Source organism: Zingiber officinale, chromosome 6A, assembly GCF_018446385.1.
Source record: "Zingiber officinale cultivar Zhangliang chromosome 6A, Zo_v1.1, whole genome shotgun sequence".
Taxonomy (NCBI): Eukaryota; Viridiplantae; Streptophyta; class Magnoliopsida; order Zingiberales; family Zingiberaceae; genus Zingiber; species Zingiber officinale.
In genome coordinates, this window is record NC_055997.1 from 47,961,918 (window position 1) to 48,034,006 (window position 72,089).

The 72,089-nt window shown below is 38.7% G+C and overlaps 1 non-coding gene across 1 annotated transcript; it reads left to right on the forward strand.

The window, feature by feature from the left end:
- Positions 1-40,844: 40,844 nt before the first annotated feature.
- On the forward strand, positions 40,845-40,950 carry LOC121998959. The gene has a single exon (XR_006116737.1). It is a non-coding gene; the product is annotated as a small nucleolar RNA R71 (small nucleolar RNA).
- The last annotated feature ends 31,139 nt before the right edge of the window (positions 40,951-72,089 follow it).

Sequence of the window (72,089 nt, forward strand, 5' to 3'; positions counted from 1 at the left end):
AAATCAAAAGGAGTGCTAAAAGAAGAAGCTCTATTCTTCCTCTCCACCAAGGGTACCATTTCCTTAAGGATTAACAAGTGAACACTAGGTAAGCTTCCCCTCACCTGTGGTACAATGGCTCATATGGTTTTCCATGAAGATAGATTGCTAAAAAAAAAACTAGGGTTGATTATGGAAATTTCGGCCAAGACAAAAGGAAGAGTCTAAGAAATTTTAAACTAGATATGCTTATTATTTTTCTTGTGACATGTATCTTATGTAGGAGGTTAATCTAATGTTTCTATGCTAGAATGATTAATTAGAACTTAGATCCATGAACCTTAGACTCTCGGCCAAGCATGAACAAGAGGACTAGGTAAGCTAAAGACTCAAACTAAACATGCTCCCTTGTTTTTGTGTTATGTACCCTATGAAAATGGTGTTGTTAACTTTTTCTCTTACTTGTATGTTGATTGAAACTCCATTTTCTTATGCTCATGAATATTCGGCCATGGAAGAACTAAAGGCCTAGGAGAGCTTTAAACCTAAAACTAAGCATGCTATGATTTTTCCTAAGACAAGATATGAAGCTAAAATGTTATGCCTTGATTGTGTGTTGGTCTGAAAGTCTATTTCATGCTTATGAAGATTCGGCCATGTTGTGATTTGAGGCCTAGGAAAGTTTAAACCAAGGCTAAGATGCTCATGACCTTCTTGATGAAATGATATGAAACTAGTTTGATGTTCTTAGGGTTGCTTGTTATATAGAAATTTAATTACATGTAACTTTCGGGCACACTAAGCTTTAGGGCTAGGTTGCTTAGATTTTAAACTAAGTTTACTCATAATGTTTCTTGTAATAAATGCTATGAAATGTGTTTGTGGTTTCTATACTCTTATGCCACTAGAAACCTAGTTTTCATGCTCACATGTTTCGGCCACCATTGGTTTAATGGCCTAGGGAAACTTATAACCCAACTTGGGTATGCTCATGATGTTTCTTTTGAAAAATGCTATGAAATGTAGTTGTGGTTTCCATGCTCTTATACCATTAGAAACCTAGTTTCCATGCTCACATGTTTCGGCCACTATTGGTCTAAAGGCCTAGGAAAATGTAGAACCCAACTTAGATATGCTCATGATGTTTCTTGTGATAAATGCTATGAAATGTAGTTGTGGTTTCCATGCTCTTATGCCCTAGAAACCTAGTTTTCATGCTCACATGTTTTGTTTACTATTGGTCTAAAGGCCTAGGGAAATTTAGAACCCAACTTAGATATGCTCATGATGTTCTTGTGATAAATGCTATGAAATGTAGTTGTGTTTTCCATGCTCTTATGCCACTAGAAATCTAGTTTCCATGCTTAATATGTTTCGGCCACCTTGGGTTAATGGGTTTAGGAAGTTTGGAACTTGAACCAAATGTGCTTATGATGTTCCTCATGAAATGTGTAGGATATTGGCTTAAGGTTCAACACCTTCATGCTACATGAAACCTAGAATAAGGCTTGCTAGGGTTCGGCCATGATAAGGATAGAAGCTTATGGAACTTAGAACCCAAATTAAACATGCTCAAGTTGTTCCTTATGAAATATGATGTGATATGAGTTAGGGTTTTCATGTTTACATGTTGTTTAGAACTTGATTGCTCTTCATGAAGGTTTCGGCCATGAAAGAATTAGAAACCTAGGAGGGCTTAAAAATTTAGGTTAACATGCTTATGATCTTTCTTATGATAGGATGTGAAGTTAACATGAGATTCTTATGTTTGTATGTTGTCTAGAGTTCATGTCCCTACTCTTGACTTTCGGCCATAAGGGGTTTAGTGACCTAGATGTGCCTCACATGCTATGCTATGAATTAAGAGATGTTATTTAAATGATTCCATGTATGATTATGTCTTTCTATGATGAGTGATATATTCATTATGTATGCTTATGACCCATGCATGTGCTATGTGCCCAATTATGCATGCTTTATGATATGATAAATGACATGTCCATTATGTACGTTTATGATCCATGCATGTGCTGTGTGCCCAAATATGCATGCCTTATGATGTGATAAATGACATGTTCATTATGTATGCTTATGATCCATGCATGTGTTGTGTGCCCAAATATGCATGTTTTATGATATGTTAAGAAATATGTTATGCATAAAATGATAAGAACTATGATATGTATGACATGCTACTTTACTTTATGTATGGCTTGTTCCAAGGGTGGGCTCCATAAGCGCCCCAGGGTCGATGGACTAAGAAACGGGCCTCGTTAGGGATGAGCTCCTAAGTGCCCCTAGGTCGATGGACTAAGAAACAGGCCTAGTATGTATGCCTTGTAGGGTTCAAGACTTGCTATCTTGGACCTACATAGGACGCGCGCATTTATGTATGTGGTACAAGCCGGGGCCCTAATCATGTTGAGATTATGTTTAAGTATGTATATTATAAGTTTTCAAAAGACATGTTGCATATGTTTCATGATGCATGTTTAGGAATTCACCTTGCATATACTTTATGATTATGCCATGATATTTATGATGATGTTATGCTATGTCAGGATTCATTTGATGTTCATGTTAGAATATGTTATGATACTTTATGATGATTATGTTATGATATGCCATGATATGCTGCTTGATATGATAAATTGTTTCCATGCGTTTTGGACTTGTGATTTTGATATGCTATACGGTTTTTGTGAGTAGGAAAGGAACTTACTGAGCCATGAGTGCTCACAGCTTACTTTCTTGTACCACAGATAAAGGCAAGGAATGGATGTACTAGGGGAGCAGCAGGAGGGGCTAGAAGGATGTGTGTGGTAGTGGCTTGGCTAAAGGGAAAGACCTGCTTTTGTTAATAAAGAAATATGCCATGTTTATGTTATTTCATTTTGACTCCATGACCTTAATTATGTGTTTGGGTATTATGACTCAAAAATTATGATAAGTATGCTATGTGGTTTTATATGTCTATAGTGATTTTAAAGTAAAAGCTTTTAATTTCTTTAAATAAGACTTCCGCTGTGTTAAGTAAGTATGTATGTGTCCAAGTAACCCCCGTCGCCTTAGCAGGAGGGGCGGGGCGTTACAATACTAGTTTTTCTTTGTATAGTTATTTTTGGAAATACTAAACACAAGAGGCATATGATTCTAGAGTTTTCGGATTTGTTTCGAATTTGTGTTTCTTTTGTTTTATTTTTCGAATATGTGATTCGATTGTTTTTTTTTGTTAAACCTAAAGTTATTTATGGAAATTAAATATTAGCTTTCCTTAAAAGGCTTTGTTTAGGCGGTGGTGGTTGCTCCCATATCCAAGAAGGCCATGTGCCTCGTCATACAGTCTTGGAAGCTAATTTTGGAAATTAATATTTAATGGAATTAATAACATTGGTGGATTTGAATCAATAGTGTTAAGTTCCGCTTGCGATTCAAATCTAAACCATTAAGAACAGATAAGTTAAATTTGGAATCAATGATGTTAAGTTCCATCTGCGATTCCTAATTTAATTTCTAAAGAACACAATGGGTTATTTAAGGAAAGGTTCGACACTTGTACAAAAAAAAAATTTGTACAATGGAGCTGGTATGGTTTTCCTAGGACTAACCAACAATTGGTATCAGAGCTAGGGTTTGCCTCTGTGTGTTTGGTTTTCAAATTAGGTTATGCATATGCCATACATAATTTAGGCAGGATAATAGTAGGATGTGCTAACTTTGTGGTTGCAGGCTTCAACTATTATGGCTTATAGATGTTGTGTGTGATTGGACCCTTGGGCATGTCAAGGACATTATTTTGTGTGTGCATAATTGTATGTAACTAATACAGTAGGAGTTGTATTAGCCCTAGGATTTTAGAATTTTATTTTTGATCTAGATTGCATGTACATTCCCTCGTGGAATATAGGATCGATATATGTAAAATTCTATTTTTGTTGCGGATCGGATTCTTGTGAGGCGTGGTACTTTTGGAGCACCAGAGGCGCAGCGGAATAAGAAGCAAGATGGATGTGACAACTCGACCCGATGGCGGTGGCTAAAGATGGCAGCAGCTAGGGTTGGAGCACATAGAGGACAGTAACAGGAAAAGGTCATAGTAGTTGGAAAATAGTTTCCATATTTATTGCTTTTATTTACTGTGATGTGTGTGTATGCATGTGATGTATGCTAGGATAACTTAAAATTCGTCTCTTTAAATAACTAAGTGGGAGAGGGATTTATTTTAATAAATTCCACGGTCTCCATTACTGGTTTGTAAGTGATGCAAACAAACTTGCGCGTTGGCTCTGAGTGCCTTCCTCCATATCGGATGAGTTTGTTTGCGGATCACTAGATCAAACTTCCATTTAGGATGACTATAGGAAATTAATTAAGAGCTTGTGATCTTCCCCATCGGAAGGGGCATAATCTTATTAATGGACTTAGTGTCAAGTAATGGTATACACTTAGACACGTCTAATAGTATCCTCCCCATCGGAGTCACTACTATTATTTGTGTGATCGAAGAAAACCAACTATTAATTTGTCATAAAGATAGGTAGACAAGATCATAAAATTAAAACCCCCTCTTACAAATGTTGAGATTTTGTATACGTCCACACTATCGTGGCATACAAAAATTCACGGTGTATGAGGTAATTTTATTTGTCAGTTTGACAAGGAAATAAAATTAATGGGAAAAACTCCTCTTACAAATGTTTGGTTTTGTATACGTCCACACTATCGTGACATACAAAATTCACGGTGTATGAGGTAATTTTATTTGTCATAAAGACTTATTGACAAGATAATTAATGGGTAAAACCCTCCTCTTATAAATGTTTGAATTTGTATACGTCCACACTATCGTGGCATGCAAAATTCACGGTGTTTGAGGTGTTGGTGAATTTAAATGATATTGTTTTGAGGAATCAATATTATTTCAAATTCAAAGTTTTTGACCAAATATTTAATAGACCAACTATTAATTTTATTTGTCATAAAGTTAGGATGACGAGATAATAAAATTAATGAATAAAATCTCCTCTTTAATTTTGTATACGTCCACACTATCGTGGCATACAAAATTTATGGGGATTTTAAAGTGTTGGTCTTGACCAAATATTTTTGTGATTCTTAGGATTTAAAATATTTGTATTTGTCAATCCCCTAGTTGTTATACTATAGAATAGACTTAGTAGTCCCAATTGTAATGATTGGAAATAGGACTTGGACATTTAGGTAGACTGTCCTCTTAGAACTAAGAACAAAATAGGTGTATTTCATTCATTAGTTAATACATGATTAGTGGTGTTATCTACCGGTACCTGGTGTGTAGATACGGGAACCACTGATCATGTCTGCAATTCATTGCAGAGGTTCCAGGGAACCCGATAACTATAAGAAGGGGAAGTCACCGTCTACATGGACACTGCTGCAAAAGTGGTAGCTATTGCAGTGGGAGATGCTTATCCTCTGATAGGAATAAAATATGGATTTTAAGAAATTATCTTTACATACCAAGTTTAGAAAGAATTTGATTTCAGTTTCTAAACTATCGAAGAATAGATATTCTATCTATTTTGATAACATACTTGTTATCAAGAAAATAGGAAAGATATCTATTCTGGTACATTGGTTGACAATTTATAAATCCAATAACTCCCACAATGCAATAAATGGAAATTAGTAACATATCTTCTAACTTTAATAAGAGAAAGGAACCTTCGGAAATGAACCAATCACATCCTTGGCAGTCTAAGGCTAGGTTATATTAACTTGAGTAGGATTGAAAGGATAAAAACCAATGAACTCTTAGGTTCATTGGTAGTGGAAATCTTTCCAATCCTGTGAGTCTTACTTGGAAGGAAAAATAACCAAGAAGCTTTTAAAGTCTAAGGGGTATAGAGCCGAGGATGTGTTGGAATTGGTTCATTCTGATTTGTGTGGTCCTATGACTATCCAGACAAGAGGTAGGTTCAAAAATTTTGTCTATTTTATAGACAACTATTTGAGATATAGATACATTTACTTAATACATCGCAAGACTAAGTACTTTGATTAGTTCAAAGAGTACAAGGCTGATACGGAGAAACATAAAAGTAAAAGTATCAAGTCACTATGGTAATATCGTAGTGGCGAGTACCTCTTGGGAGAATTTAGGAGTCACTTATCAGAAGAAGGGATTCAATCCCAACTAACTGCACCTGGTACACCCCAACAGAATGGTGTAGTGGAAAGAAGGTATGAGGCTCTTATGAAATAATTAGATCGATGATGGGTTATTTAGAAAATTACCAAATTTATTTTAAGGATATACACTGGAAACGGAAGTGAACATAGTACCTTCTAAGTCAGAACTCTCTACTCCCATAGAATTGCAGAATAGGCGTAAGCCTAGTCTGAAGCATATTCAGATTTGGGTGGTCTAGCACATGAGAGACACTGATAAGTTGGGCAGGAGTTCACTTGTTTGTGAATTATCCTAGAGAAACGAAAGGAGATTTATAGACCTTAAAATCGGAAGGTCATTGTTGGCACCAATGCCCGATTTTAGAAAAGGACTATACTATGAACCACAAGCCTATGAGTAAAAATTGTTCTTAAAGAAATTAAAGGACACGTCTAACCTAGTACCAACTGTACAAGATGAAATATCACAAGAAACTGCAACACGTATCACAAATGATACACAATTATAGAAAGTGCCTCGTCGTAGTGGAAGGGTTGTTAGGCAACCTAAAAGATTCATGTTTTGGGAAAGTCTTTGGACTCGATCCCTGGAGGACATGAACCTGATCTCCGGACATATGACGAAGCACTCCAAAATGAAGATGCAGCATCTTTGCAAAGAATACATAACTAGAATATATGTATTCTAATAGAGTCTGGGAGCTTATAAAATCACCAAATGGTGTAAAAGCCATTGGGTGAAAATAAGTCTACAATAGGAAAAGAGGGATAGACAGGAAGGTAGAAACTTTCAAAGCAAGGCTTGTTGAAAAAGGAAACTTTTTTACCGGTAGCCATGCTTAAGTCTATCCGGATTCTTTTATCTATGAGATTTAGCAAGTGGATGTCAAGACAGCTTTCCTTAATGGAAGTCTTGAAGAAAACATCCATATATAGCAATCAGAAGGGTTCATTGCAAAGAGCAAAGAGCATCTTGTGTGTAAGCTCAATCAGTCTATGGACTGAAGTAAAGCTTCAAGGTCTTGGTATATCCGGTTTAATAAAGTAATCCAGACCTATGGATTTATTTTATAACCGAATGAGTTTTGTGTATACAAGAAGTGTGAAGGAAACGTGGTGGTATTTCTTGTACTATACGTAGATAACATTTTTGGTAGTTGGAAACAATATCAAAGTGTTGTCAGAAGTAAGGGTATGGTTGTCCAAAGAATTCGATATGAAGGACTTGGGAGAATGCTTATATTCTTGGGATCAAAGGGATCGCAAGAAAAGAATATATTTAACTTATCCCAAGCTTCATATATCGAAACAATCCTTGCTCGTTTTAAGCATGCAAAACACCAAGAAAGGTTTCTTACCTTTTCAGCATGGAGTAGCTTTATCTAAAGAGATGTCTCCAAAGATATCAAAGGAGATAGAGGAAATGAAGGCAGTTCCTTATGCTTCGGCTGTCGGAAGCCTAATGTATGCTATGCACAAGATTAGAAATCTGCTTTGCCATAGGCATGGTTAGCAGATATCAAAGTAACCCTGGACAAGGACATTGGACTGCGGTAAAGCATATATAGAAGTAACTTAGAGGCACTAGAGATTATATGCTAGCTTATAAGGCAGATAATTTGCTCCCTGTGGGTTACACGAATTTTGACTTCCAATCGGATAGGGACAATAGTAAGTCAACCTCGGGGTTTTGTGTTTACTTTAGGAGGTGAAGTCATAACTATGGAGGAGTGTTAAGCATAGGTGCTTTTTCGGACTCCACCATAGAAGCTGAGAATATGGCAGGCTCTGAGGTAGCCATAGAAGCTGTATGGCTCAGAAACCTCAAGATGGACTTAGATATGATTTCTGGTTTGTCCAAATATTATTACAATTTATTGTAATAATAGTGGTGCAGTAACAAACTCGAAGAAACCATGAGTCCATAAGGCAAGTAAACACAATAGAGCGCAAGTACCAACCAATACGAGAAATCGTATAAACGAGGAGAAGTTGTTGTCACCTAGATTGCATCAGATGATGACCTATAGATCCTTTCACTAAGGCCCTTAAGGCAAGAGCTTTTGATGGGCATTAGATGTATGACAACAGATATGGTAGCTTAGTCATTTAGTATAAGTGGGAGATTGTTAGAGTGTATAATAAAAGTCTAGCTTTTGGTATAAACATTTATCTAGAAATAAGAATCACATTGGTCAAATGTCTACATTTTTGATAAATGTAGTTGTTCAATTAATTTATATTGTAGATAACATGGTGTGTGGTGTCACACACAGAGGATCATGTTATCAGCACCTTATAAATTATAAACAGTAGCTCACCACCAAGATGGAAAGGAACAAAGCATTGGAAGGTCGTAGTGTAATTAGGTATTAGTTTATCTTAACTATATAATTACACTAGTACACTTAAAGTGTATTGAGTAGGACCATTAGAGGTCATTTCTTTTTATACTAACTTTATAAAGGAACAAAGACCTCAGTTATTATGGAAGTGTGTGCTCTTAATCCTAATACAATAACAAGCATATATATTTGATATTTATTTCTTTAATTTATCAATGGGTGAGATTTAGTTCGATAAATCAATAAGCCTGATAAGTTGGGAAATGATATCACTTATAGTGTGTATTGTTGATTATAGAAGGAAACTGTGTCCTAGTGATCTAGGTTGATAATGTCCCCAAGAGGAGCTCATAAGGATTGTCATGTTAAACCCTGCAGGTGGACTTAGTCCGACATGACGATAAGGTTGAGTGGTACTACTCTTGGACTAAGATATTAATTAAGTGAGTTGTCAGTAACTCATTTAATTAGTGGACATTCGACATCTTAAACATAGGGAGACTAACACACTCATAATAAGAAGGAGCCCAAAATGTAATTTGGGATTAGTGCGGCAGTTCAATAATAATTCTTTAGTAGAATGAATTATTATTGATGGAATTAAGTTGTGTATTCGGGGCGAACACGGGAAGCTTGATTTCATCGGGAGACCAAAACCAATTCCTCCTCTCGGTCCCTATCGTAGCCTCTTGTATATAGAGATTTATACCCACCACATACCCACCTTCTTACCCAATCTATAGGGGCTGGCCAAGCCAAGCTTGAAGCTCAAGCTTAGGGCCATCCAAGCCTAAAGGATGAGCCTTAAGGTGGCCGGCCAATTGCTTGGAGCCCAAGTTTAGGTGGCCGACCACATCATATTAAAAATGATTTTTTATTAAAATTATTTCTTATGTGGATATCATGGTTTTAAAAGAGAGTTTGAAATTTAAATCTTTCCTTTTATAGATTTCTACAAAAGATTAAGAAAAGATTTGAAATCTTTCCTTATTTGTAGATTGAAAGGTGGATTTTAATTTTGAGAAAACTTTCCTTTTTTAACCATGTTCATGATTTAAAAGAGAGTTTAAAAATTAAATATCTCTTTTATAAGTTTCTATAAAAGATTAAGAAAAAGTTTGATATCTTTCCTTATTTGTAGATTGAAAGGAGATTTTAATTTTTAGAGATAACTTTCCTTTTTGAAAATTATCCACATGTTTAAAAGAATGATTTTAATTTATAAAATTTCCTTTTTATAATCCACCATGAAGGGAAAAATTATTGGAGAAATTTTTTATAAATTTCCGGAAACAAATTAGGAAGTTTTAATTTTTGTTTTAATTAAAACTCTCCTTATTTTAGGGGAAATAAGTGGTCGGTCATGTAATAATGAAAAGGAAAATTGTTTTTAATTAAATAAATTTTTCCTTTTCATGGAAAAAGAATTAAGGAAGTTTTTAATTAAATTTCCTTATTTGCCAAGACCAAGGCTTATAAAAGAAGGGGTAGAGGCGCCTTCATGACGAACGACTCTATTATTTTTCTCCTCTCTTTTTCTCCTTGGGTGTGGCCGGCCGCTCCTCTTTCTCTCTTCTCCATCTTGTGGCCGAACCTCATCTCATCTTTGGAGTCCTTGTGGTGGCCGGATCTTGCTTGGAGAAGAAGGAGAGAAAAGGAGGCGATATTTCTAGCATCCCTTGGAGCTTGGTGGTGGCCGAACCTCTTCATCTTTGGAGGAGCTTTTGGTGGCCGAAACCTAGAAGGAAGAAGAAGGTGCTTGGTGGTTCTCATCTCGGAAGATTGTTGCCCACTCAACGTCTGAGGTTAGAAGAGGAATACGGTAGAAGATCAAGAGGTTATTTTTGCTTACAAAGAAAGGTATAACTAGTAATTGTTTTCTGCATCATACTGGTTTTTCTTTGTATAGTTATTTTTGGAAATACCAAACACAAGAGGTATATGATTCTAGAGTTTTCGGATTTGTTTCGAATTTGTGTTTCTTTTGTTTTATTTTTTGAATATGTGATTTGATTGTTCTTTTTGGTTAAACCTAGAGTTATTTATCCAAATTAAATATTAACTTTCCTTAAAAGACTTTGTCTAGGTGGTGGTGGTTGCTCCCATATCCAAGAAGGCCATGTGCCTCGCCATGCAGTCCTAGAAGCCAATTTTGGAAATTAATATTTAATGGAATTAATAACATAGGTGGATTTGAATCAATAGTGTTAAGTTCCACTTGCAATTCAAATCTAAACCATTAAGAACAGATAAGTTAAATTTGAAATCAATGATGTTAAGTTCCATCTGCGATTCCTAATTTAATTTCTAAAGAGCACAATAGGTTATTTAAGGAAAGGTTCAACACTTGTACAAAAAAAATTTTGTACAGTGGAGCCGGTACGGTTTTCCTAGGACTAACCAACAGCTACAGGGGTAACTGATGGTGCTTCAGCTATAGTAGGTGTTACCATATTGACTTCCGGTGGGACTACAGGGGAAGCTTGCTAGTTAGCAGTTAGAGAGGCAATAACCTGCTGCTGCTCAGCCACTTGTCTTTGAAGTTGAGCTACTACTTCTAAAAGGTTGGGTTGTGGTGCTGACTCATTTGACCCTGGTTGAGGTTCATTAACCCTCGGCTGTCTAGCTAGTCTTCCTCTAGCCATTCTACATATCATAAGTCAAAACTAGTGAAAACATACGTCAGCCACTCATCGTCCCTACTTGCTATCATTACTACTTTCACATATGAGCATGCTAAAACTTAACAAGAATTTCTTACTAAACATAACAGAACTAGGTACATGAAGAAAAGGTACTTTCTTACTTAGAAGCTGCAGGATCAATGCTTGATGTGTGGGTGGTGGAAGGATGGAACCTCGCTCTGATACCATATTGTAACGACCGCACTTCTTAACTCTGACTCAAGCCACAGATGTTACTCCTTTCATACTACTAAGGACATTATTGTATGTACACTGTTGGGTTCAGAGATCTACTCTGAACTTGTTTCGACTGTTAAGTCATGTTTTGGGAGCGAAATAGAGCTAAGATGAAGTTTAGAACTGCTTGAGAATTTGGGTCGTGTGGTGATGACCAACCGTGTAGCCTTACTAACTGTTTGGGCACGACCGGGTGTCCCACACGGCCATGTAAGGCCCTCCCTGCTGGAGCAGGGCACGGCCGTGTGGCTTCCACACGGTCGTGTCACCTTGGCCGTAATGAAGAGGGGCATGGTCGTGTGGCTCACACAACCGTGCAACCTTTCCAGAAACTAAGCCTTGCATGGTCGTGTGTGGCACACGACCGTGCAACTTTTCCAGAGACTAAACCTTGCATGGCCGTGTGTGGCACACGGTCGTGCAACTTCTCCAGAGACTAAACCTTGCATGGCCATGTGTGGCACACGGCCGTGCAACCCTGGCCGAGAGGGAGAGGGTTGGGGTCGTGTGACTCCACACGCCCGTGTCACGGCCGTGTGGGGTTCACGCTCTGCACCCAAAAAGGAGTGGTTCTCCCCCTTTGTACTCCTTCTTGACTTATCATTTTATCCCACAACCTTAGGGAGAATATTTGACACTTCAACTACTACCAAACCGCAAATTCATTGTACATCATTCTTAATAGTACTTTTACACTAAGCGGAGATAAGAACATATGTCCATCAGCACCAAAATCTAACATGGTCAGATACTAGCAAAATCCAGGATCGCTTCCCACTGTTCCGTCACCCCTACCATCAAACATTGCTCCTGCTGCCCCTTCCTACTCCAGCTTTCCCTTACCTTTATCTGCAGTATAAGGTAATACAAACTATAAGCAAAGGCTTAGTAAGTATCATCTACTCACAAAACTACGCATTAAAGAGAACATGCCTTTTTATTGTAAAACTACTTGGAAAGAGAACAACAAACATGCACTTGAGAATAGTTCATGCTAAAACATATGCTTTGTAAATATGCACGTGATATGTATTTTTAAACAGTTTTAAAATGCTAAACACCAACTTAAACCTTGCTAGTAATGTAATGGAACAGAAATCCTGGCATATTATAGAGTTCACCAACACTACACTTTATAACTCAAGTTCTCCACTTAATGATGGTTTCACTTCAACAAACCAATGCACTTTGAAAACTTTATCATACATATTAGTGAACATAATAATCAACTTTCTTGGGCCCGACAATGTACCACTTGCGTGCATCCTTAATAAAATCCGAGGTAGCTAATCCCGAACCTATTAAGGTACTACTAAGCGAACTTATGCCTAGGGGCAATCTAGGAGCCCATCCCATGGACCTTCTGTCCAGTACATGTCATTTTAAAGTAAAATACTTTCTTCTACTCAGTCTTTCTTATAATTGCACTTGTTGTCATTTCGACTAACACCTTATGTGCACTTAATCCCCCACACCTTTTGGGAAGCATCTTAGGGCATTTGATTTTGATTCTTAGTCCCAGAAACTTAATGGGAAACAAATCAAAGTACTCACATGCTCTTAATCCCAAAACTTAGAGGGACATCTTTACATATCATGCATTATATCTTCTTTAACATGCACTTTACATGAAATTTCTTAATCATGCATACAACCATACAAACCTACCACAAATAGATTCCTTCATGCATAATCGAAACAACTTATACTGCAGGTGAGGAGTACTTACATCTTTTTGCTAAATCTTACTCTTATAGGGTGTAAGAAAAGCAACACTCTCTTTTGTATGCCTTGATCTCCAAACCACCCACCTCGTACGTACAAATCCAGATGAGAACTCCTCTCTAGATTCTCTTCTTGAAGAACATAGAACCTTGGAACCCTAGAGTTCTTGGCCAAAAACTACAAGAGAAGAAGAGGGAAGGAATTTCGTCTAGGTATGGGAGAAGGGAAAATGAAGAGATTTAGGTTTTGATCTCATCCCTCACCTTTTATACTAAGTGGAAGTTGAAGCATCTCTTCTCCCAAAATCTGCTTATAAGGAATTGTTTCCTATTACTAGTGTGATGCTTTACCACCACCCTAATGGAAACTCTAACCAATCATATATAAGAGGTCTTGGGTTCAATCCTACCCAAGGCCATTTTTAAATCTATTTTTTTTTTTCCTTTTTCTCTTCTTCTAGTTCTTTTTGCCTTTTTGAACAGAGAAAATTTACGGGTGTTATACTATTATTACTCATGTATCTCACTATATTACTGTGCTAACTCTATTTTGCAGGAGCTTTCATTTTAACTCTATTTTGTGGGAACCAAAGTTTATTAGTCGATCGAACACTAGGCTCGGTCGACTGAACCAAGTTAATTCAAACCGAAGATCAGTCAAAGTAGAGTTTGGTAAAGTGACTGCTTATTCTATCAAACCCATGTATCAGTTTATCAAACCATGCAATTGTGGCACAGATCAGATCAATTAGAAGCAGAGAATAAAGCTAGCCTGATTGATCAACTAAACACAGGGATCGGTCGAACGAACAATCACTCCATTAATGATGCATTAAGTGTGAATCTCGACGAACAGGGAAATTCACTGTTCGGTCGATCAAACAAAGGGATCGGTCGACCAAACCATTAAAGCTCATTAAATGTGCAAAGATCATATCTCAGCAAAGACGGAAGGGAGAATGATCAGTCGACCGATAGGAGCTCCGGTTGACTAAATTGATCAGTCGACCGATAGGTTTATCAATCAACCGATAGTTTTATCAGTCAACCGAACGATACTTATAAAATGGGGGCTCAAGGTTCGAGGCAGGGCATCTATTTTTAGTTCATCTCTGTGTTGGGATCTAGCACGCCAAAGACGCGAAAATGCAGCTGAAAAATTACTGGATCCTCTTATCGAGCAGATCCATGCGAAGGGAAGAAACATTTTTTATTCATAATCTATACTAAGCTATATGATAGAATTATACCTTTGTTGTGTGCCCTTCGCAATCTCGACAATAACCTTTCTTCGGTGTAGATCTCAGCGCGTTCAAGCGTCCGTGCTTCTACGGTATCCACACGAACAAGCCTTGTCTTTGCTTGTCTCACAAACAAAGCAAAATGGAGAAGAAATCACAAGGTTGTGCTAGCAACCACAATGGTGATTTCGGCCAAGAAGAGGAAGGAGGAAGAAGAAGAATGCCAAGGGTCTCTTCATATTCACCTATGATGAAAATCACTTCCAAAATGATTTATATAACCATCCCATGGTATACCAAGAGTCTCCACCCTTTCATCTTCTAACCCAATGGCTCAAAATCAACCATTCAATCCAATGGTTGAATTTTCACCATTCAACTTCCTTTGTGAACTTAAGTTCACCCAATGAGTCTAACCCATTGATTCCCATGCAATTGAACTCAATCCAACAATTGGATCCCTTTGAGTCTAACTCAATGAGTCAAATTCGGATTACACTTAATCCATAGATTCATCACATGAACCTATCTCCATATCAACTTGTTCTTTGTGTGTGACCCTATAGGTTCTCGTAACATTGGCAATGTACCCAAATCAACATTTGTGATACATAAACAATGAGTGGCATCTATCAAGGCATCATTGCTACCCAAGTGACGAGAAAGTCGAGATCCGACCTAACTTATCCGTGGCTATCATCATGTATGACTTGGTCCCTCTATCCTTGATATCTAGATTGATCAATGAGGTATAGACCGTGTCATCCTCTTATCAATCTTTGTGTTTCTTGATCTCCAAGTAGACACACTTATCAAATAAGCTCAATATCTCATATTGACTTATAGATATTGAGCTTATTTACGCATGGCCATGCTTTCTTGTGTCCTACTAATCAAGGGGCCCAAAGATATCGCTTCCGTCATATGGAAGGGATAGATCACATCTACATCACTCACATCCCTCTGCATAATTCATTGCATACCCAGTGATCGACTTTATAGTCCACCCTGTTACGGGCGACGTTTGACGATACCAAAGTATACAACTCCTTATGTAGGGAACCGTAGTGACTTCAGGTCTAAGGACTATTCATACCAATAGTCACATGAGAATGTTTATGACACTCATACGATGATCCATGAAATATTCTCATAGCGGATCATTCAGTATATATTCTCTAATATATACCCATGTGTCAACCTGATATCTCTGACTTGTGAGATCAAGTCATCCATTGACCTACATGCTAGTCTCAACGCATTAATATTGTCCTTGTATATTAATGCTCGACTAGAAATAGTTAAGAGTAGTGTTCTCTACAATATCTCACTATCAATTCAACCAATTGATATATTATAGATAATAACCTACTACCCAAGAACATTATTATATTTATTCAATTGGAACTGAACTACAATAAATATAATAACCAATTTTTCCTTTTATTAATAATGATATATGATACAAAATGAGCTCTTTACAATCATCTCATAATTGGTACTAGGGCTAATACTAACACTCTGTGTAAATTTATTGTTCGTGCTACTACTCTACTACTCATTTTCAAACAAGTTGCTGCTCAATCCAAGAAGTACCGACTGAGCTCCATCTTCTATCTAGTGTCGGTATATTTTTAGTTAGCTTGCTTTGTACTTAATTTCAAGTAAGATAGTAGGCTGTTACTATCTTACACATTTCATTATATGAATTACTTCTTTTCGGAGGTTTCGAAAAGAAGGGTTTTGTATGCTATGGATTCAATCATGAAACACAAAGAAGAAACATAATCATATTTTTAGGGTTTAATCATGAAACATAATCATGAAACTAAGGTTAGTATGCTATATGTATGCTATACATATTAGGGTTTAATATGCTATGACATTAATCATACTTTTAATAATTTTATAATACATGATAGTCTTGTAATTAAGATTAGTATGCTATGGATTCAATCATGCATTTTGATAACCTTGTAAGATATAATAGTTTCGGGTTTTAGGGTTTAGGTCATTATGAAATCAACCATGCTTTTGATAATTTATATGTAAATATATATTATGTTCATATTTTAAGGTTATTAGAAAATAGATACCATTATTCCTTGATTAAATGTTAGGGCATGAAATTTTGGGTTGAACTTATAGGACATAATTTCCTCATGCACTCTAAGGTTATTAGAAAGTATAAACCTCGTATCACAAATTAGGAGTATGTATGTTACAAATTCTATGATGAGATATCCTGTGTGTTTATGAACTTGAGAACAACTTTTATAAGGTTCAAAATTTTAGAATTTATGCATGTTTGGAGTAATGATCCAGGCAATCCCAGGGAGCTTACCAAGTTATGATCCTGGTAAGCCCGTGGAGCTTCACAAGTTATGATCCGTGCAAGCTCGGGGAGCTTATCAAGTAATGATCCGGGCATGCCTAGGGAGGAGCTTCACAAGTTATGATCTCGGCAAGCTCGGAGAGCTTATCATGTAATGATCTGGGCAAGACCGGGGAACTTCACAAGTTATGATCTGGGCGAACCCGGGGAGCTTATCAAGTAATGATCTGGGCATGCTTGAGGAGCTTACTAAGTTATGATCTGGGCAAGCCATGGGAGCTTCACAAGTTATGATCCGGGTGAGCCCAGGAAACTTATCAAGTAATGATCTGGGCAACCTGGGGAGCTTATCAAGTAATGATCCGGGCAAGCCTGGGGAGCTTACCAAGTTATGATCTGAACAAGTTCGAGATTTTATCAAGTTATGATCCAAGGACCTATGCTCGAGGAGCTCACTAAGCCGTGATTTGGGTACCCTTGCCTAGGGAGCTTACAAGCCTTGATCTGAGGACTCACGTAAGGGGAGCTTTCATTATGGGTAAGACACATCCCAGGGACCTACGCCCAGGAAGCTTTCCAAAGATATTAGTTATAGTATGTATGGGTATGAGTTTTCACTCCAAGGTTTGGATCCCTACCAACAATGTTAGGGGACAATAACATGAAACTAAGCCCTAAAGTAGCTATGTTCATGTTCATGTTCTGCAAGTAGTATGTTTATAGTTATGTTTTGCACATAGTATGTCCATGATTATGCTCTAGTTATGCACATGTTTATTCTTTAGTTATGCTTATGTTAATGCATTAGTTATGCTTGTATTTACGCCCTAGTTGTTAGTTAGAGCCCTAGAGCCAATCATTTGATGATTGTATTATGGACTTGTTGTATCATATTCATATATAAATAAAGGCATTTATTTTGGTTATTATACTTACTTGTATTGGTGCCAAATAACTAAGTATAATAGCGTCCTTGAGTAGAGGGTTCATACCTATATCAATCGGTTAGTTGAACCGATAGTGAGATGATATAGGGAACACTACTCTTAATCATTCCTAGTCGAGTATTAACATTCAGGGACAATGTTAATGCGACGAGACTAGCATGTAGGTCAACTCGATGACTTGATCTCACAAGTCATGGATATAGAGATATCAAGTTGACACATGGGTATGCATTGGAGAATGTATACTGAATGACCCACCATGAGAAAGTATCATGGTTCATTATATGAGTTTCATATACTTTCTCATGTGACTATTAGTATGACTACTAGTCCTTGGACCTGAAGTCACCATGGATCCCTACATAAGGAGTTATGTACTTTGGTTTCGTCAAACGTCACCCGTAACTGGGTGGACTATAAAGACGATTACTGGGTATGTAACAAATTATGTGGAGGGATGTGAGTGATGTAGATGGGATCTATCCCTCCTATATGACGGGAGTGACATCGATATTCTTGATAGAGTGAGACCACGAAGTGCATAGCCGTGCCCAAATGAGTCAATATGAGATATTGAGCTCATTTGATTTAGTGAGTTTACTTGGAGTTCAAGAATTAGATTGGTCAGAGGATGACACGGTTTATGCCTCACATTGATCAATCTAGATGTCTAGGATAGAAGGACACTTGTCATATATTGTGAGGAGTCACAATTAGTAGTCACAAGGTGATGTTGGATCTCAACATTCTTGTAACTTGGGTAGTAATGATGTGTTGCTAGATACCTCTCATTACTTATGCTCCTAAATGGGTTTAGGGGCATTGCCAACGTTACAAGAACTTATAGGGTCACACACTAAGGACAATTAGATGGAGATTAGGTTCATATGATGAACCAAGAGGATTAGATTCATGTGATGAATCAAATTGGATTAAGAGTAATCCTAATTGAGCTAATTGAGTTGGACTCAAGTTGATTCATGTGTTCAATGAGTCTAATTTAGATTATGACTCATTGAATCAATTTAATTAAATGAATTAGATTCATTATATTAAATTGGCTTGAATCAAATGGTTGGATTTGATCAACCATAGGAGTTATAATGTCAAGTTTGACTTGACTTGAGAGGAAGAGGAAGAGTCAAGTTTGACTTGACTATTTGCCACCTCATTTGTGAGTTGGCATTAGGAGGACTAATGATGATGTACCACATCATCATAGTTGGTACATGTGTGTGCCACCTCATGGAGGTTACAAGTCCCCTCTTTAATGGCCTCCACATTTAATGAAAAGGAGTTACACTCCTTAATGTGTCCGGCCACTTATTGTGGTGGAATGAAATTGATTTTCATTCAAGCCAACTCAACTCATCTTCCTCCTTGCTCTCTCTTCTTGCTCTCCCTCTCCTCTCTTGGTCGAACCTTACCAAGGTGCTAGCACACCTTTGTGTTAGGTTTTCTCCACCTATTTGTTCGTGTGGATACTTCTAGAGGGTTGTACACTTGACAACCTCGAGATCCGGCATCACTTGGAAGAGCGGGATATGCGAAGGGCTTCGCATCAAGGGTAATTCCTTCTTCTAATTTAGAACTAGCATAAAACTTGTACTCGTAATGTTTTTCGAAAGTTTTACTTCGCACGGATCCGGTGGAATGGGGGTTTCGGGGTTTCCGCGACGCGAAAAAGCGATTTTCGCGGCCCGAAAAACCCAACAGTGGTATCAGAACCATGTGCAAAATTTTATACGAGTTTAGTTTGCAATTTTATGAAAAATGTAGGTTCTTTAATTTTCTGTAAATTTAGGATTTTTATAGTTTTTTGGGTATTTTCTTGTAGAAGCGAAGCACAAGTGTTTCGACACTTGTAGGCTTCGACTACCGAGAAGATTTTTCCGAAACGGCAAGGTTTCGCCCCAAATATTTTTGGGACAGCAGGCTAAGGTGCTGTAGGATCGCTAAGGAACACTCTCGATGGTTAGATCGTGGGTATGGGCGCTGCCCCTGACCCCGCAAGGGGATTCGTTCCTCGATTGCGCCCGAAACCCGCTAAACGGACCCGCCGGGAATTTTACTCATAAAAATTGTAAAAATTATAGTAAAAATTATAGAAAATACATAATTTAGAATTATGTACATTTTGTGATATTCATGGCCCAAAAAGACCCAATTTGATTGGAAATATGTTGTAATTCATAATACAGCCTACATGCCGTCATGTGATGTGTGTGTTGTATATTTGATTCGCGACCTGTGCGTCGTGCCTTTCTCTATTTTTATATTCTTGTTGTAAATTAGTTTAGACTCGAATGTAACTCAAGTTTCAAATTTATAATGTACAAAATTGGAGCGGTGGAAGGTCCACTCGAGACGGAGTTACGAGGAGGGCGCGAGCAACACAAGGTGGTCAAAGGGAGGAGCTTGAGAAGCTGTTGACCTTAGGTTGGCCATCCGATCTTCTCATTGGCTTGAGAAGATCGTAGTAGGGCCATGACTAATCACAAATAATTTAATTAATTACTTGTGTGTATGTCATACATAATTAGTAATTAATTAGTGTCTAACGATTAGATTAGATCTAAATCGTGTACAAGATGCACCCTCTCGATTAGATTAGATCTCGATCGCATCAACTCAAATGCCTACCGTGTCGTGATACTTATCACTACCTCGATCACATGTGTTGTTGAATCTGCCAAAGCAGAGCAACACATATTATCTTGGTAGGGTACGGAGGGACAATTTTGGTCCCGCTTATCAACGCATGGGCGAGTACAAACTCAATTAGATTGAGTATTCCTAGTTAACTCGGTTGGATCGAGTACAACTATAGGCATTCTTTCAACAGTTGGAAAGATAGGACATAAATCACATTTATATTAATTCTTGGGCGTATTAGCCAAAGCTAACTCAAGTTTTAATATAACTGCGGATAATGATCCTATAAACAAGAGTTGCATAGAGATGTAATTGGTAAATCGTTACCTACCAATCGTACAAAATCTTGGGCATATTAGCCAAAGCTAACTCAAGGGTTAGTATGATGTGGATCTTGTCCCACATGAATTATAGAATTCAGTGGGAGCATCATTTAGTTAAAGGCCTAATTAAATGATTTAAAAGAATATGATATTTATTTTTTACATTTTTCTGTTGTAGATAACCATGACGTTGAATACGAACTCTTTCTCCCTGTGTTCTATCCTTGAGAAGGACAAGCTCAACTAAGCAAATTTCCTAGACTAGTACAGGAACTTGAGAATAGTTCTCACCCAGGAACATAAACTGTACGTTCTGGAGCAGCCCATTCCGGAGGCTCCTCCTGCCAATGCCACGCGAGAAGACAAAGATGCTTACAAGAAGCATCAAGATCACACATTAGATGTGTCCTGTCTAATGCTCGCGACCATGAACTCTGAGCTTCAGAAGCAATACGAGTTAATGGGTGCTTACGATATGGTTGAACATCTTCGTCAACTGTATCAATGACAAGTGAGGAACGAGAGATTTGAGATCTCAAGGGCACTATTTCAGTGCAAGATGTCAGATGGGGCTCCCGTAGGCCCATATGTACTCAAAATGATTGGGTAGAAAACCTACAGAGGTTGGGATTCCCGCTTGGCCAAGAGCTGGCCACTAACCTGATCTTGCAATCCTTGCCAGATAGCTATAGTCAATTCGTTCTAAACTACAACATGAATGAAATTGACAAGCCACTGCCTGAGTTGCTTAGCATGTTAAGAATTGCTGAGCTGAACCTTAAGAAGGTTAAGCCCCACTCTGTTCTGATGGTTCAGAAACACAAGGGCAAGGGCAAGCCTAAAGGAAAAGGAAAGTCCCAAGCCAAGGGCAAAGGCAAGGCACTAAAGCCTAAAGGAGGGGTCGCCAAGGATGCTACCTGCTTCCACTGCGGTCAGACCGGGCACTGGAAGAGGAACTGCAAGGTGTACCTGGAAGATCTTAAAAAGAAGCGAAGTGAGACTTCCACTTCAGGTATATATGTTATAGAAGTCAATCTATCTATTTATTCATCATGGGTATTAGATACCGGATGTGCTTCTCACATTTGTACTAATGTGCAGGCGCTGAGAAATAGCAGGGCATTGGCTAAGGGCGAGGTGGACTTACGCGTAGGCAACGGAGCACGGGTTGCTGCTGTTGCTGTAGGGACTTATTTTCTATCTCTGCCCTCTAGGCTTGCACTAGAGTTGGATGATTGTTGTTATGTGCCTGCTTTAACTAAGAACATAATTTCAGTTTCTTGTTTGGACAAGAAAGGTTTCTCTTTTATAATAAAGGACAAATGTTGTTCTGTTTATTTAAAAGATATGTTCTATTGTAGTGCACCTCTGATGAACGGACTCTACATTCTAGACCTTGAAAGCCCTATCTACAACATAAATACCAAGAAGTTCAAGTCAAATGACATGAACCAAACCTATCTCTGGCACTATCGCTTAGGTCATATAAATGACAAGCGCTTATCCCATCTCCATAAGGATGGTTTGCTGGACTCGTTTAATTTTGAATCTTATGAGATGTGCGAGTCATGCCTACTAGGCAAGATGACCAAGACTCCCTTTAGTGGGCACAGTGAGAGAGCGACTGACTTGTTAGGTCTTATACATAGTGATGTATGTGGCCCTTTCAATGTCGCTGCTAGAGACGGTTATAGGTACTTTATCACATTTACTGATGACTGCAGTGATATGGTTATGTGTACTTGATGACATATAAGTCTGAATCCTTTGAAAAGTTCAAAGAATTCAAGAATGAAGTACAGAACCAGCTTGGCAAGAGTATTAAGATACTTCGATCAGATCGAGGTGGTGAATACCTTAGCCATGAGTTCCGTGACTATCAGCTGAGTGTGGGATCCTATCCCAACTCACTCCTCCTGGAACACCACAGTGGAATGGTGTATCCGAAAGGAGGAATCGTACCCTATTAGATATGATACGATCTATGATGAGTCACACAGATCTTCCGACATTCCTTTGGGGCTATGCTCTAGATACGACAACTTTTATACTCAACCGAGTTCCATCCAAGGCCGTGATAAAGACACTATATAGGATATGGACTGGGAGAGATGCCCAGGTGTCTTTTATGAGGATTTGGGGTTGTGAGGCTTACGTTAGACGTCAAGTCTAAGACAAATTAGGACCCAAATCCGACAAGTGCTATTTTATTGGATATCCAAAGGAAACTAAGGGATATTACTTCTACATTCCTAGTCAGCATAAGGTAGTTGTGGCAAAGACTGGGGTCTTTCTAGAAAGGGACTTTGTTTCTAGAAAGACTAGTGGAAGTACGTTTGATCTTGAAGAAGTTCAAGATGCGAACCATAACACTGAAGTCTCGATGGAAGTTGAACTGGAACCACAAAGTGTTGCGGATGATGTTGTTCCACAAAGAGTTGAGGAACAACAACCAGTTCAAGTAGACATACCTCTTCACAGGTCTGATAGGGTACGTCATCAGCCTGAGAGATACTCATTTCTCTTGTCTGACCATGATGACGTTGTGCTCATAGAGGATGAGCCTACCACCTATCAGGAAGCTGTGATAAGACCAGATTCCGAGAAATGGCTAGAGGCCATGAGATCCGAGATGGAATCCATGTTCACTAACCAAGTATGGACTTTGGTTGATCCACCTGAAGGGGTAAAACCCATTGGGTGTAAGTGGGTCTTTAAGAGAAAGACTGACATGGATGGACTTATTTATAAGGGTCGCTTGGTAGCTAAAAGTTTCAAGCAAATTCATGGTATTGACTATGATGAAACCTTTTCTCCAGTAGCGATGTTTAAGTCCATTCGGATCATGCTTGCTATTGCAACATATCATGACTATGAGATATGGCAAATGGATGTCAAAACCGCGTTTCTGAATGGAAACCTGCTCGAGGATGTGTACATGACACAACCTGAGGGTTTTGTAGATCCACAGCATACTAGCAGAGTATGCAAGCTGCATAGGTCCATTTATGGACTAAAGAAAGCTTCTTGGAGCTGGAATCTTCAATTTGATGATGCAATCAAACAGTTTGGTTTCATCAAGAATGAAGATGAACCTTGTGTCTACAAGAAGATTGTAGGGGATATAGTTGTCTTCATCATATTGTATATGGATGACATACTATTCATTGGGAAAGACATCCCTTTGCTTCAGTCTGTCAAGACCTGGCTAGGGAGTTGTTTCTCAATGATGGACTTAGGTGAAGCATCTCGCATTCTTGGCATACAGATCTATAGAGATAGATCAAAGAGATTGCTTGGCCTAAGTCAGAGTACATATATTGACAAGGTACTCCTTCGGTTTGCCATGCAGAACTCCAAGAAGGGATTTCCGCCGATGTCACATGGCGTGAGTCTTTCGAAGACTCAAGGTCCCTCCTTCTAGAGAGGAGAGAGACTGCATGGATCAGATCCCTTATGCCTCAGCCATAGGATCTATCATGTACGCCATGCTATGTACTCGTCCTAATGGCTCGTATGCTTTGAGCATGACGAGCAGATACCAGTCAGATCTAGGTGAGAGTCACTGGATAGCAGTCAAGAATATTCTTAAGTACTTGAGAAGGACTAAAGAATATTTCTTGATATATGGAGGCGATGACGAGCTAGCTGTAAAGGGTTACAGTGATGCTAGCTTCCAGACCGACCAGGACAATTATCGATCGCAGTCAGGGTTCGTGTTTTGCATAAATGGTGGTGTTGTGAGCTGGAAGAGTTCGAAGCAAGACACAGTAGCTGATTCTACGATAGAGGTCGAGTACATTGCTGCATTAAAGGCAGCAAAGGAGGCAGTTTGGATCCGCAAGTTCATCACTGAACTTGGGGTGGTTCCTAGTATTGCTGACCCTATTGAGCTCTATTGTGACAACAATGGAGCACAGGCGAAGGAACCTCGCTCACACCAGTGGATCAAACACATACTACGGCGCTTCCATCTCATTCGAGAGATTATCGAGAGAGGAGATGTGAAGATTTGCAGAGTACCTACAGAGGCTAACATCACAGATCCCTTGACCAAGGCTTTGGCACACAGGAATCATGATGGTCACATTAGGTCATTGGGGCTTAGAGCCTACACTGATTGGCACTAGTGCTAGTGGGAGATTATTAATTAGAGCCCTAGAGCCAATCATTTGATGATTGTATTATGGACTTGTTGTATCATATTCTTATATAAATAAAGGCATTTATTTTGGTTATTATACTTACTTGTATTGGTGTCAAATAATTAAGTATAATAGCGTCCTTTAGTAGAGGGTTCATACCTATATCAATCGGTTAGTTGAACCGATAGTGAGATGATATAGAGAACACTACTCTTAATCATTCCTAGTCGAGTATTAACATTTAGTGACAATGTTAATGCAACGAGACTAGCGTGTAGGTCAACTCGATGACTTGATCTCACAAGTCATGGATATAGAGATATCAAGTTGACACATGAGTATGCATTGGAGAATGTATACTGAATGACCCACCATGAGAAAGTATCATGGTTCGTTATATGAGTGTCATATACTTTCTCATGTGACTATTAGTATGACTACTAGTCCTTGGACCTGAAGTCACCATGGATCCCTACATAAGGAGTTATGTACTTTGGTTTCATCAAACGTCACCCGTAACTGGGTGGACTATAAAGGTGATTACTGGGTATATAACAAATTATGCGGAGGGATGTGAGTGATATAGATGGGATCTATCCCTCCTATATGACGGGAGTGACATCGATATTCTTGATAGAGTGAGACCATGAAGTGCATGTCCATGCCCAAATGAGTCAATATGAGATATTTAGCTCATTTGATTTAGTGAGTCTACTTGAAGTTCAAGATTTAGATTGGTTAGAGGATGACACGGTCTATGTCGCACATTGATCAATCTAGATGTCTAGGATAGAAGGGCACTTGTCATATATTGTGAGGAGTCACAATTAGTAGTCACAAGGTGATGTTGGATCCCAACATTCTTGTAACTTGGGTAGTAATGATGTGTTGCTAGATACCGCTCATTACATATGCTCCTAAATGGGTTTAGGGGCATTGCCAACGTTACAAGAACCTATAGGGTCACACACTAAGGACAATTAGATGGAGATTAGATTCATATGATGAACCAAGAGGATTAGATTCATGTGATGAATCAAATTGGATTAAGAGTAATCCTAATTGAGTTAATTGAGTTGGACTCAAGTTGATTCATGTGTTCAATGAGTCTAATTTAGATTATGACTCATTGAATCAATTTAATTAAATGAATTAGATTCATTATATTAAATTGGCTTGAATCAAATGGTTGGATTTGATCAACCATAGGAGTTATAATGTCAAGTTTGACTTGACTTGAGAGGAAGAGGAAGAGTCAAGTTTGACTTGACTATTTGCCACCTCATTTGTGAGTTGGCATTAGGAGGACTAATGATGATGTGCCACATCATCATAGTTGGCACATGTGTGTGCCACCTCATGGAGGTTACAAGTCCCCTCTTAATGGCCTCCACATTTAATGAAAAGGAGTTACACTCCTTAATGTGTCCGGCCACTTATTGTGGTGGAATGAAATTGATTTTCATTCAAGCCAATTCAACTCATCTTCCTCCTTGCTCTCTCTTCTTGCTCTTCCTCTCCTCTCTTGGCCGAACCTTACCAAGGTGCTAGCACACCTTTGTGTTAGGTTTTCTCCACCTATTTGTTCGTGTGGATACTTCTAGAGGGTTGTACACTTGACAACCTCGAGATCTGACATCACTTGGAAGAGCGGGAAACGCGAAGGGCTTCGCATCAAGGGTAATTCCTTCTTCTAGTTTAGAACTAGCATAAAACTCATACTCGTAATGTTTTTCGAAAGTTTTACTTCGCACGGATCCGGTGGCATGGGGGTTTCGGGGTTTTCACGACGTGAAAAAGCGGTTTTCGCGGCCCGAAAAACCCAACACTAGTTAGATTTAAGAATCATGATTTAGTTATGCTTATGTTTATACTCAGGCATGCTCATGTTTATGCATTAATTATACAATTATTTATGCTCTATGAAAAGTATGTTTACATTCAAGCTCTAGTTATATTTATGCAATATAAGTAGCTAAGGGTCAAAATTAGTTAGTATATGTTTCCCATTAGAACACCTAGTTATAAGAATTAATTAATGCATATTATGGTTTGAGCATGTTGAGTCTTTAGACTCTTAGTCCTAATTATTGCAGGAAATGAGGCGCATGAGATAGAAGACTTTGACTAGTGAGTAGGCTCGTGATAGAGGCAGTACAACCCGAAGACTTTCCAGCTCATGTTCCGCATTCATTAGATGTTTTCTTTAGATAGTATAAATTATGGAACTTGGTGACTAATACTTAATGTTTACTAGTGGATAATTGTTTTGAGAACTATTTGGGTACTTTTGATAAGTTTAAAATTTATGTATAGATTCAGGTGCTTCTATATTCGAGATGTTCAAAAATAATATGACTCATTTAAGATAGTTTAGGAGATGTTTCAAGTATCCTACTAGATCTACGAAGAAGTGGTGTATCAACAATTTAGTTGTTATCTCATCCAAATGAGTAATCAGTTGTGGTTCCTGATTAGACATCTCTTTGGTATCTATTGGCATCACTTGAACTACTTTTAATTGAACCTTACTCCTATTGTTTTTCTACAAGAGAAACTATTTCTCTAGAAATACAGTATGCATTGAAACAAATACCTTTTATTCCAAGAGATGATAGAATTGGTAACCCTTAGTTACCTTAGGATAACCAATAAATAGACACTTATCAGACTTAACATCCAGCTTATTTGATATTGTTCTCTTCACATAAGCAGGAAAACTTCATATCCTCAAATAAGATAAACAAGGATTTTTACTAGCTCATTTCATAAATGAAGTAGTAGGATTGCCTAAGTCGGAACTCTGTTTAGCAAGTAAATAGTTGTCTCAAGTGCGTTGATGTACGTAGATTATATACACTTTAATGCATACTTTGACACACATCTACTTATATTTCATGATCATAATCTATATTTATTGCACCCTATTTCATTATAATGTCATACTTCCATTACATTTTGTTCGGAGATCTACTCTTTGCATATTTTGATTGATAAGACATGATTTGAAACAAAAACGGAGGTTAAATGGAGTCTAAAGCTTCCAAAATGCCCGGGCCATGCTTATGAGGCATGGATGTATGAAAATATAGCATAAAATAAGGTCTACACGCCCTGGCTGTGCCTAAATGGCACGACCGTGTCAATTCCACATGGCCATGTCATTTTCAACACTACAGATCAAAATTAAAATGACCATAACTTTCTGCTCAATTGGATTTATGGGTTGTTATTTATATCAAAATGTAGAACACTTCAAGATATACAACTCTTATGAAGACTTAAACCAGAGAAAAGCACATCTTGAAGCCCTAAAATTCGTTTCTATGAGACACGGCCTTGGCACACGGCTATGTCAAATCCTTCACTGTACACCAAGAGTAAAATGGGTATAACTTTGTGCTTAGTTGGAGTTTTGGGCTGTTAATTATACCTAATTGTAGATAACTTCAAGATATATAACATTACTGAAGACAGAAACTCAAGAATACCAAGATAAGAGGTGATAAAATGGCCTACAAGTCTACACATCCTTGACACATGGCCAAAAGAGCTAGGCCATGTGAGCCACATAGCCGTGTGAGCCACATGGCCGTGTGAGCCACATGGTTGTGTAAGCCACATGGCCATGTGAGCCACACGGCCATGCAATATTTCTAGAGAGTAAGCAGTGGTTGGTCGTGTGAGCCACACGACCGTGCAACATTTCTAGAGGCCAAGCAATGTCAGGTCGTGTGAGCCACATGGCCATGTGAATCCATCCAGAACTAAAGCAGAACATGGCCCTGTGAGCCACACGGTCGTGTGAATCCATCCAGAACTAAAGCGGAACATGCCCGTGTGAGCCACATGGCCGTATCACTCTGGCCGAGAGCAAAATGTATGAGGCCATGTGGATCCACACGGTCGTGTCACAGGTCGTGTGGTGCCCATGTCTTGCTCTATAAAAGGGAAATTTTCTCCCCTTTTCACTAATCTTTGGCTTGGGGCTCACCCCCATTCCATGGAAGAGGGAGAACCCTAGATCTTCCATCTTTGCCAATCCGTCCACCTCCGAAGCAAGGTTTGCAAGTAAGAAGACCGGTGACACATAGATAAACATTCCTCTCTTCTCTATCTCTTGTTTTGGAGTGTGTAATGCTTAATTTCTTGTCTCTTATTTGTAAACCCTTTGCTATGGAGTAGATCTCTAGATCTAGGATGTAGGAAGTAGCTGTGATGTGATTGTGAATATATGAACTATATATTTGGATATTTTCCTATGCAATGAAGTGTTTATATCATCATCTATGTGTGTTGTGCCTTGTATGCGTTTGACGAAATGTGTGTGAGGTAAATCCATGTAGATGTAGGGTTAGATCACCATGTAGAGGAAGAGTCTTGAAATGTAGGATCATGGGACCTTGTGACAGAAGGTATCCCTTACTTTCTATAGTAGTTCCTTGTAACGGGGATCGACTCTCTACTAGGAAAACTAATTAGAGTTTAAAGGGGTTCTCCCAAATTAATGTTAGGAAGTGACTTGTGTAATCTAGGAACGTAGACCATGGGCCCTTGTGTGAGAAGGATGTTCCCTATAATCAGACTTCTTAAATTATCTCTTCTACTTAATTGCATTAATCTACCATTAGGAAGTGATCTGTGTAATCTAGGAACGTGGATTGTGGGCCCTGGTGACAGAAGGATGTTTCCTATAATCAGACTTCCTAAATTACTTCTTCTACTTAATCGCGGTAGAACTTGGGTAAACTCTTCGGTGCGATCTTTGCGGGATAGTACCGGACTTTAGTTAGAACTCCTACACGAGTTTAAGCATGGAATTAGGTAGATGAACAATGCATAGGGATATTAACTAGTATCATAGTGAAACCGAAACCCTAGTATCTATCCATCCCTAAATTCAACTCTCCATCTTTCTCTACTCTTTACATTCTCTCTTTTCTTCACTCTCTCTTTTCCAATTAACCTTTGATTATCTAGATAATTCACCGTGCAAAGTTAACTTATAGTGCTTAATCAACAGTCCCTATGAGATCGATAATGTTTTATATTACTAACGACGTAACTGTGCACTTGCGGTGACGTAACAAGTTTTTGGTGTCGTTGCCGAGAACTGTTTTCGATTAACATTAATTGATTAGCATATGAGTTACTCTAGATATTTTTTTCTTTTTCTTTTACTTTTTGCACTTTTTTTCATTATGCACTTTCCTTCCTGCCTTTAAATTCTGCATTTATTTATTTATTTATTTACCAAAATAAAAAAAAAATATTGATTGAGTGTCTTGATTATTTTATATCTCTTATATCCATGTGCTATGTAATGATCTCTCATCGTGTCTTTTGAGTTTAGTACTATTATTTCAGGTGAGATCCAAAATTTTTCTTTAGCCATGGATTGGTGTTCTTGGCAGCTTGGAGGTGCAAAGTATAATTCTGTTGGCAAGCAAATGTCGAACGTCTGTAGAGTATGTGGTAGCTCATCCCACCCGTCTGCCATATGCCACCTCTTCCAAAATGAAGCTGGCCCTTTCACAAAACCAATTGATGATATTTGTACAGTTTACGGCAGCTCATCTCATCTAGCTGTTATTTGTCACTTCTTCCATATGATTGTTCTCTCTCTTCCAGAACTTCAAAATTTATTCCAAACCGTACATCAATATGATTCAGTTCCTAGTATTTCTTGCTATTACTGGGGAGATTATCAAATTCAGAACTTTCAACCCCAGCACACTTTTAAGGAGGATGAACAGTCAATTCCATAGCAGCATATCCCTAATTTACCTCAACACTACAATCAAGATTTGGTGGACCATCAAAATTTGGACAATAACTGTATTTAAAGTGTTGAGCATTCTTCTCAAGCAAATCAAAGTTCATCAGAATTTCAAGATGACTCAATATTGGATGGACCACAACAGTTGCAATCAGAAGAGCCAACTTCCTGGGAGGACTCCCAAGACTCAGATATTCTTGCTCCCAGTCAGATGAAGACCAAAATACATGAATTAGAAGAGATTTTGATGCAAGAGGGGATCTTGTTTCTTCGATCCCTACAGCAAGATGATGTGTCAAGTCCAAATTCGGAGCCTCAATTGAAGGATGATTTGGAGGTGATGGAATGTAAAGCTGAAGGAGACTGCGATCATGATTCTGCAACTCTACAGGACTCCTCTACTGCTTTGAATGGTGATGTTATATTTGATGACACTCCGATCACTGATAGGACCATTGATGCATCTTAAACTAGTCTTGCTGATGTTCCATTTGCAACTTTTGATAATTCTTGCTTGATGGATGATGGGATAATAGAAGAGGTAGATGTTGATATTAATATGCAGCCCTCTGAGTGGGAAGTGGTGGAAAGTCAAAGACCCCAAAGCTGGACACTCCCACCTTTGCCTATATTTCACATTCATCAGAACAAGGCCTCAACATCAACTATGATCACTGTGCTCTTGGCCTGGGCACTTCAAGTGAACCTTCTCCTACCGTCAAGAAGAATCTTTAAGGAGAAGAAGAAGGAGAGAGCAATTCCTCATGATATGTTTCCCATGATGAAAGCTCCCTCCACATTTTGGGCCACTAGTCAGAAAGTCTGGAGGTATCTCATTTCGACAAGATCACAACTTAAGTGAGTTGAATAAGGGGTTGAGCTAATGACCTTAAACAAGCGCTTCTTGGGAGGCAGCCCAAATTCAATCTTATTTTCATTCATGTTTTTAGTTCCTTTCTAGTTTCATTTCTTTCCTCATAATAAGCTCATATCCTCTACTTAATTTTTCTTGTCTATCTTCTTTTTATAGGGTTCAATGTTGTTGAAGAGTGCACCTCACAGATAGAGAAGCATCTTCAGAATATGAATGTCTCAACCATTTAGAGCTTCTCACTTGGTAACTTCTTTAAACTTCATAAATCTCCTCCACATTACATTTCTTGTTTTCATTGGGACAATGAAAAGTTTAAGTCGCGGGGGAGGGGGGATGCTTGGGTTTAGTTTAGTGTTTGTCATATTTCTTAGTTTTTTTTGCACATTTCTTTTTACCTAATAAAATTTGCTAGTTGTATCATTCGTCACATCATGATTGTCTGTTTCTTAATGAAAAATACTTGCATGTTTTATCTAGATATTTATGGTGTGTGATTTGGTATGCTAGTATGTCTATTGATCTATGCTTTTCTATCCATAGTAGCATGAAGTGAGCATTGTTATTACTAGAAAAATTTAAATGTTGGCCTAATTTTAGGATCTCTTCACATTATTCTTGACTTTGATGGTAGATATTTTTGAAAATAGTCATGATTCATAGAATCGGACTAGTACTCTTGCTTCTATGGTGACCTCTTAACTCGGTTACTAGATAAACTCAGATCATGTAAGCTCATTTGGAAAAATCAATCCCAAAAAAAATGAAGGTTTGTTCAAGTTTAATACTTTACAAACATTCAAAGAAAGAAGAAAAAAATAAGGGATAAAAAAATAGTTATTGTGAGTGGAAACTAGCAATTCACCCTTTTGAGACCGAGTTAGGTTATTGGGGAAAGGAATGTTATGTTTCTCTTGATACTGAGTATTCCTTTGAGACCTTGTGTAGACGATGCATAGCATTTTTTTTGTGGGGAATGAACCTTGCGTGTGGAAGGTAAGTGCCTATCGCCGGAAGTATGAGGAACACGGTTAAATGAAAAATTGACTAGGCTTGAGATTGACAATTGAAAAAGTTAAGCCACTTATCTCACTAAGCATGGAGAACTTCTACTTAAGCTGTACTCAAATAATTTTTGTATCATGCTCATCAATGAAACTATATGTAGGTTTATATTGATTCATTAGGGATTATTACATGTCATCTACGCACATAAATCTAGATTGCAAGTTTTTCTTGAGGACAAGCAAAGGTTTAAAGCTGGGGTTGTGATATTTTCCTATGCAATGAAGTGTTTATATCATCATCTATGTGTGTTGTGCCTTGTATGCGTTTGACAAAATGTGTGTGAGGTAAATCCATGTAGATGTAGGGTTAGATCACCATGTAGAGGAAGAGTCTTGAAATGTAAGATTATGGGGCCTTGTGACAGAAGGTATCTCTTACTTTCTATAGCAATTCCTTGTAACGGGGATCGACTCTCTACTAGGAAAACTAATTATAGTTTAAAGGGGTTCTCCCAAATTAATGTTAGGAAGTGACTTGTGTAATCTAGGAACGTGGATCATGGGCCCTTGTGTGAGAAGGATGTTCCCTATAATCGGACTTCCTAAATTACCTCTTCTACTTAATTGCATTAATCTACCATTAGGAAGTGATCTGTGTAATCTAGGAACATAGACCGTAGGCCTTGGTGGCAGAAGGATGTTCCCTATAATCAGACTTCCTAAATTACCTCTTCTATTTAATGGCGATAGAATTTGGGTAAACTCTTCGGTGCGATCTTCACGGGATAGTACCGGACTTTAGTTAGAACTCTTATACGAGTGTAAGCATGGAGTTAGGTAGATGAATAATGCATAGGGACAATAGCTAGCATCATAGTGAAACCGAAACCCTAGTATCTATCCATCCCCAAATCCAACTCTCCCTCTTTCTCTACTCTTTACATTTTCCCTTTTCTTCACTCTCTCTTTTTTAATTAACCTTTGATTGTCTAGATAATTTGCTGTGCAAAGTTAACTAGTGCTTAATCAACAGTCCTTGTGGGATCGATAATCTTTTATATTACTGATGATGCAACCGTGTACTTGTGTTGACTAGCATGTGTAACCCTAAAAGACTTTGGGAAGACTTGCAAGATTTATCATTAACCTAATCATGTCTAACAATGTTTGGTTTCACCTTTCAAACACACCATTATGTTGTGGATTGTGAGGCAAAGTCCATTGAAACAACATTCTATTGTTCCTGAGATAACTTTGAAACTCTCAACTTAAGTATTCATCACTTTGATCATATCTAAGTATTTTAATACCTTTGCCAAGATATTTCTCAACTTTATTTTTGAATTCTTTAAACCTTTCAAAGATCTTAAACTTGTATTTCAATAAATACTCATACCTAAATCATGAGTAATCATTGATGAATGTAGTGAAGTTGCTATAATCTATTAGTGATGAGTTGACATGAGTCCACACACATTGTTACGAACCGCAAGACTACGGTTACGTCATCAGTAATAAAAGAATATCAAATTCACAGAGACTGGTTATAATCACTAAAGATGTCTCAAAAGCGAATTAGCTAAACAAACGATTAAAATATCATTTACAACTAAAGATTAGAAGTAAGGGTTAAATGCATAAATTCAGTTTTATAAAGGTTCTAGGAGTTTTGGTTTCTTTGTGATATTCATCGATGTAATGCAATCTACCAATTCTTGCCCTCAATTGTAATGTTTTTGTAAGAAGTCACCGGTTATCTTTTGTAGAAAACATCAGCCAAGGACTCACATCTAAACCTTAAGAAATCAAAGAATTATGATCCCTATGAAATCCGTTGGTGGGGCAACCCTGTCACGACGGCCCTCGGTCGTACGACATAGAGACGCATCACAGATCAACTCACATTAAGATATAGAGTTAAGCAAATCAATCCGTCCTACTTCTTTGTAGGTTCTTGCTTTACCCCTAAAGGTGATCCCCAAAAATATTCGTTAGCGAGGCAACCCTGTCATGACACTCCTCGATCATATAATTTAGTGAATTCCTCAACAAGATTCCACAATAAATACAAACAGCCAATCAATAATGATAATTAGGCACAAAACATAACAATCCATACAAGATTGATTGATACAAAACATAATAATATCCTTGAATCAAGAAGATGGCAAATCCATGAATCTTACATCAAGTTACATCACAAATACTCCCTCCTTCCTAGAACAAAAGATCTACTCCATAGAAGATGAAGAAAGAATCGAAGATAAGAAGGTTAAAGACATTCCGATCCAAATTAAGAAAATAGATAGGAATGCTTATCTCAATACGACGAGTGATCTTCAGATCCAATCCTCCGCTCTTGGAGTCGAATCTTGGACAGAAATCGCCTTCTAAACGTTGGAGACTCACCCAAGAACAGATCTCCCCAAAGGAGAGCCCCTCCCCCTTTCAAAGAGGAAGAGACTCTATATATAGAGGAGGACATTTGGGCGCCACACAACCCAGGACACGGCCGTGTGAGATCCACACGGCTAAGGCATTCCTCCTCTCGGCCAAGGTCACACGGTCGTGTGATCCTCACACGACCGTGCCATGCTCCACTTCTGCTTGCCTGCACGACTGTGTGAAACTACACGGCCTAGCCAATTCTTGTCTCTAGAAGAGTTGCACGGCCATGCCATTTTTTAACTTTGGAAAGGCTGCACAGACGTGTAATCATACACGGTCGTGTACTAGTTGGCTGGAAAAGGTGGCACGACCGTGTAACCTCACACGGCCAAGCCACTCTCCCTTGCTGTTGATGCTACGTGGCCCTGTCATGACCACATGTCAGGGTCATTCCCCTTTGCAAGGTCATGTGGCATTCATTGCCAAAGTCATTTTTTCTCCGTTTGGTTATAGAATCAGCCACGGACATCAATTATTCTCCAAATTCGACTCCTGAAAGCATAAAACACACAAGAGCAGATCTCCGAACAAATAAAAGTATTTATGCTAAAAGCAAAGCAAGGAACATGAAAGTGCATAGATAAAGCATGTATAAAACATAAGAATATGCGTCAAAACATGCTAAATAAGTGTATAAAATCTATGCACATCACACCCCCAGACTTAGACTTTTGCTTGTCCTTAAGCAAAATGCTGCAATCAAGATTCATGTATTCAATAATGTACCATAATCCTTAATGCACTTTCCTAACTCTATCTAAAAGTTTCATTAATAAGCATGATCATAGAAACAAACCAAGTATGGCTTAGCATAAGTCTCCTGTGCACGGTGTAAATAAGTAACTCAAAACCCTTCAAGTTTCAATCTTTGTCCTAGTCAAGTCGTCATCCAATTGAGTTCCTAATATTTTCGGTGATAGGAACTTACCTGCCACACACTTGGTTCATATTTCTCAATCAACCCAAGGTCTCAAAGGCGTGCTCGATATCAGGAGAACCATAGAAGTCATTTACCAGTAACCTAACTCAGTCTCAAAGGGGTGACTTTCTAGTTTCCACTCACGACAACTATTTTTTATATCCCTTTTTTTTCAACACTTTTTTTTTCTTCTTTTTTTTTCCATCATCATGCACCTTTTTTTTCACTAAGTGATTACATTGTGTAACACTTAAACACATAAGTTCATAGGCACAAAAGTTGGGATATTTTGATTTTTCTAAATGAGCTTTCAAGATTCGAGCTTCATCCAGTAACCAAAATGAAGTTTGAGAAATCACCATGGAAACCAAGTACTAAACAAATAGGATGAATCATGACTATTTCAATGATATCAACTATTCAAGTTCAAGTAAAGTGAAGTGAAGGTAAGATCCTTAAGGTTAAGCCAAAACTCAAACTTATTTCTATATGATACTTAGCTCACAACATGCTACTCAAGATAGAGAAAAGAGGTACACTAAATATACTAGCATCATTTACAATATCATGAATCAAGATAAAGAACGTGCTAATAATTTTGCTTTTGAACAAGTAAGCAAAAAGTAAGGATTGATATTTCTTCAATAGGGATGCCACAAAACTTTTTAAAAGACAGCCAAATGACTATCAAAAACAATCCAAGCAAAACAAAACAAATGCAAAAACTAAAAATTGAAAGTGCAAAAAATAAAAATTTTCAGGTTACAACCCCCCCCCCCCCCCCCGACTTAAACTTTTCATCATCCCGATGAAATCAATATGGTGGTGGAGGTGGACGAGGGAAAGGAGGTCTGCGTGGACGTCCAATAGGAAAGCTAGGAAAACCTGAAGTCTCACTCAGGATCCTATGATACTCATAGAGGGCATCTACTTGTTGACTAGTAATACTCATGCCCTGCATAAATTCTCTCATTATAGCTTGATCAATATCATAGTCTGAACAAATTCGACCACTTGACCTTGAAAATTCCTCGTGAACTGAAAATGATTCCGTACTTCTCTAAACTTGTCATCTGATAAAGAAAAGCGACCCTCCAACATTACTCGTTGGGTATCTTGCTTCTCATGAAGCGAGTCTAGAGATGCACGAAAATCATAAAAATCAAATCTGGAACTACTCGTACCAGCAAAAGAGTTCCTAGCAAGTTCCAGATGTTCGGAAGGCTGCGGATGTCCAAATGGCGAGGGCTCAAGGTGGGGCTCTCTGTCTCCGGATATGGAAGGAACATTCTCAAGATCTCTATCAGTGATTACCCAATTAGCAAGGTTGCAGAAAGCGGTGCGCTCGAGATAAGGAAGAGGTAATGGAAAACCATTCTTCCTAGGAAAAGCAAAACCATTCTCATCCCAACAAATCATTTTCATAGCAAGACATGTATCAATGTCTATCATGTCATTTCCATGAATAACTTCTAACCACCTAGATCAAGTTCCAAATTTATAGCTATTTGAGTAATCAACCCACCAAAAATAATTGATCCCGAGGATGCCCTCCCGGCTCTCACCAAGGTTTGCAAAAAATGAAAACCAGAATCGAAGCCAACCTTATGTAGCATAGCCCACAAAGCAAAAAGTTTCACTCTACCAAAAATAGTTTTACTCATAACATGATGCAAATATCTAAAAATGGGGTTTTGCATATGAGAAGCTTTAGCTCTAGAGGGCTTATAAGGTTGGTCTAATCTAGTAATTAAATTCCAAAAATGATTCCAATTAAATCTTTGAGTCAAACCTGCAAGAGTTACCCGTAGACAAGCCAAAACAATTATTGAAATCACTAAATGCCCACTGAAACTCTTGATTCATTAGTCTAAAAGTTATTTTACCAACAAAATCATCTTCATTAGCAAAGTGAACATCTAGTGAAATCAAAAACTCCAATATGATATGAGGATATGTAGGTAGATGTGTGTACATAATATCATTCCAATCAAGGGACTCAATCATCCAATCTACATCATCCCTAATTCCTAACATGTCTAAAATAGTTGGGTCCATATAACGTGTACACACAATCTTTCTATTAACAAGAATTTCAAATCTAGACTTATGATCTTTATTTCTAAAAATAATATTGAATTCATTGTGGTTACCTTCGTCGCGTGCTATCCTCTTTCCCTTGCCCTTTGTCAGTTGCTTTCCTTTTTCTTTGGTTGGCTCCCTTCCAACGCTTGATCCACCGCTTCCTTTGTGAAGTCTATTCAATATATTGGACATGTTGTCAAGCTTGAGCAAGGAAAGGTGCTATTTTGTTGGAGAAGTAAGTTCTTGTAAGAATAGATCTTGAAAGACAAGATCTTTGGGACTAGGAGTTGTAGATCTTGAAGATAGGAGAGGGGAGAAGCAGTGTTAAGATCTAGATATGAGAGGATTAGAGGAGAGGTTGAAGAAGAAAGGAGTTTGGCAAAGAGGAGTGACTTGAGGATGAGGGGTGTGTATGCCTGACACGGCCTAGGTATAGTCGTGTCTTCTAGACATGACCAAAGTAAATGGCTCTACATGGGTCGTGTAGATCTACACAGCCCCGACCCTCTCCTTCTTGAGTTGGGCAGCATGGTCGTGCCGATTGGCACGGCCACATCCATCTTCTTCTCGGTCTAACTCACACAGTCGTGTGTGAGACACGACCTCATCCTTTTCCTCTTTGAGTAGCCTTGCACGGTCGTGCTGGATGGCACGGGCAGTGCAGATTCCTCCTCTGGATTTTTACACGGCCGCGTGTGGGACACGGTCGGGCACATCTCTTCCTCTGGAATCATCACACGGTTGTGTCTAGTACACGACCGGGTAGTTTTTCTTCTCGGGAACCCTTACACGGCCGAGCAGTTTTTCTTCTCGGGAACCCTTACACGGTCGTATCTTGGAGACACGGCCCATGTATCCTCCTTCTCTGCAAGTCACACATGGTCGTGTATGACACACGACCAAGCTCTGTTTTGCTCAATCTTAGATGATCTCGCTCCTTCCCAACTTCTCCAACCCTTCCATGCCCATGAAGAAGTCATGGCCGGTACAATTTCAACCTAAAAACAAAAGTAACAACAAATTAAAAAGTACTAACTAATGAAATGAAAAACTACAACTGAAAAACACTAAAGGAACCCTTGGGTTACCTCCCAAGAAGAGCTTGTTTAAGGTCTTTAGCTCGACTGTTCTCCTTGACCCTTTCATCTTTTTCTTGCCCTAGGAGGGCAGACGTATTTCTCATTTTTATTGGGAGGCCTCCTACCAATATCACTTGCCGGATCATGTTCCTCATCCAATGGCCTCCCATGAGGATGGAAATTCCAATCCTCAAGCTGATAAGCGTCTGCCCCGCTGCGAACACTTAATAAGAAAGAAGAGACCTGGTTAGAAGAGTTAGACAAATCATACTCCAACCTTTCTTTACCGATTACCAATGAAATCTTATGGTTTCTAACATCAATTATTGCTCCAGCTGTTGCAAGGAAGACCCTTCCTAATATAATTAGAATCTTCGGGTCCTCTACCATGTCCAGAACTATAAAATCTGTGGGAATTGTAATCCCACCAACAGCTACCGACACGTCTTCAATAATGCCCATAGGATATCTGCAAGAATGATCAGCTAATTGTAGTGCCATGGTAGTAAGTTTTATGTTTTTGAGACCTAAGTTATTACAGATTGAATAGGGAATGAGGCTAACACTTGCCCCCAAATCACAAAAAGCTTTTTCTATGAATTCAAATCTTATATTGCAAGGAATATAAAAGCTTCTTAGATCTTTAAGCTTTGGGGAAATGTTCTTCTCAAATAAAGCATTGCATTCTTCGGTAAGTGCAATGGTTTCAATATCTCCCCTTCTTCTCTTGTTTGACATGATGTCCTTCAGAAATTTGACAAACTTTGGCATTTGTAGAATAACATCAATTAAAGAAACTTCAACACAAATTTCTTTAACTTTTTCCAAAAATCTGCCAAATTCTTCATCTTTTTCCAGCATCACCAATCTTTGAGGAAAATGGACTACTTGATTCTATGGGTTAAGTGGAAGAGTCTCTTCAACCTTATTGGTACTCCCCTCCTTTTCTTGAATTTGAAATGGTTCAGGCGTAGGAGGAGAGAGCTCTTCTTCAGTTTTCATCCCTTTTGGAGCAGTCACTTGAGGATCTCCCAAGGTATGCCCGCTCCTAAGCTAAATTCGATTGTAATGCTCTATTGGATTAACATCAGGTTTTCCAGGAAATTGTCCGGGTGCTCTTGAAGATGATGAAGCTAGCTGGGCAATTTGGCTATCTTGAATCTTTTGATGCTTTTCAGAATTATCCATTCTCTGAGTTAGCTTCAAAATATCTTGCTTCATTTCATTTTGATTGGAGATTATTTCCTCAAGCATCTTCTCTATTTAAGAAAATTGATAGCTTTGAGAAGATTGTTGTTGTTGCTAAAAATTCTGTTGCCCCGACTGGAAATTTTGCTTGCCTCCCATGGATGGTCCTTTTTCTTGATTATTTCTATAAGAGAAATTAGGATGATTCTTCCACCCAGGGTTGTATGTGTTGGAATATGGATTGTTCTGCCTTTGATTAAAACCCATGATAGCGTCACATTGTTCTAATTGATTTATTGATGTAGAGAAAGCTCTCAAAGGACATGAGTCTTGAGAATGGTTAGAACTTCCACATGTTTCACAACAGCAAACTATAGCATTCACTGTATTAGTGTCAACCCCCATATTTTCTAGTTTCTTTGTAAGAGCATCCAACTTTGCAGTCATTAAGGTAACTACATCTACATTAAATTTTCCTGATGCTTTTGTTGGGTTTGAATAAGAATAGCCTCCACTTCTCTCTATTGCCCATTGATGATGGTTCTATGCTACACTTTCAATAATTTCTTCAGCCTCATCTAGACTCTTATTCATAAGTGCCCCTTCAGCAGCTGAATCTAGGGACACTTTATTATGATAGTTTATGCCGTTATAAAAAGTGTGCAACACTAACCATTTCTCTAACCCATGGTGTGGGCATTGTCTGAGCATATTATTGTATCTATCCCATGCTTTAAATAAAGATTCTGAATCAGATTGTCTGAAGTTTGCAATAAGATTTCTCATATGAGTTGTCTTGCTAGGAGGATAGAACTTATCTAAGAATTGTTGTTCACATTGTTCCCAAGTGGTAATGTTATTTGGAGGTAAGGAATTCAATCATTGTTTAGCTCTATCTTTTAAAGAAAACCCAAAAAGTAATAATCTAACTGCTTCTGAAGGAACATCATTCATTTTCATGGTAACGCAAATTTCATAGAAGACTTCCAAATGCTAATTAGGATCTTCATGCGGTCCACCTCCAAACTGATTTTGCTGTACCATATTGATTATTGCAGACTTAATCTCAAAGTTATTTGCGTCAACAGAGGGTCTTGTAATGCTTGAGCGAAACCCTCTAGCATAAGGTGTTGTATAATCCTATAGTGGTCTATTTGCCATATTTGATCGTTCTTGTTCTTCTTGATGTCTTTGCAAGATTCTCCTTCTATGGAATGTTCTATCAATCCCGGGATCAAGAGGAAGTAGATCTCCTGCAAAGTTAGATCTTCGCATACAAGAACAAGATTAAAGAATTTGATTCAAAGAAAAGAAAAGAAAAGAAAAGAATAGAAAGAATTTGGTTTACAAAAAGAATTGAAGAACAATGTAATGAATGAATGAGATGATAAATAAAAAAAATAGATGCAATGAAAGAATGTAATGAAAGAATGCAAAAGAGAATTAGAAAACTAGTTACAAGTTAGATGTAAGACAAGAAAAGAAAAGTTTAGTCTAACTCAAATGATAATCTCTAATGTCATAAGCGCAATTCTTGGCAACAGCGCCAAAAACTTGTTACGAACCGCAAGTGTACAGTTACGTTGTCAGTAATAAAAGAATATCGAATCCACAGGGACTGGTTATAATCACTAAAGATGTCTCAAAAGTGAATTAGCTAAACAAACGATTAAAAGATCATTTACAACTAAAGATTAGAAGTCAGGGTTAAATGCAGAAATTCAGTTTTATAAAGGTTCTAGGAGTTTTGGTTTCTTTGTGATATTCATCGATGTAATGCAATCTACCAATTCTTGTCCTCAATTATAATCTTTTCGTAAGAAGTCACCAATTATCTTCTGTAGAAAACACCGGCCAAGGACTCACATCTAAACCTTAAGAAATCAAAGAGTCATGATCCCTATGAAGTCCATTAGCAGGGCATCCCTGTCAGACGCCCCTCGGTCATACGACATTGAGATGCATCACAAATCAATTCACATTAAGATATAGAGTTAAGCAAATCAATCTGTCCTACTTCTTTGTAGGTTCTTGCTTTACCCCTAAAGGTGATCCCCTAAAATGTCCGTTAGCGGGGCAGCCCTGTCACGACTCCCCTCGGTCATACAATTTAGCGAATTCCTCAACAAGATTCCATAAGAAATATAAACAACAAATCAAGAATGATAATTAGGCACAAAACACAACAATCCATACAAGATTGATTAATACAAAACACAACAATATCCTTGAATCAAGAAGATGACAAATCCATGAATCTTACATCAAGTTACATCACAAATACTCACTCCTTCGTAGAACAAAAGATCTACTCAATAGAAGGTGAAGAAAGAATCGAAGACAAGAAGGATAATGACATTCTGATACAAATCAAGAAAATAGAAAGGAGTGCTTATCTCAATACGACGAGTGATCTTCAGATCCAATCCTCCGCTCTTGGAGTCAAATCTTGGACAGAAATTGCCTTCCGAACGCTGGAGACTCGCCCAAGAACAGATCTCCCCAAAGGGAGAGCCCCCCCTTTCAAAGAGGAAGAGGCTCTATATATAGAGGAGGACATTTGGGCGCCACACAACCCATGACATAGCCGTGTGAGATCCACACGGTCGTGTGAGATCCACATGGTTGTGTGAGATCCACACGGCTAAGGAATTCCTCCTCTCGGCCAAGGTCACACGGCCGTGTGATCCTCACACGGCCGTGTGATCCTCACACGGTCGTGCCATGTTCCACTTCTGCATGCATGCACGACCATGTGAAACCACACTGCCTGGCCAATTCTTGTCTCTAGAAGTGTTGCACGACTGTGTGGCATACACGTCCATGCCATTTTTCAGCTCTAGAAAGGTTGCACGGCCGTGTAATCATACACGACCATGTACTGGCTGGCTGGAAAAGGTGGCACGACTGTGTAACCTCACACGACCAAGGCACTCTCCCTTGCTGTTGATGCTACACGACCTTGTCATGACCACACGACTAGGGGCATTCCCCTTTGCAAGGTCGTATGACACTCATTGCCAAAGTCGTTTTCCTCCGTTTGGTTATAGAATCAGCCACGGACATCAATTCTTCTCCAAATTCGACTCCTGAAAGCATAAAATGCACAAGAGCATATTTCCGAACAAAGAAAAGTATTTATGCTAAAAGCAAATCAAGGAACATGAAAGTGCATAGATAAAGCATGTATAAAACATAAGAATATGCGTCAAAACATGCTAAACAAGTATTTAAAATCTACGCATATCACACATTGGTATGTATAAGACCCAACATGTTATTCTCTCATTCAACTTTTCCCTTAAAAGATAACTTAGTCATCTTATCTTTTGAGCATGAAGTGCATGCATCATATGAATCTAATCCAAATGATTCTATAATTCTACACTTGTGTAATTCTAACATGTGTTTCTTACTTATATTGCCAAGGAGACAGTGTCACCAGTAGGAGGTTAATTGATTATCTTATCATCTACTATTCTTTAGCTCACTTATGTCATTACATATATATGAGGTACACCCGGTATCCAATACCAAAGTGTTTGAAGAAATAGTATGTCATTCATTGAATGAAAATACCTGAAGGAGATGGGCATCAAATGCCTTTTTTCTTCTTTATGGACTTAAGACAAATCTTATTATTTCTTCTCCAATGTTCAATCTTACCACAATGGTAACATAGATCCTTTGGAGCCAGTTCTGCTTTCTTGGCCTTGAGAATAATTCTCAAGTTGTGAAGTTAATCTTAGAAGTTCGGTCTTGTCAGTTTGGTTGTTTCCAAAGTTGAGCATAAATTCAAAGAAAACATGCTTATTCTAATAAACTAGAAATACACGATCAAGTAAATATGAGAGAGATGATTTATTCCATAAATGTAAACAATTTACACATGTATATGGATTCCCATTTACTTATCAAATTTAAGAGCACTTACTTTGAATTCGGGAGATCATAAGTTTTCTCCAAGTTGTTTGATATCCGTTATAGATAAGAACAATTTTAACTTTGGCCAACAAATCATTCTTATCTATAATGGTAGGTATCACGTATGCCAATTATGTATCGCATATATATAACTATCACATTATGCTATCAACTAATTGAATATTCACATAAACATTAGGTTGTTAACACATTAACAAGTATACATCAAATTTATATCGCCCAACTTCACCTCTATCCACATTGATCTTGGTTTTGGCATAACAAATCAATGCTTCAAGTTAAAACCAACCTGTTAATCATGAGATCGTATCTTAATGGTTCAAACATATTTTGTAGCGACCCGCCTTCTACTAACTAAGCTGTAAGGTCGGGCCATCACATTATGCTGTGCTAAACCATTCCCTAACCATCATTAAATCTAGGTGCGGAAGCTGTACTAAATAAATTTTGCTAAACTATTGTCATTTCTTTATTCCATATGTGCTAAGGGGTGTAATCTAAAGTATACCTAGCATATACTACATCCCCTAGGGTCAAGGAACTGAATTAAACCTTTTCCAACCATTATCAGACCTCCCAATCGATCCACCGATCGATTGGAATGGTCGAATCGATCCGGTGATCGATCCAGCATGCTACTGTATGCGGAACTTGGGTTGGATCGATCCAGTGATCGATTCAGCACGCTACTGTGCTCGGGCAATATTCTGGATCGATCGGCTGATCGATTGTAACGACCCGCCTTCTGGGTACTAAGCTGTAAGGCGAATCGCTACAATACTGCTAAGCTATACTGCGCGGAAAGCTGGGCTAATTAAAATTTTTGCTAACTAATTGATTCTTATAAACTAATCGCCTTACAGACCGATCTACTGATACTGGTACGGTCACAAGACCCTGGATCGGTCTGCTGTCCGATCCTGAAGCTTCATTGCTTCTGTTCCTGGCTGGATCAGTCTACAGACCGATCCAGGAGTGCCCTGATCGGTCGGTAGACCGATCAGTGGCTTTCGGTGCTACTGGCATTGGATCGGTCGGTGACCGATCCTTAAACTGCGAACGGGTTCGCTCATCGTCTTTGGATCGGTCGGCGATCGGCAGCTGATCGGTCGGCGACCGATCGGTATATCTGAATCGATCGGTGGCCGATCGGTACTAATCTCTTGAGGCTCTGTATCGTCTTTGGATCGGTGGTGACCGATCCGAGGAGATCTGATATCTCTTATCTCCTGGATCGGTCGGTGGCCGATCCGATGCTGCTCGAGCGATCGGTGCAGGCCGTCGATGTCTATTCGCCGGAACTCGATTTCGGGACTCGGTGTGCCAAAATACAATCCAACAACTACCTACTGCATAATAAACTATTCTAATAACAGGTAGTGGCAATTCTAAACTGGTTCATGGCATTTCACTCACTAAAACACATTTTAACAACTTAACGTGCATGAAAACGACAGTATCAAACTAATAAACTGAAAGTGCTGAAAGTAAATGCTAAAGAGTTCTAATGTATAAATTAAGCTCGTTAGATCCCTAAGATCTTTCATTCCAGTTCCACACACACCATCTTAGCATTGCCCTCCGACTTCCTCTGCTAGTCCATCTTTCCTTTACCCTTATCTGCAGTATAAGGAAAAATAGAATCTGTAAGCTTAAAGCTTAGTAAGAAACCATCTACCTCACAAAAACATGCAACGATGCAATCATGGATTTAAATCATGCTATTTGAAAACATGCACTGAAAAGCTAAACCATGGCATCCTGAAATCTAATGGCATAACATATAAGCATGGCATATACACTGGAATCATGGCATAGCAAGTAATAACACTAAGCTAATCATAAGTTAAGCTAACTGGAACTAAAGCAGTAACTGAAAACAAACTCCACTAGCATATCTGATTTTGAGTTTGAAACTAATACATAATAAGTGAAAATAATAAACATCTTGCTTTGGGCTGTGCGCGCATCCCTACTAGACCGGGGTTGCAAGTCCGAATTTAGCAGGTTTACTAGGTTTATGAACCTAGGGACGACTGTGGAGTCCAACCCAATGGATATCTAATCCAGTGCGCCACTGAAAATAAAATACTAATATCTTTAGCTAATCGATATAACATGCCATTCTAGGTTATCCGAACCTAGAGCTAGGTTATCTGAACCTAGAGGCGTGGGAGCCTACCCATTGGACCATAGTCCCATATAAGTAGTGAGCAAAGTTACTAATTTAAATGCTACTAATGCATTTAACTGGGCTAATAAACATAACTGAAGGGTAATTAGCTAAACTAACCCCTTTTTCGAACACTTGGTGTGCTTCAACCCCTCTCTGCATTAGGAAAGACACCTCTAGGCACCCAACCGCGTCTATGATCTCCAACTGAAGGAGAATAAACGTGTTCGGCCCATCTAAAGGTGCTAACTAAATTCCTAATCTTCGAGAAGGGTTAAAACACATCCTAGGTGCCGGAAACTACACATATAGCTAATAACTAATGCATATAAACGAACGGAGCTATTATACCGCAGGTGAGGGGTTTCTTACCTCCTGATCTTAATTTCTTACGATTCTATTCGCTAGAGTTCCGGTGGAGATGATCCTCTCGATGATCCGATCACGTCTTCGCGTTCCTCTCGCGGAGAAGAACCTCTTTCGTGTTGGAGTCGTCGCCGGAAAGTGAACCTATGGACCCTTGCCTTGGTGTGCCGTGCGTGAGGAAGAGGAAGAGGAAGAGGAGTGGGCGGCGGTGAGGGTTTGGAGAGGATCGGCGTGAGTTAGGGTGAGGAGAAGGAAGTTGCCGAACCAAAACTAAAATAAACCAAACCCCACTTAAACCCTCTATTTATATTAAGTGGGTAACCCGAACCAACTCTAATATAAATTTAATTGTCTCCCTTTCCTTTCAGCACGGCCCTGCTGGGTTCAACTGGTTACTAACATTATCCTCTACACGATAGGTCTCGGGTTCGATTCCCGCTTAGACCGTTTTCGTTTATATTTATTTTTGCTACTTCCGCTACTCGGAAAATTCCGGAAAAATATCTAAAAATTCCAGAAAAATCATACTATATTTCTAAAACAGTTTTGAGAATTTTCGGGCGTTACAATCCCCCATACCTTATAAAAACAATTCTGGGTACTTCTGTCTCATGCTGGCTTCTGTCTCCCAAGTCGCCTCTGCTGCTGTGTGATTTTGCCAGCTGACTTTAACTAATGGTACTTCCTTGTTCCGCAATTTCTTTACTGCTCGGTCTATTATCTGAATAGGCCGACTGTCATAGCTGAGATCATCACGGACCTGTACCAACTGGGGCTCAATCACCTGGGTGGCGTCTGGAATATGCTTCTTCAGCATGGAGACGTGAAATACGTTGTGGACAGCTGACATTTCCTGAGGTAGCTCTAGCTCATATGCTACCTTGCCCACTCTCCTCGTGATAAGGTATGGTCCCACATATCTGGGGGCTAGCTTGCCCTTCTTTCCAAAACGCATGACTCCCTTCATGGGAGCTACTCTGAGGAAAACTGTATCCCCAACTGAGAACTCTAGGGGTCTGCACGTGTATCGGCATAGCTACCGGCTCTGTCTTGTCTCTATCCTCTGGCGAATCTGTTGTGCTGTGGTAGCTGCTACTAGATCTGTCTGAAGTTCACCACTCTCATACCAGCAGATTGGTGATCTGCACCTCCGCCCATAGAGTGCCTCATAAGGTGCCATGCCGATAGTGGCCTGATAACTGTTGTTGTATGCAAATTCTGCTAGACTCAGATATTTGCACCAACTTCCCTTGAAATCTAGGGCACAAGCTCGGAGCATATCTTCGAGTACCTGATTTACTCGCTCCGTCTGACCATCTGTCTGAGGATGGAAAGCTGTGCTGAATTTTAACTTCGTGCCCAATGCTGACTGTACACACTCCCAGAAGTGTGATGTGAATCTGCTGTCTCTGTCTGAAATGATGGTTCGTGGGACTCCATGTAGTCTGACGATCTCCTGGAGATATAACTGAGCTAGCTTCTCCATGGAGTAGGATATCTTGATAGCTAAGAAGTGGGCTGATTTAGTCAACCTGTCAACCTGTCGACTATTACTCAGATGACGTCAAAACCATTCGTGGTTCTGGGCAGTCCCACTATGAAATCCATAGAGATATCCTCCCACTTCCATTCTGGAATCTGTATAGGCTGCAGAACTCCTCCTGGTCGCTGATGTTCTGCTTTGACCCTCTGACAGGTGAGGCAGATACTAACATATCTGGTGATGTCTCGCTTCATCCCGGGCCACCAAAAACGTTTCTTCAGGTCTTGATACATTTTGGTGGAACCTGGATGCATCGCATAGGGAGTCCTGTGAGCCTCATCTAAAATCTTTCTCCGTAGTTCCTCCTGATCTGGAACACAGAGTCCATCACCACAATACACTACTCTGAATTCTCTACTTTCTGGTTCTGCTAGCTCTTGCTTGATTTTCTGAATTTCAGGGTCCTGCTCCTGAGCTGACTGAATATCACCAAATAAGGTAGACTCTAAGGTCATAGTAGAGAGCTGTCCAACGATGAGTTCGAGACCGAAATCTATGATCTCCTTCTGTAGGGGCGGTGACATGGCTGTAAGAGACAATAAGGTAGCACTGGATTTCCTGCTAAGTGCATCTGCTACCTTATTGGCTTTCCCTGGATGGTAGAGGATGTCTATATCGTAGTCCTTGACCAGCTCAAGCCATCTGCGCTGTCGCATATTCAGATCCTTCTGAGTGAAGAAGTACTTCAGACTCTGATGATCTGTATACACTCTGCACTGAGCTCCATATAAGTAATGTCTCCAAATTTTGAGAGCGAACACTACTGCTGCAAGCTCAAGGTCATGAGTAGGGTAATTCTTCTCATAATCCTTGAGTTGTCTGGAGGCATAGGCGATCACCTTGCCGTTTTGCATCAGTACTGCTCCTAGTCCCAACTTAGAGGCATCACTATAGATGTCAAAGCTGCTGGTGTCGTCTGGCAGAGCCAAAATAGGAGCACTGGTCAATCTCCTTTTTAGCTCGCTGAAGCTGTTCTCACAGTCCTCTGTCCACTGAAACTTTCTGTTCTTTCTGGTAAGAGCGGTCAGTGGGGAGGCTATCCTGGAGAAACTTTCTGTAATATCCTGCTAATCCCGAGCTCCTGATTTCTGGCGTTCTTGGTCGCTTCCAGTTACTTACCGCTTCTATCTTCTGGGATCCACCATAATACCATCCTTTGAGATGATGTGACCCAGAAAGGACACCTGGTCTAGCCAAAATTCGCATTTCGTGAACTTGGCGTAAAGCTGGTTCTGCTGAAGTGTCTGCAATACTAGTTTCAGGTGCTCTGCATGTTCTTCCTGAGTTCCTGAGTAGATAAGAATGTCATCGATAAACACAATAACAAACTTATCTAAATACTCCCTGAATACTCTGTTCATGAGATCCATGAATGTAGCTGGAGCATTGGTCACGCCAAAGGGCATGACCACGAACTCGTAGTGTCCGTATCTGGTTCTGAATGCTGTCTTTGGTATATCCCCTTCTTTAACCTTTACTTGATGATCAATCTTAGAGAACACTGTTGCTCCCTTTAGCTGATCGAATAGGTCATCTATCCTGGGAAGAGGATACCTGTTTTTGATTGTGACCTGGTTCAAGGCACGGTAGTCTATGCATAGACGCATGCTTCCATCCTTCTTCTTCACGAACAACACAGGTGCTCCCCATGGTGAGTGACTAGGGCGTATGAAACCCTTGTCAAGAAGCTCCTGTAATTGCTCCTGAAGTTCCTTCAGTTCTGCTGAAGCCATGCGGTATGGTGCCTTGGAAATTGGATTTGTGCCGGGAATAAGCTCTATCTCAAATTCAATCTCCCTGTCTGGTGCTAAGCCTGGTAGCTCTTGTCACAAACGACTCGGACCTCTGCTAGCTGTTGGTCCCTGTCCTGACTGGTGCTGACTACGTGTGCTAGGAATCCCGTGCATCCTGAATCCAGTAACTTCTGTGCCTTCATAGCTGAGAGAAACCTCTTGGCCTTTCTCCTTGGTTCCCCGACGAATTCGAACTGTGCTTCCGCTTCAGATTGGAACGTGACTTTCTGTTTACGGCACTCGATAGAGGCACCGTATTTGACCAAAAAGTCCATTCCGAAGATAATGTCATAGTCGGTCATTTCTAGCACTATCGGATCGCAAAAGAGCTCCATGCGCTATAATGGCCGGCCTCGAGCCGTGGACGCCATGATCTCTCCAAGGTAGCGTCGTCAATGACCGAGTATCTCGGAGGTACCTCTAATTTTCGGAGAACATCCGGCTATATATGAATGGGTTGCCCAGTATCAAATAGAACAGTATCATTGAAAAATGCTAATCTGACCTGTGACAACCGTCGAGGCATTGGCTACGTCCTCTCTGGTGAGTGCGTAGATCCTCGCATTCGCTAAAGCTGGAGGGGCTTCTAATCTGCCCTGGCTGATAAGTGGACCTTCTAGAGCGGCCTGCATCTGATGTAACTGAGCTGGCTGGCCTGCAGGAAGACCGGTCTTGCTCGGGCACTGCTTGGCCATGTGCCCTTCTTGTCCACATTCAAAGCATCCTCGTGTGCCCTTGCGACAAACCCCTGGGTGGAATTTCCCACAAGTGACACACTTTGGATAACTGGGTCGCTTGCTAGATGGTCCTCCTTTTGAGTCACTCCCTGATTTGCGCTTGTTGTTGGAGTTCCCTTTCCAGTTGGAGCTGTGGCCCTGCTGTTTCTGAGTGTGAGAGCTTCCTTGGCCTTTGAACTCTGAGGAGACTTGCTTCTGTTGCTTCATGCTGTTCTGGTAATGCTCTGTGGTCAAGGCACTGCTCACTAGCTCCTCCGTGGTCTGTGGCCTATGAATGCCACCAGCCACGTTCACTGCGATCTCGGGCCTCAGCATCTTGAGCATCAACCGGACTCGTTCCTTCTCTGTGCTGACTAACTCTGGACATAGACGAGCCAACCTGTTGAATTTCTTCACGGCTTCCTCCACCGAAAGGTTGCCCTGACGAAACTCCGTGAACTCGTCGTAGTGGCGGTTTGTAACCCGCATGTGAAAGAACTCCTCAAAGAATTCCTTCTCGAAGTCCCCCCATGACATCTGATTCACTGGGCGCTTCGTTCTGATTCTTTCCCACCACATGCGTGCGTCTCCTGTCAGGCAGAAGGAGGCACACTTCACCTTCTCGTGTTCTGGCCAGTCCAGAAGCTCCATCGTGCTCTCCAGTGTTTTGAACCATGCTTGTGCATCCCATGGTTCACTAGTGCCTGAGAAGTTCTCTGGCTTGACTCGCTGCCACTGGATCAGATAGGCTTCCTTCCTTGGCTCAGCTGCTGGGACTGTTGGTGCTGGGGCTGGTGCTGCAGGCTGAGCTGGTGGAACCTCTAAAACTACTGGAGTCGTCAGGTTTGGCTCCGGGGTGACTGTGGGGGTACTCTGCTGGTTAGCCTTTAAGGTGGCTATTTCCTGTTGCTGTTCAGCTAGCTGCTGCTGTAAGATCTGGAGGAGGCACTGAACTGCCTGCCTCTTGCTGGGGCTCAGTAGCTAGTGCCCTTCTAGCGGGGCGTCCTCGTGCCATTTCTAAAGACATAAGGAACATATGTATAACTAATACTATCACAGTTATATAATTTCTGATATCATGATTAAACTACCATGTACTAACAAGCACAAGCATATAACATGAACTGTAATTATAAGCAAGAAACATATAACATGAACTGTAGCTATAAACAAGAACATTAAGGAGAGTAGAGGTATCCTTACTTGGGAGCTGCAGGTACAATGCTGATGTGTGTGTAGGAAGTATGGAACACGGCTCTGATACCACTCTGTAACGACCCGCCTTCTGGGTACTAAGCTGTAAGGCGAATCGCTACAATACTGCTAAGCTATACTGCGCGGAAAGCTGGGCTAATTAAAATTTTTGCTAACTAATTGATTCTTATAAACTAATCGCCTTACAGACCGATCTACTGATACTGGTACGGTCACAAGACCCTGGATCGGTCTGCTGTCCGATCCTGAAGCTTCATTGCTTCTGTTCCTGGCTGGATCGGTCTAGTTGATCGGTCGGTAGACCGATCGGTGGCTTCCGTGCTCTAAGGCATTGGATCGGTCGGTGACCGATCCTTAAACCTGCGAATCTGGGTTCGCTCTTGTCCGTCTTTGGATCGGTCGGCGAGCCGTCGAGCAGCTGAATCGGTCGGCGAGCCGATCGGTATATCTGATCGGTCGGTGGCCGATCCGTACTAATCTCTTGAGGCTCTTGTATCGTCTGGATCGGTCGGTGGCCGATCGACGGAGGATCTGATATGCTCTTATCTCCTTTGGATCGGTCGGTGGCCGATCCGGTGCTTCTCGAGCGATCGGTGCGAGACCGATCGATGTCTGATTCAGCCGGAACTCGATTTCGGGACTCGGTGTGCCAAAATACAATCCAACAACTACCTACTGCATAATAAACTATTCTAATAACAGGTAGTGGCAATTCTAAACTGGTTCATGGCATTTCACTCACTAAAACACATTTTAACAACTTAACGTGCATGAAAACGACAGTATCAAACTAATAAACTGAAAGGGCTGAAAGTAAATGCTAAAGAGTTCTAATGTATAAATGAAGCTCGTTAGATCCCTAAGATCTTTCATTCCAGTTCCTGCCACACACACCATCTTCGCATTGCCCTCCAACTTCCTCCGCTAGTCCATCTTTCCTTTACCCTTATCTGCGGTATAAGGAAAATAGAATCTGTAAGCTTAAAGCTTAGTAAGAAACCATCTACCTCACAAAACATGCAACGATGCAATCATGGATTTAAATCATGCTATTTGAAAACATGCACTGAAAAGCTAAACCATGGCATCCTGAAATCTAATGGCATAACATATAAGCATGGCATATACACTGGAATCATGGCATAGCAAGTAATAACACTAAGCTAATCATAAGTTAAGCTAACTGGAACTAAAGCAGAATGAAAACAAACTCCACTAGCATATCTGATTTTGAGTTTGAAACTAATACATAATAAGTGAAAATAATAAACATCTTGCTTTGAACTTACTGTGCGCGCATCCCTACTAGACCGGGTTGCAAGTCCGAATTTAGCAGGTTTACTAGGTTGTCTGAACCTAGGGACGATCGTGGGAGTCCAACCCAATGGATATCTAATCCATGCAGTGCCACTGAAAATAAAATACTAATATCTTTAGCTAACTGATATAACATGCGATTCTAGGTTATCCGAACCTAGAGCTAGGTTATCTGAACCTAGAGGCGTGGGAGCCTACCCATTGGACCATAGTCCCATATAAGTGTAGTGAGCAAAGTTACTAATTTAAATGCTACTAATGCATTTAACTGGGCTAATAAACATAACTGAAGGGTAATTAGCTAAACTAACCCCTTTTTCGAACACTTGGTGTGCTTCAACCCCTCTCTGCATTAGGAAAGACACCTCTAGGCACCCAACCGCGTCTATGATCTCCAACTGAAGGAGAATAAACGTGTCCGGCCCATCTAAAGGTGCTAACTAAATTCCTAATCTTCGAGAAGGGTTAAAACACATCCTAGGTGCCGGAAACTACACATATAGCTAATAACTAATGCATATAAACGAACGGAGCTATTATACCGCAGGTGAGGGGTTTCTTACCTCCTGATCTTAATTTCTTACGATTCTATTCGCTAGAGTTCCGGTGGAGATGATCCTCTCGATGATCCGATCACGTCTTCGCGTTCCTCTCGCGGAGAAGAACCTCTTTCGTGGAGTCGTCGCCGGAAAGTGAACCTATGGACCCTTGCCTTGGTGTGCCGTGCGTGAGGAAGAGGAAGAGGAAGAGGAGTGGGCGGCGGTGAGGGTTTGGAGAGGATCGGCGTGAGTTAGGGTGAGGAGAAGGAAGTTGCCGAACCAAAACTAAAATAAACCAAACCCCACTTAAACCCTCTATTTATATTAAGTGGGTAACCCGAACCAACTCTAATATAAATTTAATTGTCTCCCTTTCCTTTCAGCACGGCCCTGCTGGGTTCAACTGGTTACTAACATTATCCTCTACACGATAGGTCTCGGGTTCGATTCCCGCTTAGACCGTTTTCGTTTATATTTATTTTTGCTACTTCCGCTACTCGGAAAATTCCGGAAAAATATCTAAAAATTCCAGAAAAATCATACTATATTTCTAAAACAGTTTTGAGAATTTTCGGGCATTACATCGATCCAGGCTAACCAATCGATCCCGTGATCGATTCCGGAGCTCTCTGTTCGCGATGAAACTAGGCTGGATCGATCGGCTGATCGATCCAGACGCAGTCTGTTCGCGGAACGAGCCGCCAATCGATCCATTGATCAATTGAGGACCCCCAATCGATCCACCGATCGATTGGGGTTTCTGATTTTGCAGCTAAGCTCTGATTTCAGCACTTGTTCGTGCCAAAATTTCTTATATCAATTCTAAACTACATGCAAGACATTCTAACATCACACAAATAGTGTTCTAAGCATGATAGGGTGCATGATTAACTAATTTATAGCAATTAACATACTAAGGTGCAAGATAATAAAATGCGAAAAGGTTTTTTTTTTTGTGCTTAAAACAAGCTTGCTGAAATTCCCTAAGATCTTTATTCCAAGTTCCATCCACACACATCTTCATCGCATTGACCTCCAGCCTCCGCTAGTCCATTTTTCCTTTACCTTTATCTGCAGTATAAGGAAAAAGTATCTGTAAACTTGAGAGCTTAGTAAGAAACCATCTACCTCACTTAAAACATGCAAACGATGAAATTCATGGTTTCAAAACATGATATTTAAAATATGTGCTGAACATGCTAAGACATGGCATTCTAGCATACAAAACATGGAACTAAGAAACTGAACATGGCAATAAAACTAATCATAAACTATCATGTTGTATCAACAGAGAACTAAACTGATAGGAAAACTAAACTGAGCTAATTCTAGCTAGTGCTAAAGCTGTACTGAATTCACCTAACTATCTTGTGAGAGTTTGAAAACTATGTACATATAATAGGTGAAAATACTAATCATGCTGCTGATGGGCCCGGCATCTGTACGTGCTATGCGCGCATCCCTAACTAGACCCGGGTTTGCAAGTCCCGAATTTAGTAGGGTTACTAGGTTATCTGAACCTAGGGACGACTGTGGGAGTCTAACCCAATGGATATCTAATCCAGTACAGTGCCACTGAGAAAGTAAAATACTGAACATAAGCTAATAAATTCTTGTCTTGCTTTTACTAGGTTGTCTAAACCCAGAACTAGGTTATCTAAACCTAGAGGCGACTGTGGGAGCCCACCCATTGGGCATCTAGTCCTGTAAAAGCTGAAGCAAGACTAAATAGGCTGTGTAAAAGCTTCTAGTGCATTTATCCAAGCTAATAAAATGCCTAATTGCATTCGACTGTGCTAAACATTCTATCGAGCACTTGGTGTACGCTAGTGCACACCCTATGTGCCAAAATTTGCATACGACTAAACTAATGCATAAAAATCACACGAATAGCTACTTATACTGCAGGTGAGGGGTTTCTTACCTCCTGTTCGGATTTTCTTATGATTCTAATCGCTAGATTTCCGGAGGAAACGATCTACTTAACGATCTTCTCACGTCTATGTGTTCTTCTCGCGAAGAGGAGCGTCCTCGTATCCTTTGTGTTGCCGGGAGGTGCTCCTAGAACCCTTGGCTTGGTGCGTCGAGAGAAGGAGAGGAGAAGGGAGAGGGGTCGGCGGAAACTAGGGTGAGGAGAGGGAGTTCTCGGTGGAAACTAAAAATAACCCTCACTTAATTATTTTCCCCATATCTATATTAAGTGGGTAATTCGGCCCAACTCAAATATAAATATAGTTGTTCCCCTTTCCTTTCAGCACGGCCCTGCTGGGTTCACTTGGTTACTAGAGCCCACCATAAGGCATAGAGTTCGCTAGGTCTCGGGTTCAATTCCCGCGTAGGCTATTTTACGGTTCTACTTATTTTTGCTACCTCCACTATTCTAAAAATTCCACAAAAATATCCTAAAATTCCAGAAAAATCGTAGAATATTTCTAAAATAGTTTTGAGAATTTTCGGGCGTTGCATATTTAATTTTAGGTTGAGCTTGACTTTGGTCAACAACTCAAACAAAAAATTAAATTCTGGTTCTGACCATATTAACGAAAGGTGTAGGCTTTAATATTTTATGTAAGGGTTTTAGGTCTCATCTACTTTTTATGTGAATGTACTATCTACATGATAATACACGTATGACATACATGATGACATGTCACTTCGCAAGCAAGACATAATCAATAATATAAAATATCATAGACATGGTATATATATCTAATGCATCTATATGGCATACATATATGACATGGTCTAGCACAAATTATGTTATAGTTGTCATAATATTATTTGTAAATAAAATATGATTAAGAATTTAATTTTCATAAATCAAGATTCTTTTAATTAAATTAGGAAATAAATTTTCAAATTTTAATTACATATTTTATTTAGGAAATAATCCCCAATAAAGAATATCTAATCAATTAGAAATAGTTCCCTAATTTAAATTACAAAATAAATTAGGAAATTTATAATTAGAATTTTTTAATAAATTCAGAATATTTTATATTTGAAATTTTTCTAAATTATTTTAGCAACTTTCTAAAATTAGAAATTCTTAACAAATTAGGAAACTTTTTAAAAATAGAATTTCTTAAATAATTCAGAATCTTTCCAAATTGAAATATTTTAAATTATTACATAATATTTCCAAATTAAAAATTTTCAAATTAATTCAGAACTTTCAAAAATTTGAATTTCCTAATAAATTAGGAAACTTTTCAAAAATAAAAATTTATAATAAAAATAGAAAAACTTTTAGAAAATAATTTATAGAATATTACCAAAATAAAATTTCTTGAATTATTTTAGAATTTTCATAAATTAGAATTTCCTAATAAATTAGAAAATTTTCCAAAAATATAAATTCATAATAAAAATAGGAAAATTTCAAAAAATAATTTACAGAATATTTCTAAAATAAAATTTCCTAAGGGGGGTGTATTCAATCTTAGTTTTTTAATTACTTTCAATCACTTTTGTGGATTTTAAAAGTCTAGGTGTATTCAATCTAGACTTTTATAAACTCCATAGAAATTTAGTGGTATCCAAATTAAATTTTTATAGAGTTTTAGAAAGTCATGTGGTATTGAAACCTGACTTTTTAAAACTCTATGAAAATCTTTTGGTATCCAACTTTCAATAGATTTTCATGGATTCTTTTAAAAGTCTTTGGGTACAAACATTAAACCCTCAGTAAACTTTAAAAAATAAAAGAAAAAGTCATCTATTCATCCTTGAGATTTCTATGGACTTTTAACCCTACAAGTCTCTATCTTTTCGACTGTCGTCGCCTCTCTTTTCCCTTCCTCTACGAGTTTGTCTCTTCCTTGCTCCTAGATCAACCTCCTTCGATGTTGAATCTGAGCTCCATCTTCTAATTAAGCGCTCTCTTTTCATTTCCTTGGCTTTTCCTCTATCTCTCTCTCACATGGAGGTGAACATCTATTGGAATTACACCGTTTGGCTTTATTGTTTTGGTTCATCCGGAAGAAATCATTGTTAGTATTAGCCCTAATACCAATTATGTGATAATTGTAAAGGGCTCCTTTTGTATTATATTTCATTATTAATAAAGACAAAGTTAGTTATTATATTTACTTCAATTCAGTACCGAATAAATAAGTATAATAATGTCCTAAAGTAGGAGGTTCTAATCTACAATATATCAATTGGTTGAATTGATAGTGAGATATTGTAAATATACATAGAACACTACTCTTAACTATTCCTAGTCAAGTATTAATATGCAAGAATAATATTAATGCGTTGAGACTAGCATGTTGATCAACGGATGACTTAATATCACAAGTCATGGATATGAGATATCAGGTTGACACATGAGTATATATTAGAGAATATATACTGAATGACCCGCCATGAAAATATTTCATGGATCGTTATATGAGTGTCATAAATATTTTCATGTGACTATTAGTATGAATAATCCTTAGACCTGAAGTCACTACGGTTCCCTACATAAGGAGTTGATACTTTGGTATCAACAAACGTCGCCCATAACAGGGTGAACCATAAAGTCGATCACTGGTATGCAATAAGTTATGCGGAGGGATGTGAGTGATGTAGATGGGATCTATCCCTTCTATATAACGAAAGTGATATCTGTGGACTCCTTGATTAGTAGGACACAAGAATGCATGACCATACTTAAATGAGTCAATATGCGATATTGAGCTTATTTGATTGAGTGTGTCTACTTAGAGATCAAGAAACATAAAGATTAATAAGAGGATGGCACGGTCTATGCCTTATTGATCAATATAGATATCAAGAATTGAGTCATACAAGATAATAAACACGGAAAGGTTTGGTCGGATCTCGACATTCTCATCACTTGGGTAGCAATAATGTCTTGCTAGATGTCACTCATTGTTTATATATTTAAATAGTTTAGAGACATTGCCAACGCTATGAGAACCTATTGGGTCACACACCAAGCACAAGTCAATGGAGATTAATTCATATGATTGATCATTAGATTAAGTCTAATTCAAATTGGACTCATTGAGTTAGACTCAATTGGATTCAACTATTGGATTGATTCGAATTTGAATTAGACTCATTGAGTCAATTGGATTAATGATTAATGAGTTGGACTCATTAAGTGATTTCATGAATTTGAATTCATAAAAAAAGAGGAGTGTACAATTTGAATTACTCATGCATTGGATGTATTAGATGAAGAGTGAATAATTTGAATTGCTCATGCATTAGATGCATGCATTGGATTCATTGGATGAAGACAAATATTAATGTCAATTAAGGCAATTGACATTGAGGCATAAGGAAATTTCATGAATCTATAAAAAAGGGTTTTGGATTCATTTTCATGATGAGTTTTTGGTGTTCTTGCTCTTCTTCCTCCTCCTCTCTTCACTTAGCCAAAACTTCCAAGAAGGGTTGCTAGCACAATCTTTGGTTGAGTTTATGAGACAAACGAGGCTTGTTCGTGTGGATACCATAGAGGCGCATCCACTTGATCGTGTTAAGATTCGCATCTAAAGAAATGTTGCTGTCAGGATTACAAAGGGCACTCAACAAAGGTATAAATAACCCTCTCATGTAAAACTTGTTAGAGTATATACTGAAAACCTAAGCTTTTGTAAACATTTATTTTGAATAAAGAATCACATTTGGTCAAATTGTCTACATTTAGTTGTAGTTGTTCAATTAATTTATATTGTAGATAACATAGTATGTGGTGCCACATACAGAAGAGGATGTTATCAGTACCTTATAAATTATAAACAGTAGCTCACGACCATAATGGAAAGGAATAAACCATTGGAAGGTTGTAGTGTAATTAGGAATTAGTTTATCTTAACTATATAATTACACTAGTACACTTAGAGTGTATTGAGTAGAACCATTTGAGGTTGTTTCTTTTATACTGACTTTATAAAAGAATAAATACCTCAGTTATTATGGAAGTGTGTACTCTTAATCCTAATATAATAACAAGCACATATATTTGATATATATTTCTTTAATTTATCAATGGGTGAGATTTAGTTCGATGAATTAATAAGCCCGATAAGTTGGGAAATGATATCACTTATAGTGTGTGTTGTTGATTATAGAAGGAAACTGTGTCCTAGTAATCTAGGTTGATAATGTCCTCAAGATGAGCTCATAAAGATTGTCATGTTAAACCCTGCAGGTGGACTTAGTCCGACATGACGATAAGGTTGAGTGGTACTATTCTTGGATTAAGATATTAATTAAATGAGTTGTTAGTAACTCACTTAATTAGTGGACATTCGACATATTAAACACAAGGAGACTAACACACTCATAATAAGAAGGAGCCCAAAAATGTAATTTGGGATTGGTGCGGTAGTTCAATAATAGTTCTCTAGTGGAATGAATTATTATTGATAAAATTAAGTTGTGTGTTCGGGGCGAACACGGGATGCTTAATTTTATCGGGAGACCAAAACCAATTCCTTCTCTCGGTCCCTATCATATCCTCTTATTTATAGAGTACTATATCCACCTATACCCACCTTCATACCCATGATAAGGGGGTCGGCCAAGCTAGCTTGTGGTTCAAGCTAGGGCCGGCCAAGCCTTGGTTCATGGGTGGTCGGCCCTAGCTTGAACCCAAGCTTAGGTGGCCGGCCCCCATTAAATTTAAAAGATTTTTAATTTTAAATTTTTCTTATGTGGGAGATATAATTTATTGAAGAGAATTAAAATTAAAATATCTCTTCTACAAAAGATTAAGAAAAGATATTAGATCTCTTTCCTTATTTGTAGATAGGAAAGATATTTTATTTTTTCTCTTTGAAAATTATTCACATGTTGAAAGATTAAAATTATAGAAATTTTTTTTTATCAACCATGAAGGGATTTTAAAGGGAAATTTTATTTTTTAAAATTTCTGAAGACAAATAAGGAATTTTTAATTGTTGATTGAAAATTATCTTATTTGCTCTCCATGAGGTGGCCGGTCATTACAAGTTTAATTAGGAAATTTTATTTTATTTTTCTCAATTAATTCATGTCAAGGAAAATTAAGGAAATTTTATTGTAATTAAATTTTCTTATTTACCAAAGCTAAGGAATATAAAAGAGGGGGTTGGGGTGCCTTCATGAGACACAACCTCTATTATTCTCTCCCTCTTTTCCTTGGTGTTGTGGCCGGCCATCCTCTCTCCCTCTCTTCCTCTTTGTGGTGGCCGAAACCTTCTCTTGCTTGGAGCTCTTGTGGTGGCCGGATACTACTTGGAGAAGAAGAAGAAGGAGAGAAAGCTTTCATCCCTTGGAGTTTGGTTGGTGTTTTTTCTTCATCCTTGGTAAAGCTTTTGATTTGGCCGAACCTAGCAAGGAGGAGAAGAAGGTGTTTTGGTGGTCCTCATCTTGGAAGATCGTTGCCCACACAATGTCCGAGGTTAGAAGAGGAATACGGTAGAAGATCAAGAGGTCTTTCTAGAAGGTATAACTAGTATTTTTCCTTTCCGCATCATACTAGTTATTTTTGGAAATAATACCAAATACAAGAGGCATACGATTTTAGTGTTTCGAATTTGTTTTCGATGTAATGTTCTTTTGTTTTTCTTTTCCTTGTGATTTGATTGTTCTTTTCGGTTGACCTAAAGTTATTTTAGGAAATTAAATATTAGCTTTCCTTAAAAGGTTTTGTCTAGTCGGTGGTGGTTGCTCCCATATCCAAGAAGGCCATGTGCCTCGCCACGTTAGTACTGGGAACCAATTATGGAAATTAATATTTAATGGAATTAATAACCTAGGTGATTTGGATCGAACGTGTTAAGTTCCGCAGGAGATGCAAGTTAAAACCTAAAAGAACAAATAGATTAAATTTGGATCAAACGTGTTAAGTTCCGCAGGCGATCCAAGTTTAATTTAAAAGAACACATGGTAGCTAGGAAAAAGGTTCAGACCTTTGTATAAAATTTTTGTACAATGGAACCATTAGGTTTTCCGAGTAGCAACCAACAAAACTTAGTATGTGGTTTTCCTTCGCATGGATCTTTTGGAAGGAACTAGATGTTTTCCGCTGCGCTTTCGGTGTGTTTAGCGCTATAGTTCCTTACAATCATGGATCTTTGTATTTTTTTAAAATCTACTGCTGGAAGCATTCACTCTCGTCTAAGCATCACCTATCTTGATTATTGTGTGATCGTCGATTTGTATATGCGTATTTTGTTTATGGGCATATTTTATTTGTATGTGTGATGGTAAAAATTGAACTTTTCTCATTTTTTTTTTATTGTCAATTGGATGAATTTTTAGTGTGCGATATAGGATACCTGATTTTTTTTTTCACGTCATGTAGTAGATACAACCACAAGTCGTTATTTGGTTGGAGCAGAAGTCCTATAAAAGTGGTTTATTGTCTTCCTATAAAAATTACTTAATATAAATTAGTTGATTTACTTAATACCAAATTAAAGAAGATCAAATTCTTTAAAATGACAATGTGTAACGACCACCCTTCTTACTACTACTATTACTCTCTAAGAGTAACCGTTACTTAACTACTAACTCTACTTAACCGGTATAATTAAAACCACGAGGAATCCCTACCGAAAAATTTTGGTAGAGTCTCCCCTGTACCGGTGACCAAATCAACAATACAAACAAACTATACTCAGCCACAGGCGGCTGGAACATATATTTTCACAACCACCAAGTATAATATCACAAATAAAAGAAGGAAACTACTCTAGCAATAGCAAACAACTATATCACTCCATCAATATAACCCAACTACAAGTGCGGAATAAACTTAATTATAATCTCAACTCATAATAACGGTTAAAGAAAACTAAAAGAACTCTAAACAGAAAAGTCTTGACAATTCCTTAGCAAACTTTTGATCTCCCCATAGTCCAGCCATCACACACCTTCATCACCACCACCTTGTCGCCTTCCTTGCTAAATCTTTTCCTTTCCTTTATCTGCAGTAGGAGAAAATGCAGTCTATAAGCATAAAGCTTAGTGAGCGCTATCTACTCACAAAAACTCGATATGCATGTATATAAATAAAAACATGCTAAAACTGAATGCTAACATATAAAACTACTCATGCTCATAAATAGCAAAGGAATCATACTAACTGAAATACTAAACATGTAAAGCTACTAAACATGTAAAGCTGCTAGACACGTAAAGCTACTCACGCTCACAAGAATAAAACTATAACTGCATGCTGAAAGCAAATAAAGCTAAACATGCTGAATAATCTAATAGCATGAAACAAATAAAACTACTACTGCATGCTTCAAATAACAAGAAACTAAACTTTCTAATTCTAAACATATTTGAAGCTTGTTTCATTTGTTTCAAAACTTATACTTTAATACTTTAAAATAATAATAAACTTCTTTTGGGCCCGGCATTGTACCAATTTACGCGCATCCTTAATAAGAGTCGAGGTAGCTAATCCCGAAACTACTAAGGTACTTCTAGGCGATCTTGTGCCTAGGGGCGATCTAGGAGCCCACCCAATGGACCTTGTGTCCTGGACCTTGTGTCCGGTACATGCCATTAAAAAGTAAAATACTTATTTTCTTTTTAACTATTACTTCCTTATACTTGTTATTCTTCAATTCTCTTATAATAAAATGCCTTGGCATTTCTTTGAGCACTTGATATGCTACTGATCCCAATTCTTAAAATTAGGGATCCTATTAAGACCTTGGTCTCTCTTTCTTATAACTTCTTATAAATCCCTAAAGGATTTATTAAAACTCTTATTCTTCCCACCTACAGGTAGATCCTAGAGTTTTTATAGAGCAACAGGTTTCTTTAAGCATGTATCAACAGAATCAAGCAAAAGAAAGTAAATCAAACTTCTTTTAGCATGCTACAATAAACATAAATCTGCACTAATGCTTAACAGAAATCTAAAATTGAGGTTCATGGCAGCATAACAAAGAAATCTAAATCAGGAAATTTCTATCTGAAATGCTAACTATAAAGGCTGTTCAAACATAAATCTAACAGCAATAAAGAAAACTAACTACATGGTAAAAATTTAATCAAGCTATCTTATGTTCATTGCTTATTTAAACCAACCCAAAACTGATAAAACTTGTAAAGGAAACGTGAGCATTCTGAGCACAGTATCACCATCTCATCAACCTCTTTTAACTCTGATTAAGGCTTTAATATTGTTATCTACTAAAAAGTATGCGGCTGCTATCAAAAATTGATGCATGAACATTAGAGCATATAAGGAACCAAAACATAATTCAATGCAAAAATAATTCCTTAAACTACCCTTTTAATTCCAAGCTATCCTAATGTTGTTCAGGAAGAAAATCCAGAAGCAAGACAACAAGAAACACTTACTACTCTTACCTTTCTATTCATCATAATGTTGTACAAAACTAAAGCAAGGAGACAAGCCATTAAAAAAAAACCAACAGACCTCCTAAATAAGAGTTATCCACACCCATTGCATGGCACAAACCCAAATCCGAATTACACAACAATAAAATGATCCCATAATCAACCTAGCAAAATTCGGATTTAATGGTCATAGCAGCAACCACTACAAGCAACCCGAAACCACAGCTCTTCCCCTGTTCCAGATCAGTTGCCCTATATCAAAAAGAACAAACATGCCTAATTCATACCATTAGTTCCCCTCTTTGTAGTACACGGCAGTAAACACACAAGCAAGTTCACAACATGATTCAAAAAAATCAAAAGACATAAGGAACTTCAAACAAATCCGGAAGCAAGGAGAACAATTCGAAGCTCGGAACTACTCCTACTGTAGATGAGTAGCAACTCACCTCGCTGTTCTTGGACTTACAACCGGAGAAGGAGAGATCTAGGGTTCGGGTAACTCAAATTCCAGCGGCTCCTTGCATCCTCCGTGCTCCCTTCGACGAGGGTTCGTGAAGACGGGAAGAACCTCTTGGATTAAACCCTTGGCCGGCCACCAAGATGAAACCCTAGCTTCGTTCTTCAATTCCGCCCGAGAGGAGCCGGCGCCGCGCAGCGTGAGGAAGAGAAGAGAGGTTCGGGTGAGAAACGTTTAGGGTTCGGGAAAAAAACTTAAGCCCTTTCTTATCACTAAGATTTTTATTAATTACCATACCTTAAATATTAATCAATCTTTCCTTAATTAACACCAACCGCTAGCCCAGTTGGTCGGCCGGCCTTTTACTGAAGCAAGGGGTCTCGGCTTCAATCCCTCAGCCGCGCACTTTTAATTCTAATTTATTTTAAACGTTCCAACTATAGCTTAAATATATTTCGCTCCGTATATATTTACAAAACAACTGTAGACCTGTTGGTTGGGCTGGGTTCGGCTGAGATTTGGCTCGGGTCGAGGTCTTGGGTTCGAGTCTCACCTTCAATGTTTTTTATCAAAACTTCTTTCTTTTTGTAAACCTACTAAACGGCCTCAAAAAATTACGTAAAAATACTCTAAATATTCCTAAAAATCTCTAGAATATTTTAAAAGTATTTCCAAATATTTTTATGAACTTTTAGAACTTGAAATAGGGAAAATTGGGTCGTTACACAATGCATGGAGAGATACTATAGCAAATCGAATGTAGAGCGATGTTCATCATATTGGCAAACCTTAGATTTTTTTTTATTTTCCTTTAAAGACTATTGAAAACATATCATAAATTCTCAGTATTTTTTATTATCTAGATATTTGATATTGATATTGTGTATCATTAACAAGTATTGATTAATTAATTATTTATATTTAATTGAAAATTTGATTTCTATAAATTGAATATGACTCATTTGTATTTGTTTATGCTGCCAAAAGAGTATTAAAATGTGTGAAATCAAAAAGGAAAGGACAAAAATAATCATGGAGAAATTTTATTTTTTTCAAGTATTTTTTTTTAATTTTCAAATAAAAAAAATTATATGAGAATAAGTTTTTTCTTCTTGATAGTTATATTTGATGGGAGTGTTAGATAATGATTTATAAGATATTATTAAATTATAAAATTCATAAGTTTCCATAAAAAAATTTACAAATGTCTTTAAAAGTCTTGTTAAAAAAAGATTATAGAACTCCATGGAATTTTTTTTACAACTATGTGTAATTCTATAAAAGTCAATAAAAATCTATCAACTCCTCAAAAATTTATCACTAAAAAAAATCAATGAAAATCATTAAATCTCTTGATTGAATACACCCCCTAAATTATTTTAAAATTTTCTAAAATTAGAATTTTCTAATAAATTAGGAAACTTTTTAAAAATAGAAATTTATAATAAAAATAAGAAAAAAATCTAGAAATTAATTTATAGAATATTTCTAAAATGAAATTTCCTAAATTATTTTAGAATTTTCTAATCTTTTCTAATCAATTAAGAAACTTTCCAAATATATGAATTCTTAAAAATTTAGAATCCTTAGAATTGGAATATTCTAAATTATTTCTAAAATATTTTTAAAATAAATTTTCTAAATTATTTCAAAATCATTCCAAAATTAGAAATTCTTAACAAATTAGGAAACTTTTCAAAAATATAAATTCTTAATAGAAAAATTTAGAAATCAATTTATGACCAACTATAATTCATAAAATAATTTTACAATCATGTTGAAGCACGATCAGGCTCTGATAACACTGTTAGGAAATGCTCGATGTGGTTGTATGCTAAAACATATTTCATAAACATACATAGCGAAAGACATAAGCAATAATAATTCCTAATTATTACAATACACACACCACACGTATAAAATACATCTCATGTAGACATGATCATAATATAAAATTTTACGAAAACTAAATTTACGCTAAGCGTATCTTGAAGGTTCATTAATGAACCTTATAGAGAACATTCACTAGCCTCGCAAGGCAAGCCTCCTTCGAAATCAATAAGTAAGTGATCGATCGATGAGGAATGGAATTGAATCAACCAAACAACACTCGAAAGTCTTGCCTCTATTCATATCCACTCCGAGCTTTCATCAAGATGCCTTGTGTGTGTATAACACCCCAAACTTCATTGTTTGGAGTTCTAAAAGTGCTTATAAATATTTAGAAATGCTTTAGGAATATTCTAGAGATTTTTATAAATTTTTAGAGTATTTTTATGAAATTTTCGGAGTTCGTTTGGTATTTTTACCAAAAGAAAGAAGTTGCAAAAAATAAAAAGGTTCGGCCGAGGTTTGAACCTGCGACCTCCGACCCGATCCAAAACTTAAGCGAAGCACGATAGCCAAGCACTCAAGCAGGTGTTTCGTGATCCAAGTGATGGCGAAATAAATTTAAATAATAACCGAAATCGAGAATACCCATTGGTATAAAAAGGAATCGGGTTATTTCCTCACGACCAAAACCCTCTCATCCTCTCCTCTCTCGCGTGCAAAGCCGAAGCTAGGGCTTCGTCTCTGGCGGCCGGCCAAGGAATTCCGTGAGCTCTTCACAGATTCGAGACCCTCTCGTCAAGGAGAACCCGTAGGCACGAAGAAGATGCCGAGATTTCAAGCCTCTGAAACCCTAGAAGCTTCTCTTCTCGGTTGTAAGTTCAAGAACACATAGGTAAGTACTCTCGCCTGCAGTAGGAGTAGTTTTCGGATCTTTGTTTCCTTTTTTAGTTTGAGTTTTTCAACAGACAATTAATAAAAGTCTAATTCCAGTAAGTTTAGATTTTCTTTTGTTATTTATGGGGTACGAACAACCCCTTACCCTTAGCACGTTAGTTGAGTTTTCTTGCTTCTTGATTGTGCATGTTAGTATTTCAGTTTTTAGTTTTGTTACTGATTTAGGGAGCATGAACAGCCTGTGTTTTAAGTATACCATGTTGGTTTGCTCTGTTACTGCAATGAATAAGAACAGCTTTATTTGAACCATGCCATTTAGACCTTTTCTACTTTCCAATTAGCACGGACATCCTTACCTACGCTCCAGCATGCAGTTTTAGATGGTCCTTTAGCATCCCAGTTTGCTTGTTTTTAGTTCGTGTTGAGTGATTGAGCATGAACAGATCACATATTTGAGTATTTATAAGTAAGAAAAGACCAAGGATTTAATTTAATCTCAAATTCCAGAATTTGGGATCAAACATACACCAAGTGTTTGAAGAAATGCCGAGGCACTTCATTTTAGGAGTATTTAAAGATAATATGTATTTTATTTGAAAAGGCTAGTACCCGACTTCCGAGGTTGTCGTTAAATAAATCCAGGTGACCAATTCCGAGGTCTTGGCCCTGGTAAGACCAAGGTCTTTACCCTCGTAGGACTGGTGGCTCGCTACCTCAGTTTCTATTAGAGAGCGCGCAATGGTACTAAGCCTGGGCCCAAGAGATTATTATTTTGAAGTATAAGAGTATAAGTTTGGGAATAAATGAAATAAGCTTCACATAGGTTTAAAAACCTACAAGTTTAGCTCTTTTATTCTAGCATGTTGTTTAGACTTTCTTACTGCTATTTGCAAGCATGAGCAGCCTTACATGTTTACCATTTCAGTCTGTTTTGATTCCTCTGTTAGCTTGATAGGTATGACCAGGCAGTCCTTTAGCTTTGCAGTATTGATTTCTTTGATTTCGGTTCCTTTGCTATTAGATGAGCATGAGCAGCTTTTCTTTTAAAGCATTCAGTTTCTAGATTCCCTTTTGTACACATGCATATCCGAGTTTTGCGAGTTAGATAGCGCTTACTAAGCATCCGTTGCATTTCCTCTTACTGCAGATAAAGGAAAAGGAAAGCTACAGTGAAGGAAGGTGACAAGGAGGTGTGGGATGGATGTATGATGTCTGGACTATGGAAGCCTTGGGACCTTGCTAAAGAATTTATTAAGATTAATTCCTTATTTAAGTTGATAAGAAAATTTTGGAATCGGATTTTCTATTTCGTGCTACTAGGGGATTCATTGATGGGTTAACTATTTTCCTTATTGTTAGCTAAGGTTGCCTGGAAATTTTGATATGATACAGTCATTACACTTGAATTGCTTGCATTAGTTGCTGTAAGTTACATGTTCTGTTCTTATTTTCTGTAGCAGTTAAAGGGGATTAAGTGTTACTATCTTTAGAGTAAGCAATATTAGTTAAGTAGAATGAGTAGTTAAGTAGCGTCCACCCTTAGAGAGTAGTAGTAAGGAGGGTGCTCGTTACAGGTTGGTATCAGAGCAGCCCCCATTCTCCAGCATCACACACACATCAGTATCAGCCTTGTCGTCTTCAAGTAAGAAAGTACTTAATTTTTTTATTTATTATGTCTTTCCTTATTAAATATAGTATAGAGAAATCCTTAGAAGTATTTGCTTATATGTGTTTAAGTAAGATAAAAGTTCTTGTTTTTGTTTTCTTTCTATGTTTATATATATATATATATATATGTCTAGAGAGTATAGGGACGATTTCAAGTTTTCTCTCTCTGCATGACTAGATGGCAAGAAGAGGGTGTCCCTGTACCGCTCGTACTGAGGACCGAGCTCAGGAGAATGAAAAGCCCAGAACAACTGAGCCTAATCTCTCTGAAGTTGTTGCTCAACTCCAGAGATAAGTAGCAGAGCAGCAACAAGTAATCGCCAATCTGATGGCAAATCAGCATCCAGTTCCTTCCCCTCCCCCAACTATCAATGTGGAGACCCCAGTGGTGGTTGAGGTTCTACCAGCTGTCCTGGAAGGTGCCACAGCACCTAAACGACAAGAAGCATACCTAATACAATGGCTGAACTTGAAGCTAGAAAGTTTCTCGGGCACGACTGAGCCCTGGGATGCCCAGACTTGGTTCAAGACACTGGAGAGCACAATGGAGCTTCTTGACTGGCCAGAAGTCGAGAAAGTCAAGTGTTCCTCCTTCTGCCTATCTGGAGATGCTCGTATGTGGTGGGAGAGAGTTAAGAGCAAGAGAGCAGCTAACCAGATGAGCTGGGCTAACTTTGAGACAGTGTTTTACGAAGAATTCTTCCGCCAACGGATCACCAATAAACATTATGAGGAGTTTATAGAATTCAGACAAGGTGAGCTGTCAGTAGAAGAAGCAGTCAAAAGATTCAACAGGCTAGCTCGGCTCTTCCTAGAGTTAGTGAGTGTAGAGAAGGAACGATTCAGATTGATGCTCCGAATGCTGAGACCAGAAATAACACTTAATGTGAGTAGTGGAACTCACCGGCCACAGACTGTTGAAGAGTTGGTCAGCAGGGCATTAGTCGTTGAGCACTATCTGAACAGCATCAAGGCACAACAAACGTAACTCAAGCCAGTCAAGATAGAGGACAAGACACCAGGGAGTCAGAAACCCTAGGCAAGTAAGCAGAACTGGAAGGGCAAGGATAACAAAAGGAAATGATGGAATACAGGAGGCAGCCAAAAGGGAGGTCCAGTAGACAAGCAGGTCAAGTTCCCTCCCTGCCCTAAATGTGGGAGACTACATCTAGGAGCCTGTCTTTTGGGTATGACTGGATGTTATTCGTGTGGTCAAGAAGGACACCTAGCTAAGGCATGTCCTAACAAGCTCAAAGCACCTTAGCAACAGGCAGCGCCATACGGGAGCAAGCCTCAGTTACACTACATGCCTGCAACTCTGGACGAACCTCAGCTCAGTCAAGGAAGGTTGGAAGTCCCACCAGTTCTAGCCAGTGCCAGAGTATTCTCCCTCACTAAAGAGGAAGCTGCTAGTGCCTCCACGGTCATAACAGGTCAAGTAGTTATTTTTCAGCATTTAGCTACTGTACTATTTGATACTGGGGTGACCCATTCTTTTATATCAGTGCCCTTTGCCAAGGAATGTCAGGTGCCTACAGAGAGCATGAACTCCAAGTTCTTGACAACCCTACCTTCTGGGGAAGTCATGGAGTCCAACTAGTGGCTTCGGGCTGTACCAGTCAAAATTTCAGACCGAGAGCTATATGTTAATTTAGTAGTCCTTGCGATGTAGGATTTTGATGTTATTCTGAGTATGGATTTCCTTAGCAAGTATGGTGCTTCGGTGGACTGTCGCAGAAGGAATGTGATCTTCAGCCCAGAAGGCGAACCACCCTTTGGATTCACGGGAGTCCCAAAGAGAAGGACTAAGAAGTTCCTATCTTCTTTAACAGCTCACCAAATGTTAGCTAAAGGGTGTGCTGGCTTTCTTGCGTACATTGTGAATACAGCAGGACAAAAAGGACCCAAGAAGGAAGATGTTCGGGTAGTCTGTTAATATCCAAAGGTATTTCCAGAAGAGCTACCTGGACTACCTCCCAACAGAGAAGTTGAGTTTGAAATTGAGTTGGTTCCTGGCACCGGTCTAATTTCAAAAGCTCTATACCGAATGTCTCCAGCAGAGCTAAAAGAGTTACAAGAACAACTTCAGGAGCTACTTAACAAGGGTTTCATCCGCCCTAGTCATTCACCCTGGGGAGCTCCAGTGTTGTTCGTTAAGAAGAAAGATAGATCTATGCGGATGTGCATAGATTATAGAGCGCTGAACAAAGTAACAGTTAAGAACAAGTACCCTCTTCCCAGAATAGATGATCTATTTGATCAGTTAAAGGGGGCAATAATGTTCTCTAAGATAGACTTGCGCTCTGGGTACCATCAGTTGAAAGTGAAAGAAAGTGATATACCCAAAACAGCTTTCAGGACCAGATATAGACACTACGAGTTTGTAGTCATGTCTTTTGGTGTGACTAATGCACCTGCGGTCTTCATGGACTTAATGAACAGAGTGTTCAGAGAATACCTCGACAAATTCATTATTATTTTTATCGATGACATTCTAATTTATTCAAGAACCCTAGAGGAGCATGACACGCACTTGAGAATCGTACTGCAGACCCTTCAGCAAAAACAGCTTTATGCCAAATTCTTAAAGTGTGAGTTCTGGTTGGAGCATGTGGCGTTTCTAGGTCACATCATTTCTAAAGAAGGTATCCAAGTGGATCCTGCCAAAATAGAGGTGGTCAACCACTGGTGTAGACCCAAGAATGCCAAGGAGATCAGAAGCTTCTTTGGTTTAGCTGGGCATTACAGGAAATTCGTGGAGGACTTTTCCAAGATAGCCTCTCCACTAACCCTAACTAGGAAGAACAAGAAGTTTGAATGGTCAGACAAATGTGAGCAAAGTTTCCAAGCATTGAAGAAAAGACTGACCAGTACTCCCATTCTGACTGTTCCAGAGAGTGACAAGAGTTTTGACATATACAGTGATGCTTCCAAGATGGGCCTTGGAGATGTTCTCATGCAAGAGGGGAAGGTTATAGCTTATGCTTCCAGACAACTCAAAGACTATGAGAAGAACTACCCCACTCATGATCTTGAGCTGGCAGCTGTGGTCTTTGCACTAAAACTCTGACGACATTATTTGTATGGAGTGCAGTGCAAAATTTTCACCGACCATCAGAGCTTGAAGTATTTC